The 71,516-nt window shown below is 33.8% G+C and overlaps 7 protein-coding genes, 1 long non-coding RNA gene and 1 pseudogene across 10 annotated transcripts; 6 read left to right on the top strand and 3 right to left on the bottom strand.

Annotated features, from left to right (window-relative positions):
* The first annotated feature begins 21,488 nt into the window (after positions 1-21,488).
* Positions 21,489-24,098, top strand: LOC130495515 (uncharacterized). Its single transcript, XM_056986916.1, has 3 exons — positions 21,489-21,647; positions 23,278-23,424; positions 23,535-24,098. The coding sequence occupies exons 1-3, from the start codon at positions 21,489-21,491 to the stop codon at positions 23,982-23,984; spliced, it is 756 nt and encodes a 251-aa protein (XP_056842896.1). The 3' UTR covers positions 23,985-24,098.
* A 5,580-nt stretch (positions 24,099-29,678) lies between these two features.
* LOC130495514 (uncharacterized) lies at positions 29,679-32,873 on the bottom strand. Its single transcript, XM_056986915.1, has 4 exons — positions 32,451-32,873; positions 30,070-32,390; positions 29,939-30,009; positions 29,679-29,836 (listed from the first exon to the last, which is right to left on the bottom strand). The coding sequence occupies exons 1-4, from the start codon at positions 32,871-32,873 to the stop codon at positions 29,679-29,681; spliced, it is 2,973 nt and encodes a 990-aa protein (XP_056842895.1).
* Positions 32,874-38,855: 5,982 nt separating this feature from the next.
* Positions 38,856-40,010, bottom strand: LOC108809335 (uncharacterized). Of its 2 annotated transcripts, none has more exons than XR_001942820.2 (3): positions 39,760-40,010; positions 39,381-39,606; positions 38,856-39,109 (listed from the first exon to the last, which is right to left on the bottom strand). It is a non-coding gene; the product is annotated as an uncharacterized LOC108809335 (long non-coding RNA). The 2 variants fall into 2 exon arrangements; XR_001942821.2 differs by having other exon boundaries at positions 39,467-39,606; positions 39,760-40,007.
* Positions 40,011-41,059: 1,049 nt separating this feature from the next.
* On the top strand, positions 41,060-42,928 carry LOC108807784 (dynamin-related protein 4C-like; annotated as a pseudogene).
* Positions 42,929-43,810: 882 nt separating this feature from the next.
* LOC108809226 (serpin-Z1) lies at positions 43,811-45,261 on the top strand. The gene is made up of 2 exons (XM_018581371.2): positions 43,811-44,283; positions 44,411-45,261. Exons 1-2 carry the CDS (start codon positions 43,858-43,860, stop codon positions 45,134-45,136), a joined length of 1,152 nt encoding a protein of 383 aa, XP_018436873.1. The 5' UTR covers positions 43,811-43,857; the 3' UTR covers positions 45,137-45,261.
* A 3,840-nt stretch (positions 45,262-49,101) lies between these two features.
* On the top strand, positions 49,102-51,620 carry LOC130496975 (dynamin-related protein 4C-like). The gene is made up of 2 exons (XM_056989744.1): positions 49,102-49,707; positions 49,942-51,620. The coding sequence occupies exons 1-2, from the start codon at positions 49,287-49,289 to the stop codon at positions 51,495-51,497; spliced, it is 1,977 nt and encodes a 658-aa protein (XP_056845724.1). The 5' UTR covers positions 49,102-49,286; the 3' UTR covers positions 51,498-51,620.
* A 6,740-nt stretch (positions 51,621-58,360) lies between these two features.
* Positions 58,361-59,168, top strand: LOC108809237 (MLP-like protein 31). Its single transcript, XM_056989847.1, has 2 exons — positions 58,361-58,628; positions 58,741-59,168. The coding sequence occupies exons 1-2, from the start codon at positions 58,421-58,423 to the stop codon at positions 59,007-59,009; spliced, it is 477 nt and encodes a 158-aa protein (XP_056845827.1). The 5' UTR covers positions 58,361-58,420; the 3' UTR covers positions 59,010-59,168.
* Positions 59,169-60,228: 1,060 nt separating this feature from the next.
* On the bottom strand, positions 60,229-61,868 carry LOC130496452 (uncharacterized protein At2g29880-like). 2 transcript variants are annotated; one of them, XM_056988513.1, is made up of 3 exons: positions 61,767-61,868; positions 60,837-61,205; positions 60,229-60,748 (listed from the first exon to the last, which is right to left on the bottom strand). In XM_056988513.1, the coding sequence occupies exons 2-3, from the start codon at positions 61,173-61,175 to the stop codon at positions 60,230-60,232; spliced, it is 858 nt and encodes a 285-aa protein (XP_056844493.1). In that variant the 5' UTR covers positions 61,176-61,205; positions 61,767-61,868; the 3' UTR covers position 60,229. The 2 variants fall into 2 exon arrangements, with proteins under 2 accessions (XP_056844493.1, XP_056844494.1); XM_056988514.1 differs by lacking the exon at positions 61,767-61,868 and having other exon boundaries at positions 60,837-61,267.
* Positions 61,869-68,310: 6,442 nt separating this feature from the next.
* Positions 68,311-70,274, top strand: LOC130496988 (uncharacterized). Its single transcript, XM_056989761.1, has 5 exons — positions 68,311-68,694; positions 68,805-69,456; positions 69,542-69,741; positions 69,832-70,079; positions 70,158-70,274. Exons 1-5 carry the CDS (start codon positions 68,426-68,428, stop codon positions 70,256-70,258), a joined length of 1,470 nt encoding a protein of 489 aa, XP_056845741.1. The 5' UTR covers positions 68,311-68,425; the 3' UTR covers positions 70,259-70,274.
* The last annotated feature ends 1,242 nt before the right edge of the window (positions 70,275-71,516 follow it).

Raw genomic sequence — 71,516 nt, 5'->3', positions numbered from 1 at the left:
ATTCAACATAAATATCACTCAATCTACTGCCAATTCCAATCATTCAACACCAAAATTACACATTTCGCTATATAATTTGTACTCCTACCCACAAGACTCAATCATTCTTTGAAGCAGTTCTCTGATCTTTTTTTCAAATCTCTTTGTGGTAAAAATAAAAGCATAAAAATTGTAGTCCTCAAAAAAAATAGCTTAGAAAATATTATATAGAATTTAAATACATTTTTGACCCAAAAAAAAAAAGAATTTAAAACACGTTATGAACTATTTTTGTACATGAGAGAAAATTTCTAGACCAAGACTGCAACTCTTGGATCTTAATTAAAGCTCTTTGGGCTTTGGAATAGGAGGGGTCTTGATCGCCACCAATATGGCGTCGGTTGACACTGCTTCACAACCTCGACATCTTACTTTCGCGAGGCAGACATACAATTTTTTGGTAAAACGAGTATAACCTTTGATCTAGGATCCTTACTGACTTCAAACTAGTGGCATTGGAACGACAACTTAAATCTTTATCTTGTGTCAAATGATGAGCTCAATCTCACCGTGGTAATTCCTCCATACGCTACAAAACTTCTGACGCGTCTGCATAGTTCTGCATCTCAAATAGCTCCAGAATCGTCAGTGTTTCCAAAATGTATCTGAACATGAGGAAAAACTCTTTAATAGACTCCAAAGACATATAATATAATATATAAAAGACTTATACCATGGTCAAAGGTCAAAGTATGGTAAAATCATGGTATATCAACTACTTCAGACTTATTATTTGCTTGCCTTCAAGCAAAACATAGAATGAACATGTGGAAGAGGATTGGAAACGCTAGGAAAAACCAGCTCTTTAGAACATAAATATTAACCGATCATGCTAATCAACCGGTCCACACCATTTTATGAAGAAATTACTTAAAGTGAGTTGCCTCCCACTTAGCACTTGTTTATAGTCTTTACCTTGACGTTATGGAGTTCTTGATTCAGTCCGGATAAGATTGGGACCTTGCGCTAAAAAATTCCCAATATCCTATATCTTTAGCTTTAGTACGCTGGCCAAGAAATCTATCATACAAGCCTCTCCTTTGTTTATCATCTCAGAAGTGAAGAGCTCGAACCTTAGAAAAAGGTTGTGAAAAACCGTTGATGAGAACTCTGTACTCTATGAAATCATATGAGAAGCTCTAAGGAGCCAATGTCAATTGAGACTGCCCTTGATCATTTTTTTCTCTTGTTCTTCTTCATTTTTACCTTTCCCAAAGACTTAGGCATTTACATCCATGCGTGTTGTGATACCAAATGGGTGTCAAACGACACTGAGGTGGTGCCATTCGACACCAGTAGCGAGCAAATCCTTTTCACATCATTTGAGTTCTTTTGAGGAGCTACTACATCAGCTGAAATAATGTCAGAGACACAAATCCAGAAAACTAGATGTCTACTTCTCTTTTCCAATACAGCTTCGTAGTAAACATTTTTATCAATGTGTGAAAGACACATTTTCTTAACCATGTCAAATACTTCACCTACTGTAGTCATGAAAGTTCTTCCCAGAATTATAGGCACAAGTGAATTTCCCAACTTCAACACTTAAAAATCCCCAGGTTTCCCAACTCTCATTCCTAGATTTTTGACAACACCTTGTAGAATTTTGTTGGAATAGTTTTCGAAAGTTAGAGCATCTTATAAGGCTTATGTAACATGACCCAATTTCTCAGTGATATCTTTAGACATGATATTAACTGAAGATCTAGTATCACAAAAGGCATCATAAAATTTAACTCCTTAAATAGTGCAGCGAAGCAAACTTCTCAGGATCTATGAGCCTTGTCAATTTCTTACCGTAGGAGTTTTACTTCTAACTTCATCAAACACTGCCTTAACATCTTCCAAAGTTTCTCTGGAGTTCTTGAAGAAGTTAAACAGCCGATGGCCTTCATAAATATCTTCAAATGAGACATCTTTAGGTATTATATTTACCCTCTTGCGGAAACCAGCAAGTTCTAGTGTGTTAATAGGCCCTTTCAAATGATTTGGTACCTTAGGATATGAGACATTTGGCTTGTGAACCTTCTCTTCAACCAATTTAATTCTTATAGAAAGTGCAGTCTTTGACTCGCAGGGTGTCGACCGACACTAGTTGGGTGTCGATTGATGCTGGTCCTTAGTGAAATCTCAGTGATTTCGCCTGATGGGTGTCGATTGATACTGGTAGGATGTTTATCGACATCAATCTTTTCTGTTTTGATGAAGGTTGAGTGTTATTTTACAGATTCATCAGATTTTCTAGAGAGTGTCGACTGACATCAGTGTGTGCCGATTGACATCGAGATTTCGACAAGAAAATAACCTTTTTCATATCGTCGATCTTCCCAAACTCGAGCCATTCATCATCGTAAGCAATCACAAGATTGACAAAGCGTTTCTGGCTCAACTCAACCTTCTCAGAAAGGATCATTGTTTTGCGCTTTTCCATAGTTCCATCAATCTGAAGTATCTGAATATATATCTGACTTTATGACATGAGTGTTCAAGGCTTCAAATTTTTCATTCAGCTCATTGAAGACAATATCAATCTTCTTATGCAACTCCGGTAGATTATGCAACTCAAGTACAATGGGGTGGGGAGATCACTAACGCCCAAACGTTTGGACGACACACAACGACTCAGATGGGATCTGGCCGTTTCCAAGATGAAGGTTTCCGGAAATCTAGTTACTTCCGAAGTTTAGAGATAGTTGATCACAACAATAGTCTACGGTCGACCCAAAGTCTTTACACACTGAGAGAACAACCCAAATTATACGCCTTGAACAACCATTTTTCAGATGATTGGGGCAGTTACTTCTTCTATGGAGGACCAAGATTGAGCCATCTTCATTCGGGAGTCGTTCATTCATCATTGTATTTGTCTTTCGTTTGTTTTAGTTTTGGTTTCAGCATTCTCTTTATCATTTAGATTTTTCTCATTCATATTTTGGTTAGTATGTCCTAACAAGACTCTTCATATATATATATTATAATCATTGATTTAAAATTCATGCACATAGGAAAGCAAGTACGAGACATGAAATTGGAAGAGCAATTTGAATATGTATTGACAGATAAATAAGCAAAACAGCATATACACATTGACAGATAGAAAGAAAATTATTACTCTCCGGTTTCGCACTTGCAAAACTTCTTTTACAGGATGTCACCGTCTCACAATCATTCGTGTGTTAGAAAACACACGACTGGTACGAATCTGCCTTTATTTGATAGTTCAACTTCAGATCGACCAACATCTGAATTCAGATGGAGAAAAGCTCAATAAAGTACATTGCTGGAAGGAATTAGGAGTTAAGACTAAGGTAGTACACACGTCTTGAACCAAAAGTATAAAATTGTTGTACTTTCATAGAATGTTCATTAAGTTCTTTGTTAAGGAAACAAAGCTGGGATTTTTTCCGCAATTATTTTAACACAATCTAAAACGTACGTTAGATTTATCAAAATAAATTAGACACCATCCATTAAGATTTATCTAGGAAATTATACAAAAATTTTGGTATGGATATGCTCCAAAAAGAACATCTTGTTATTGGCTAAAAGCTACATTCAACAAACCCAAACCCGACCCGATTTGGCGGCACACATGATTTGCATAATATCCTCTTTCATTCTTTCTCCGAAATGTTCCCATAACCTATTAAATATTAATAAAAATATCATATTTATATTAAAAACATTTTCTTGTCATATTCAATGTGAAATTTTTTACCCTGACATTTTATTTAAGCAAAAGATTTTTCATTTAAACCCCAAAAAATATTTCTACATTTCTCTTCACATTACAACTAAAATTTACTCAATCCAAAGGCTTATAAATTTGGGTTCCAACACAACAACACATTTGAGTTTTTGGATCACAGTCTCCATCTCTGAACAGCTCCTCCCGACAGTCATGATAGCATTCATAACGGTGATACGTTGCATTACAATTTGCAATGCAATGTCCAGATTTTGCTGGCTTCATAACTACACATATACAAAACTCCATGTTGATATTTTTTCAAAAAAAACTCCATGCTAATATTATATATAATATATATATATATATATATATATATATCCAACTAACTTTTTATTTAGTTTTTTTAAAATGTATACATACACAAATGCCCATTAATCGCTTAACACATCTGTATCTTTTGTAAAATGTTCAAATATTTTCTTTATGAACAATAATAAAATAACAAATTATTATTTATACCTGGTACAGCCATAGTTTTGTAGTTGGAAAATGTAATTGCTAGTATTACTATCCAAAAGAGAGTCACACAAGTTTTTGTAATATCCATCATGTTTTCTTAAGTTAAGAACAATTGAGAAGAAAAGATGCTCAATAATGTTTTAGCTCTTCACAGAAGAACTGTATTTATATAACTTTTTTGAGGAAATCTCATTCAATCATGTAATTATATTTGACCATGAATAAATCTTCTATACTTGCTGATAATATATCATTTTAAGGAAGAAAATATATTGTATATCTTTGGAGTCATGATATATATATGTTTTTAAATGTATAAAGTGCATGATACGATTTTATTTATTTATTGAGAGCATATGGAAATAGTTTTTATGTTAAATTTAGAACAAATTGAAAACAATCAAACAAGTGAAAGAAACATAAATAAAATAAATCATTAATGAAAATACCAGAACTATAGAAGCCTCTAACCATCTTCTTGGAACTACACAAAAATACATTTTTATGGCTAAAGTGTTTTAGTTTTTCATGTGTTAAAATAAACTAAAAGAAATTTTACAACCAATTGTAATAATACGTACATAATTAAAAAATATTTTTAGTGACTTATATTTGTGTTGTTGAAGTATCTTAGGGGGGTGTATTGGACTTGGAATTTTAGGAGATTTCGGATTTTGATTAAAATCACCTGTTATTCAACTAAGAATTTCTAAATACCTTTTCAAATCATGTGTTATTGAACATGAGATTTATGTAAAATTATTAAAATCACTTGAAATCTCTTGTTATTCAACTAACAATTTACAAAACTCATATCAAATCCAGTGTTATTGAAATCAATACAGTTTTTTGAGAAAAGGTTATGAATAAGGATTCTGGAAGAGTTGACGTCAATTTGTAGTTAAAATAAAGATGGAGAAACTCCACCTCTATAGTTATTCAGAGAGAGTTCAGAATTAAGGGGGATGTATTGAATCGAGAATTTGAGAATGTTTGGAGTGATTTTAGTTCTGGTGAGATTTGGGAGGAGTTTGAGTATTTATAGATGAGTTTGGTGAAATTTTAAAATGAAAAAGAAAACCATATTGACGATTTGGAAACTATTCCTAGATTTCAGAATAGTTTATATGATTTGGAATTATTTATAACTTTTCTTTTCGACAGCCGGAAGAAGATCATAGTTCTAGTTAAAATCGTCATCTCCTAAAGTTAAAATCTTATATTTGACATCGTAACTTCTTCAATACAAGACCTTATAGAAACAATGTAAAATCCTCAATTTAATTTCAAGTGAACAAGTGGAAATGAAAAAAAAAAACAGAGCTATTGTTGACTGCAACCTGTTTGTCGACCATCCAATTCAATTGCCCAAAACCCAAAAAATAAGCAAGATCAATAAAAAAAATAGTTGCATTTTCAAAGTATTGTCCAGGATAGAACTACTTTTGCAATCCTAATAAATTTTTGACAGTCCTAACAAAAAGTTGGTGACAGTGGAGTTTTGTGCAAGAAGTCCTCCTCAACGTCAAATGCTTCTTCTTTCTTTTTGCAAACATCAAATGCTTTTCACCCACAACCTTTAACTATTATGGTAAAAATAACTCATATATACTCTATATTTTCTGTTCCAAGACACATACACTAAAAAATTGTTTTAACAACAACTGTTTTAACAACAACAGATTGAGATTTATCTCTCAATTCGACCCGTAAAAAAAAATTTAAAAATAAATAAAAATAAAAGAAAAAGAAGAAAATCTGAAATAAAATAATAATATTTCATTACATTTTTTAAAAAATTACATACTTTCAAAAATTTTAATAACTAAATAATTAATTTAGTGAAGAAAAATATTGTAAAACTTATATAGAGATATAAAAGTATATATATTATATAATTTTATAAACATGTATACATATATATGTATATAACGGATCGGATCGGATATCCGTTTCTAAAAATATTAGTATTTGTGATTTGTTTCATCTTTGACGGATATTGGATTTTAGTATTTGTTTCGATTCGTTAAGTTACGGATATTCGGATTTTTCGGATCGAATCGAAACGAATAACGGATCGAATCAAAATTTACGGATATTTTGCCCAGCCCTAGATAGAGGCCCAATCAATGTGCACCTTTAAAAAAATATTATCATCTTTAACATGTTTGGTTCTGAAACGAATCTTAAATGCCTCAATTTAATTTCAGCCGTAAGACAAAATGTCAAGTGCTAGTTCAATCAATTATAATTATTTAATATATTACTTATTAAATAATTATCATATCTCTACTGATAAATTTTTATCCATTCAAACAAGTTTAAAAAATTAAGATTTCAAAAATTAAGATACGCTCTTATTTAGTTTCTTTGATGAGTGAAAAGAAAATTAATATAATGAAATTACGTTGAAATTTATATTCAATAGTACTAATTAAAAATTAACTTAATATTTGCCAATTATTATAACATTAAATAAGTTATTTTATAACTTACAATATACGATTAAAAAAATTCTTCTAACATATTTATTATAACAAAAACCGAATAGAAATACCACAAATAAGAATAAAACAAGAATACTTTTTATAACTTTTCTAATTGTTATGAACTTTAATATAATTTTAAATTCACTATATTTATTAAAATGATGACTTTTATTATTTTTGTTGTTATTTTTGTCAACATGATATTTATTATATATTTAACAAGTTGTATTTTGTTTAAATATTTAATTTTTTGTTTAACGAATTTTAACATTTGTTTTAAATATAATAATTTATTAAGTCTCTCTAGTTCACAGAGTTAGATTGAGTATGTTAAGTCTGTGACAAAAATATAATAATTTATTGTTAATTTGATCTGCATTTGATCTACGTGATCTGGATGATCAGCATTTGTTCTATTGATCTGCATTTCTGTTTGATTTGTATTTTGTGATCTGCGTTTCTCATTCGAAGCCAAGGTGTTGTGATGGGTTTAACATTTTTATTTTTCTTTATCTATATTATTAAAAAGGAATCTTTTCTAGGATTTTACCCATACTTTTCAGTATATTTACAATCAATGCCACTACCTTTTTTTAATGAAAATCGTCCATATTAATTGACCAATCAGAACCAACTATTTTGAAGTCCAACCAAAACAACATTAAAATCCAAACAGATTCGGCCCAATCACAACAACATTTAAACCCAGTCTGATAAAGCCTATTTCGGATGTGACATTAAACCACTGGAAATTTACCCAATTGATTTTTTTTTGTTAATAATCAAACTCAATATCCTAAATTTAAAGGTTTGTGGGTTAAAACTCAGGTAAGAGTATCTTTTTGTTTTTATCTAATAAAAATCATAAACTCATTAGCTACATCTTGATTATTGGATCGGAGCATTTTCTGAACAGTAAACAAAACTATTGGTGTTGCTAAAAAAAAAGACACAAACTATTGGTTTTTTTATACAAACTTTTCTTTTTATTTTAAATATTAAATGTTTTTACTAGAGTTATGTCCTTGATGTCAAAATTGAGAAATTATAGTCGAATATATAATATTGTGCCAGTCCAGATTTTAGTAACCAACTAATGTCCAGTTGGATGACAAAAAGTTTGATCAAGTATAATTATCAACCAAAAAAGGGTGTAATTATCTACCAAGAAGATGGATCAATGAGCTTCCCTAAAAAAAAGGTAACAAATGAGCTTCCCTAAAAGAAAAAAAAAATCAATGAGCTTCCCTAGGTTAGGTACACGTCTTTCGTTATATTCCAAACGACTATCTGAAAATTTCAAATGCTGATATAAATACACTTTTACAATTAAAAAAAAAATCCTTTTAAATGTTTGATCAATTTCGTATCTTTTATAGTATGAATTTATATTTCAGTTTTACTAAAATAAATATTTTAAGTATATAATTAATATTTTGATTATATTAAACTCATGTACAATTTTGCTTCAAATTTTATTTTATAAAAATAGAAGTCATAAAATTTTTCATGTGTGATTTTTTTAATTTGGACCATCCTTTAGATATTTTATTATGATATTTTTTTTAATTTGGACTATCCTTTAGATATATGTTTTTTAATTTAGACCATCCTTTAGATATTTTATTAAATGTATTTTTGAACTACTTTAATCATGATATTTTTCACTTTAAATAAATTAAAAAAAAACAAATCTAACAATTTTGTTTAAAAGATTATAACAAGATCTTAATTTTCAAAAACTATATGTAAATATTTTACCTAATTTCTTAATTAGTTTTGAAATATTATTATTACATTAATTTATTTTTAAAATAAATAAAAATATAAATTATATACTATTTTATCTGTTATATAATACTAATCAAGAAACAAATCATTTTAAGAGAAACTTATTATGTTGAGCTAATATGATAAAATTATATTAAATTTTTACATTATATATTTTATTTTCATAAATATAAATATAAATATAAATATAAATATATGCATATATTAAAAATTCTAACAAATCGGTTGAGAAATATTTTAACAATATCTTAATTTTAAAAAATTTATGTGAATATTTTAAATAATTTCGTAATTGGTAATAAACTACCATTATGCATTAATATATATTCACTTATCGTTTATAAATGAAAACAAAAATCTATCTTATTTTATATATTTTATAATAATAATAATAATTCATATTAAAGTAAGATTATTATATCGAACTAAATATGATAAACTTATATTAAATTTATAAATTTTATTTCCATAATTATAAATATTAATGCTAAAAATAATATGATGAAACAACAACTTGACATTCGTAGACTACATAATACATGTATAAAAATTGAAATATCTTACACTTTTGTTTATACAATAATATATTATCTAAAATGAATAAACAAAAAAAATATTGCTAAAAGGAATAAATTTAACAAATCTAACAATTTTTTTTCTGAAATATGTTGTTTCATGTATATCTTATTTTGTTCAGTAATTAAATGTAAATACAATAAGATATTTATATAATAAGAAGCGATAATTACATATGACAGTTTTAAACAATTGATTAATTACAACATGTAAACTATAAAATTATTTTATTTAAAATAGTTACATAAACATTTAAATATATTATTAAAAATAAAAATACATACCACTAATGATATAAGATAAATATATGGTATATAAAATTGAAAACAAACACCCGCTGCATGGGTCGAGATCTAGTATACATGAAGTAAAAATCATGTTGAATAAATATAAGACGGATTTATAATCATCTTTTAAATTTATTTTTCTAATCAAGTAACTTGGAATGTTGTTTAGTTGTAGTATTCGCAACATCAATATTGAATATCGAGATACCTAATGTTGTATCAAGCTTTTTAAATAATAACTATATTATTCGTACCAAATTGTTTGTCAATTTTTTATACTTTATCTGGATACATAAAAAGTAATTCGGAGATCCACGGAATTAATTTTTTATACTTTATAACTATATTAATTTTTTATACTTTTTTCTCCCTTATTGTCATTTTCTTATTTCTTCATCTTCGTTACAGAATTTTTTTTCTCCACAAATCTAAAATATATATATATATATATATATATATTATATCCTAATTCTATATTTACATAGAAACATCCAATTATCCATCGCTACATAATTCTAAACCTACACGCAATTGGAAATTCGGAACCCAAACACTAATCATAAAATCCTATAAAAAAAATTCTATACCCTCAAGATAACAGGATCCACGGAACCCTAACGGTAATGAATAAACCAGAAAGACAGTGTAAGCTAGATATCCCCATAAGTAATTCGTTATACGGTTATATATCTTCGGAACCGGCTAACAATCACTGTTAACCTTCACAAAATTGTTAATAATTTTGTTTTAGCTGGTTACTGATTTAGGTGACCAGCCACTATTGTAATTAAACGGCTAATTGGGTTCTCTCTTTTACCCGAAATCGATGGTTAATGTTTAAAATTTTGTTTTAGCCGGTTATTTATATAGGTGACCAGCCACTATTGTAATTAGACGACCAATTAGGTTATCTCCTTCACCTGATATCGATGGTTAATGTTTGAAATTTTGTTTTAGCCGGTTATTGATATAGGTGACCAGCCACTATTGTAATTAGACGGCCAATTGGATTCGCTCCTTCACCCGATATAGATGACCAGCCACTATTGTAATTAGACGATTTTGATCAAGAATAACTTCCGAACTGGGTTTAGTTGCAACTGCAAATATGATGAGAATTTGTTGTTAACAATCTATAGGCTACCAAACGTATTGTTCGCTTCTGCACCATCGATTTAAGACACATGAGAAACAAAGCACATGAAGAAAATCCACACTCCAAATTAAATCCAAAGATAGAGAGTTAGCAAGAGTACCTCAACTTTCTTAGACAAATTTACTTAAACAAAACAACTAAAATAGAAAGTCTCACCTTGAAATTTATGTAATTTGATAACAATAATGAAGAAACTTACCCCGATTCATAAAATAAATCAAGAAACTTTAATTTCTGAGTTTCTTTAATTTTTTATTTCTTTCAAAGGAAAGAAGAGATCTAGCAAAATATCACAATAATAAATCATCTTTGAGATGAAGCAGAGTGGTGGCTGCGAATGGTTGTTCTCCATGTTTTGTCTGACAAAGAGATATGGGAGATTTTGAGAATCTTATTGATAGATTTTGGTCTTGTGGTTAATGGTGGTTTATGATGTAGGAGTACCAGGGTAAAACTAACATGTGAACAGTGGTGGTTATTTTCTCTTTGATCGTTATGCAAATAAGGTATAAGTTCTTTGGTAGAGCATCTAATTTAAACTATTTTTTTAGTAAAAGGAAAAGAAAAAGAAAAACTATTTCGAAAGAAAAACAAAAGGTTCAGGTGATATATTGGAACCGTTCTATTGGAATCGTGCTATTAGAACCGTACTATTGGAACCGTAGTCAATTTTTCTTCATCATAATAAGGGCATAACTGTCCATATTTTTTTGGGGCCCACCATAATGTGTCTTCCAAATAGAAAATGTCTTTATGTGCAATAGAAATTCAAAATGTATCTCATATATTAATCAACTCTTATATATCTCCATGTTTTCAATTCTAATTATCACAGTTTTTTTTTGTTTAAACTAGATTATATTTTTTTGTGATAACAAATGATGTCCTTGATCGTATAAATTTTTTGCTGCCCAAAGCGAATGCTTTCTTTTTCCTATGGAGGCAGGCCACAGATTATCCTTTCATGTTGATAGAGGTTTTCCTTCGTTTCTCTTTTTGTTTCCTTTGAAATCGGCGTGAACATTCTTTTTTTTACATATGTTAATGAAAATTTCAATTCGGTGAAATCCTAGACCAATTTCTGTGTATGCTGGATTTTGTGGAGGAAACGAAACTTATATCTAAGTTAAATAGTTGGTAGATTATTTATTTCTGCTTTGGTAAAGATTTAAGGTAACGATTGTTTGGATGGTCTCTAGATTTAGTTTTTGGTTTTTGGATTTTAGTTTTTGGTTTTTGATGTTGCAGTAGATTTTAGTTTTTTGAAAAATCACGAATGGCAATTTTGGTTTCGGGCTTTTGGTTTTTGACTTTAGATTTTTTTATTTAAAAATTAATAATTTTAAAATTTTGATTTGATTGTAGTTTTAGTTTTTAGAAAAACTTGAATAATTATTTTGAAGTTTTTAATTTAAATCTATTTTATTAGTAACAAATATATATATATATATATATATATATATATATAGTTTTAAAAATGTAGAGTTATGAATTATATTTTTTCTTTAATTTTCTGTTTTTAAAAAAAAGTTTCCACTGATTTATTTTTAGTTTTTTTCTGTTATTTTTAATTGATTTTTAAATTAACTTATAACTTAATTTGTTTTATTATCAAAATTAAAATTTCTTACAAAATATATCACAATCTTTAAATAAAATAATACCAATATATTAACAACAAAACATGCAAAATTTATGTAAAAGTAAATTTAAATAACTAATTCAACTTTAATGAAAAGTTTGAAAGAATGTTCTTAATAGAAATTATTTTGTATATATGTTAAACATTTTTTTGCTAAAACATATTTGTTTATAGTAGATGGCATTTTTATTTATTGTTTCCTATGTTTGTTTATAAATGTAATATAGTTTTTTAAAAAAAAAAACAGAAAGTTCAAAAACCCACCACGTAAGTTAGAAAAACCAAGAAAACTTGGATTTTGGTTTTTATTTACAAAATGGCAGTTATTTGAAAAAATTAGTTTCCCTAAAGTGTAGGGAATCTATATTTCTTTAAAATCTCTAAACAACCAATTTTTTGTAGTTTTTGGTGATTATTTGTAGTTTTTTTTTTTTGACAACAAAATGAAAACTTGGTTTTAATTTTTCTAAAAATCATTTTTCATCCAATTAAGTTTTTAATTTTCGTTTTTGTTTTTATTTTTGTAAAAACCATTTTATTTGCCAATCAAGTTTTTAACAATTAGATTCCCTATTTTTAGGGAAATTTTTTTTTTTTTCAAAATTTCAATCAATTTGTGAATAAAAGCCAAAAACCAACTAATTTTATATTAAACTATATTTTAATTACTTAATAAATAAATACATAATATTTTAATTAAAGACAATTCCCATATATTTTATATCATTTAATAATTTATTTGTGTTTCATATCTGTAAATAAGTATATTTTTATATATATTAAGTATTAAAAAATTAGTTATTAGTTTTATAAATAAAAGTATTGAATAATTTTAATAATTAGTAGACAATATATTATATTATATTATATTATATTAATAATAAAAATAATATAATATATTAATTTGAAAATAACCATTCAAGTTTAAAAAAAGAAAATTATCTTATGTAATAAAATTTATACATATTTTATAATTTATATTTAGTATAATACTTAAAATAGAATAGTTTAAAACATGGTAGTGTTTTTAAAAATAACAACGTCTATATTTTGATAAACTTTAATGGTAATTTTAAATATTTTATTGGTATTTATTTTATTATGTAAAAAATGTATTGATCATTTTATAAAAACTAAGAATACAGCAATACAGCAAAACTAAAATCTAAAAACTAGAAACCAAATTATATCAAAAGTTGAAAACCAAAAGCTAAAATCTAAAACCGAAATCTAAAAATCAAAAAATAAAACTAAAAACTGGTGGAAACAATTATCGCTTAAGATTTTAATTTTCAAATACGAAATTTTGAGTTTTTGCATTTTGTTACGTTCTTCGCTTTCAAGTGGATTTGCGTGGTAGTAGTAACGTCACATTGACGTTTTGAAATTATGTGGTAGTCCCGTTTCAAAAAATAAATTAGCCGACATATTAGGGCTGTTCAATATGGTAAACAGTTAGGTATTGTACTGAACTGAACCGAACCGTAATAGACAGTATGGTTTGGTTTTAATATATACAATATAAACCGAATGGATATAATTTTATGAAAACCGTAGGATTTGGATATTATTTGGTTTATAACCGATTAAACCAAACAAAACCAATCAAAAGTAGAAACATGTAAATCTGTATCTATTTTATAGCGACACTCGTAAGTATGTTTGTTGTATAAGTTATTTTTTTTATTAATAACCATTACCATATTTTTATAGTAATAAAGAAATCCTAATTTGTAAAATACTTAAAATATAATTAAATAACAATACATCGTAATCGAGACTTCTTATTTTCTTAGTCTTCTTTTTTTTAAAAACTATTTTTGCTGTATTTTAGCATTGACTAAATTGAAGTGAATATTATAAATTTGATCGACAACAATTAGTGTAAATTCTTCACAATTTTTCTCTTATTTATAAACGAACATAGTTTCATGTTCAATCGAAGAAGCATGACTTTGATGAACATTAAATATGAAAGAGTGGAAAAACTTTTCTTTATGCTTCTGTTTCGTATCTTATTTTTATTTTCAAGTTTTCTAGCTCTAATTTTAATTCTAAATTTGATTATTTTATTTGATGGTAGAACTGCTTTGCTTTTTTTTTTCATTTATTTGAACATATAATATTCTTTTTAATAAATGACTACGTTAACAACATGATTCTAATTTTTTTTTAAAAGGGCTTTCATGATCCTAAAATTCATATAATATGATCTTAAACTAAATAATTATATTTTCCGTATAATATCGAATATACCGAAAACCGACGGTATATAAACCGAACCGAAGTAAATATGGATTAAGAATAGTAGTTATATTTTACTAACTGAAATACCGAAAAACCAAAACAAAATCGAACCGATATCCAGATTGAACACCTCTACGAAACATTGATAGGTTAATGAACAAAGTACTATGATAAGATTCCTCACAAAAGAATGAAAACGAATTATTAAATAAATATATTTGATTTTCATATAAAAACTCAATATTTTCAGTTAAAAAAATCAAGATATTTGTTCATCAAGTGGGATATCAACACGCTGAAGAGTGTTTATATTAGTTTGGATCCACTCTGTCAAATGCCATATTTTTGCTAGGTGTATAAGTAATAATATATCAGTTAAAGAAAAGGCAAAAGGATGGCTCCACCAAAATAAAAGCTGCATGAAATGGGGAATAATTGAAGAGAGATAAAGTATCCACAGGTTTCTATTTTCGAATGTTCCAATTATGAAAAGAATGTATGTGTCTATTTATAGCCCGTATATAATATAGTATTTATAAACTGGAACGTCACAGTTTCCAAATACCATATTTGTTTTGTCACTAAAGTGAATAAGGTTAGGTTTATTTGGTCTTATTAGCTGGGTTTCTTTTTTGGTCAACTCATAGAAGAAAAAAAAATATAAGAACAAGAAAATGAAAGGTTAATTTTCCTTAAGATTATCCTAACCCAGTCTTTTTTTGTTTTTGTTTTTACGTTTATATTGATATGAACATTACATTTTACTACAAAAAATTACTAATCCTTTTGTCTAAACAATTCTACCCGCATATATGTTGCCCTAAATGCTTATAGCTTTAGGGGAATCTTATTTCCAAACCCGGAACGAAGAGCGAGAGATAAAGAGAGAACGCAGATTTAACTCAATAACTGTCGATTATAAAGAAAGAGAGAAAGAGAGGAAGAGAAAGAAGCTGTTTTGTATAATTTTTTTTTGTTTGTCACCAAACATCTGAAAATTAGCACACAAATTCATCTTGTGTCATTCCCACTCCACAAGCCTAGGGTTTCCTTTCCCTTTCCATCAATCTACTCTTGTTATTAGGTAAAGTTCCATGGCCACCATGTTTAGTATTCGCTAGATCCAACTCTATTGAGTCTTTTTCTTAGGTTGAAGTTTCTCGGGGTTTCCCCTAGATTGATGATTGTTTTTTTTTTGTAGTAACTTTTAGCTTTAGCTCTGTATGGGCTGCATCGATCTGCCTTCTATTTAATTGATTTTGGTAGGATCCGATTTTGATTTGATGACTTGTTTGCATATTCGTTTCATCGTGATGAATTGAGAATTCTTTGTTCACGACGTTAAGGTTAAAGAATGTGAAATAGATCAGGGGCTCACCAGTTTTCTGAACGACTAGTGTCCGTACCTCAGTTATATGAGCTGATGTTTTTTTTTTTTTTTTTTTTTTTTGAACATTATATATGAGCTGATGTTTTATAACTTCACACAAACTCTTACAGTGGTTATATATGTATTTTTTTTTTTTGAACAGTGAGGGTGATCATACTAGTTAAAGGGCACTTTACACATTTGTTTAAGAGAGAGTTACTGGTGGGACACTTACGAAGATGAATAAAATCTTTAATGTTCAAAAAAAAGATGAATAAAATCTTTCGTCAAACTGTCAAAGACCTGTAACACTTACGGTGCCTGTTTTTTTTGAACTAACTTACGGTGCCTGTTACAAGGTCAATCTTTCTTCTTTTCTTTTTTTTTTTGTTTCTCAAGGTCATTCTATGTTTATAGGCTCTGCATGAAGTTAGATTTTACTCTGATCGGATAATAAATAGGTTCTTCTCCATCTCTCTCTTTTTTCTTGTTCAGATCTGCCTTTCTTTTCTCTTATAGAATGCCGCCGATGATGGATTGCTCAGTTCTACAGATCTGCTTGCTACTTTCCTTCATCGTCACATTTGCTCGTGCGGACATAATTCTGGTTATAATTTCTGCAATTGATGTAGACTACAAATTTAAATTTAATATATAATATAAATTTGGGGCTTGTGTAATGGTTTATTAACCAATCATTTAGTTTAATTCATTTTAAACTAAATTTTCAACTTATTTAAGTTTCGTAAAAAAGTAATGGCCTAGCTAATTTTTCTATTAGTAAAGTAATATCCTTGTTTGTGATAATTTTGTGAAAACAATTATTTAATATATTTACAATTCTTTAAAAATATATATATTTGTAACAGAGCACAGATGGAGAGAATGTGAATTGCGTTGACAAAAAGGAGCAACGAGCATTTGACCATCCTCTCTTAAAAAATCACCGGATTCAGGTTTTTCGATTATTTTCACAGTTTATTTATCATTTTTCCGGTATAATCAGTTAACTTTGCATGTTCATATTAATTTTTGTTTTAAGTTAAAATAGAAATATATATTTTGAAACAATATAGGAATCACCATCAGAAATTCCACTATCCATGATAAGAACGAAAAGCAAATGGCAGACTCGACAAGCGTACGTGAGCACTGCAAACTGCCCCGAGGGAACTGTTCCGGATCGGGAGGATCTACCGGACATGGCCCAAGTGAATACCGTTGACACAGTTGTACACGAGGTACGACATATTACAAACTTTTACATAATTAGTATTAGTTAACGAAAATGATATTAATTAATAATCAAAGAGTCATTTATTAAGTGTTGTGAAAAATATGAGGGATTATGACTAATACAATCAATATAAGGGAGTATGATATTTTTATTACAAATATACTTTGATGTATTATAATTTTCAAGTAACTTGAAAGTTACAAATATAATACAAGTAACTTGAAAGTTACAAAGTTACAAGTCATAACACAGGAGCAGGCAGGCTCGGAGCAATTATAATACTTTGATAATTACAAATATAAGGGTTGCTATGCACGGGAAGTAACACTAGTTAATTAATAATCAAAGAGTCATTTATTAAGTGTACAACTTAACTAATCACTAAGGTTTGTCAGCATGATAAAAAAATAAGCAATTGTCTATGAAAAATTAAACGTTTAATGTTCCCAAATTAGTGAAAAGAGACATCGGTTTATACTACTCCCAGCAGTCCAACATGACTCTAGACGAAAACTAAGTTGGATTATTTATATTTAAATATTGTTAAAGCCTGCCAACTATGGCTTCAAGGTATGATTTTTTTTTCGCGCCCCTACCCCTAATGATAAACAAAACCTTAATGTCTTGCAAGATATGGGGGAAATAGGCATTTAAATCGTCGACTATTTGAAATCAGCAAGTTTAATACCGAAATATTATTTGCACGATTTTATTTCTCAATTAATAGTTGATTTGGTAAATTTGTGACTAAAAATTCAAACATTAAGTCATAATGAATCTTGGTAGTTTTATATCAATTACCCTTACCACTGGACTTGGAAAATTCAAAATTTCTGAATCCAAACTCTAACTTTGAGTGAAGACGATTTCCGCCGATGACGAAATGATTTCCAGTGTTAATATATCAAATCCGATCCAATCACAAAAGTAAATATCACCGAAATCATCTTTTCCGTTCCAAAAATCGTCTTCACACTCAAAGTTATGGTTTGAATTTGGAGATTTCGAGGTTTTATATTCATTATCAAAGATAATTGATATAAAACTAACGAGAGTTTTCAATCACCAATTCGCCATGTCAACTATTAGTTGGAGAATAAGATCGTGCAAACAATAGTTCGATATTAAACTTGCTGATTTCAAATAGTTGGAGATTTAAATATCTGTTTTCTCCGAGATAGATGACATCTATTGATTTATTTATTCTCTAGTTCTTTTCCAACTTTGTTTAACTTTTATTGAGCTCGAAAGCAGTATGGACATTCTCTAAATGGCTTCGTTGTTCAATTATTTCCTTACTTAAATCCCAAACATTACTTGCTTGGCGTACATCGTACTGTTGCTTAGCTCGTCCATAATCGTTCCAAAGTGCTCATAATATAAGTTAACAGAAAGCTTCAAGCTTTAGATGATGAACAAAGGGTTTCTCAAACAAACATTCTTTCATGCTCCGAAGAAGATGAAGAAGACCCTCGTCCTGCTTGTTGACCGAACTGTTGAGGTAATCCTCTTCCTGCAGTACTGTAGGAGCCTCTTCCTCTGTAACCGCCTCGATACTGACCTCTTACGCGTCCTGAATAGCCGCCTCTGTTTGTGTAGAAAGCTTGGTGTGCCGTGGCTTCAGGAGCAGCTTCATACTTCTGCAATTTCTCATCAAAGCCAATAAGCTTGAACATAACGTCTTCAAAACTTGGACCAGGAGGAGTATCCATCGAGTCCTCGATGACTGTGACAATAGCTTCATATTCGCGACCCAAACTGTTGAGCACACCAAAGATATTTTCTTGCTCAGAGATAGGTGCTCCAATGGAGTCAAGTTGGTCACACAGAGATTTTATTTCAGAGAGATACTGAGTGAGGGTTTTGGAACCTTTGAAAGTTTTCTGTATCCTGCTCTGAATGTCGAGGCGACGAGTAGCAGAGACCCTGTTGTATTTTTTTGCTAGAGCAAACCAGATCTCTTGTGAGGAGTTGAGACCGTAGATACTCTTGAGAGCTTCTTCTGTCAAGGAACCGATGAGCCATGCCGATGAGTTGGTCCGTGTGGATCCATTTGAGGTAAGCTGGATTCTTCGTCTCCGTGACCTCTTCTCCATTTCGGACGGTGAGTGTTGGAGGAGGATAGGGAGTGGCGCCGGTAACATAGCCGAGAAGGAGCTGACTGTTGAGAAATTGTTCAAATTGCAGCTTCCATGACAAGTAGTTTGTGTCGCTGAGTTTGAGAGTGACAACTTGTGTGATAGAGAGAACCACCGGAGTAAACGCGTCGGAAGGATTTGGTTCAGCCATAAATCTACTCGCTGGCGACTGATACCATGTAAGTTAACAGAAAGCTTCAAGCTTTAGATGATGAACAAAGGGTTTCACAAACAAACATTATTTCATTCATGAAGTTCTCTTTCTTACAATAGCTAAGCTTATATAGTAAAGTAGATACAACTTGGAGACATGTAAACCCTAAACGAATATGCCTAGAATATTCTTCTCCAGCTAGCCATCGCTTTCTTCAAGCTCTGCAAACTTGTTCTCAGTCTTAATTGAAGCTACCGTACCTGTTTTGTCTTGTTCTTCACATGATTGACCGTTGCATTGTTTCTCAATGTGTTGGGCTTCTCTTGGTCTTGGGCCTGAGACCCATATCTGCTAATACATAAAACATTCAACACTTTTAACTTTTTTTATTTCCATCTTTAACAACAGCTCCAATTGGTGACACCTTGATGAATCAAAGGAATAGAAAAATAATTGAACAGATTTTCATTTGAGGAAATGAATAAATATAAAAAGAGGAACGACAATGAATAATTTTTTTTAAAAAAATTCCATTTGTTCCTCATCAAAATTTAAAAAGAATAAATTTCTTCACTAATTCATCTAAACATGAGGAAAAGAGAGGAATTCAGTAGGACCACATGTACTAAAATTGACAAAAAGTTCAACATGATTGGTATAAAATTAAAAGAACAAAGAATTCATCAATTATTTTTCCTAAAATATGGTCACCAATTAGAGCCTTGGTGTTTCACCATTTATAATAATACTCCTCTACGGAAAATCTCTCGAACCTTTTCGGATGAAAATTAAAGTACGTTGGGAGTCGTTACTTGACGCTCTCTTGTAACTAGATGATTACCACCACCGGAGGAAGGTTAGACTCATTTCTCTTGCAACTCTCTCATTTTAACCTTTTTGGAGGAAGAAAACGATGGAAGTAGGTATGAATCAAATAGTTGGTGAGATACTATTCTCCTTATCAGAAATAACACCACCAATATCTTGTGGTAGAATTTCAAACTGATTTTTCAATACCACTACAAATGAAGGGAGCTTAACGAATAAATGCTAGATATGCACTATGTTTGTAGCCATAAACAAGGGTAGAGTGAACAACGGGTAGATATAAAGAGGGAGGAGCCACCACCCAAAAGTCATTTTCTCTAGAACTAGAAGCTGAACTTTGAACAACCATGAAACTGAACACGATGATTTAAACAGAAGTCTCAGAAAGAAAGCTAGCATGACCATCCTCAACTATATACCTTGAAGACTAAAAAATGTAGTAGAGACTCTAAAAATCGTAGAAACTGGACACGCAACAAAAGCAAAATCTGAACAAAAAGAAAAAAAAAGCAAAAGCTGAACTGATGGACGCTATGTTTGTAGTCAAAAACAAGGGAAGAGTGAACAACGGGTTCATATAAAGAGGGAGGGTCGCCACCCAAAAGTCATTTTCTCTAGAACTAGAAGCTGAACTTTGAACAACCATGAAACTGAACACGATGATTTAAACAGAAGTCTCAGAAAGAAAGCTAGCATGACCATCCTCAACTATATACCTTGAAGACTAAAAAAATGTAGTAGAAACTCTAAAAATCGTAGAAATTGGACACGCAACAAAAGCAAAATCTGAACAAAAAGAAAAAAAAGAAGCAAAAGCTGAACTGATGGACGCTATATTTGTAGTCAAAAACAAGGGAAGAGTGAACAACGGGTCCATATAAAGAGGGAGGGTCGCCACCCAAAAGTCATTTTCTCTAGAACTAGAAGCTGAACTTTGAACACCATGAAACTGAAAACAATGATTTAAACAGAAGTCTAAGAAATAAAGTTAGCATTATAAAGGTAAGATGTTTTCTCATATAGCTATTGAACATTACATCAGTTTATATACATCACACGAGAGACACAGCTCTAGGTAAACTGTATTTACTGAGCTTATGACAATGCAGAACATTAGGACAGTAATGAAGAGGATCAATCGAATTATTGAGTGATGCGATGTATCCTTGACGACCATGACTATGCTCTACCTTGAAAACTAAACAACGTAGTAGAAAAGAAAAAAATACATATATTTGAGGAATAGTTATTAAATTATAATAGCTCATACCAAAATTATCATTATTATAATTATGTGTTGCAAATCACAGTATGCGGTCAGAAATATGAAATCCCCACCGGACTTATATGGAGCAAAGGCAACCATTAGTGTGTGGAAGCCGGAGATAGAAAAAGGCGCGGATGAGATGTCCATTTCGCAAATATGGATTAGTTCGGGACGTTATATAACCAACAATCTCAATACGATAGAAGTTGGCTGGCAGGTCATTATTGTGTAACACATCTGTTGCTAGTACCTTTGTAATATAAGTAATAGAGTTAAACAATTTTAGTCATTCATTTCAGGTTTATCCGGGTTTCTATTTGGACAAAAAGCCGAGATTTTTCGTCTTTTGGACGGTAGGTGTAAATTCTCACTATCAATATTATATACTTTACATCACTAGACTTACATTTTCATTATTATCAGTCTGATATTTCAGAGTTAATTAATTTAGAGTATTAATATATCTACGTTAAATAAAGAATCAGTTCTGTAACTTTATAACTTCCAGTTATTTATTTTCTGGAAAATGTATTCAGTTTTTGATAAGGAAATGTGGACAAAATATCTATTAAAATAGATATTTAAAATATCATCGGTTTAATTTTACTTTGAGAAACATTTAGTTCAAAGTTATAAGTCACTTAAAGAAACGTTTAATATTGTTTTTATAATATATATAGTAGTTTATTTTACAATTTTGACTTTTAAAAAATTATAATAAGAAGTTATCAATTTGAACTTATCTATAAGATTTGAGTCTCTGCATATAATTATAAGATAAAGTAATTATTTTAGAAAGTATAATTTTTTATCCAATATATATAGTTCACAAAAGTCAATCAGCGAAAGCAATTTGAAAAAAAAAAACAATGTAACAACTATATTCAAAGTTAGGGTTAAGCGTCTGTGTATTCATTCGGATTTGGTTTGGGTCTATTCAGGGTTTCAAAGACAAAGATTTTAGCTCTATTCGAGTATTTCTAAAATTTAGTTCAGGTTTACTTCGGGTTCGGATGACCCATTTAAATTATTTTAAAAAATTTTAAATTCATTATATATTTTAAATTTGTCAAAATTTAAAAGATACATTACATATAAATTTGAATAACATATGCCAAAATACCTAAAATTAACATATAAATTGTTTTTTTTTAAATATTTGAATTGAGAATGAATATACTTTAACTATTTTAGACATTTATTTTTAACTATATGTATACGTTTTAAAGTATTTTGGACAGCTTAAAAATATCTTATATATTTTATCTTTTTATGTACATTGAATCTAAAAATAATTATATATTTAGGTTTTTAAATCTATTTCGGTAACATTCAAATACCCAAAATACTCCAGTTCGAATTGAGTTTGGTTTCGGTTCTCTAAATACCAAAATTTTGAAACCGTTCAGATATTTAATCTATTTCGATTCGGATTAGATATTACTTTTTCAGATCGGATTTGGTTTGGATATTCGGATCCGGGTTCTTTTCCTACCCCTGTTCAAAATCTAACCAAACTTTAAGTAAATAGTATAATTAATATAATATACAGATACATGTATATATGTGCAAATAATGATTTTCTTACGTATTAGTATGTACTTAGTTAAAATATTGGTCTGGAAAATAATAATAATAATAAAATAATAATAATAATAATAATAATAATAATAATAATAATACTTAAGTTTGAAACTACACAGAGTAAGTAAACGAAAAAAAAATGATTGGCCGCTGTTTTAAGAACTTTTGGTTAAAAAGTTAGTAACATACAATCATATACATTAACATAGTTTTATATTATTGTTTTGTCTTCCAATAACAATATATAAATATTATATATCCAGAGTGATGGATACAATAAAACGGGGTGCTATAATCTCCGTTGCGGTGGCTTTGTACAAACCAATAACAACATTGTACTCGGTGGTTCTATTTCTCCTGTCTCGACTTTCAACGGTAACCAGTTTGAGATCTCTGTCTTTGTATGGAAGGTCAGCTTATCTTAGCCTTTTTCAGTTTATTGTACTTCCTGTTTAATCTTTTAAACAAATATACATATAGTAAATGTCCTATTTAACATAAACATAATTAAATTGTGTAGGACCGACTACATGGAAACTGGTGGCTCAGTTTGGGGGACGACAATACTCTAGTAGGCTACTGGCCTGCGGAAATTTTTACAACATTGGCCGATCATGCAGGTCTAGTGCAATGGGGTGGTGAGATCACCAATGCGCAGACATTTGGAAGACATACGACGACCCAGATGGGGTCTGGTCGCTTCCCAGAAGAAGGTTTCAGGAAAGCAAGTTACTTCAGGAACCTGGAGATCGTAGATCACAACAACAGTCTACTGTCCATCGAAAGTATCGATACACAGGTAGATGACCCGAAATTGTACGACTTGAACAACCATTTTACAGATGAATGGGGGAGTTATTTCTTCTATGGGGGAGGACCAGGATCAAGCCGTCTGCACTCCGGAGCCGTTCGTTCTTCATTGAATTCGTTTTACGTTTACTTATGTTTTGGTTTTCTCTTTATCAATTAGATTCCTTTGTTTGCGTATTTTTATTAGCGGTGAGCTTTAGTCATAAGAAAACTCTCTATATCATGTATATATATTTTTAATCACATATTCGAAGTTCGTTTGCATGAGAGTCATTCCGAGTTATTAAAATATGTAACACAAGCTTGAATGTTCATTGACATTAATAAGCAGACGACCAGCTATATAGGTTGACATATAGCAAGCTACACTCTTAGATTTCACACTTGCAACAAATTTGTGGGATATGGCGTTTTCTTGCGTAACTATCAACATTTGAGCTTTAAATGGAAGCATAGCTCAAGAAAGTAAACTGCGAGGTAAGTGAGGGATAATATCTCCTTCATCAGGTAGGACTGAGACTCTGAGATAGTACCATAAATGCAAAACTTGATGTCGATTACTGATATGCCATTACAGGTATATACAAGGAAGAAAGGAGAGGGAGGAGACAGAATAACTTGGAGTACACGGATGCTGAGCTGGCAGTGGCAGTTGCGGAGAGTTAAGAGATTGTTACCGGGCCTCACTATATAAGACGATCCAGGAGTTTAATTGAGAGTTATGAGGAATTCGAGTGGGCTTGTTTCTCTTTTTTGGAAAAACAAGTTGTATTTGACTTGCAATTGTTACAGGAGTTTGTTACTTTTTTCTTTTATTTGACATGTTAAGATACATATCGTTAATGTAAGATAAGCAAGCTATGCTATGTAGAACACACAGTAGTACAGAGTTATTCAATTCCAAGAAATACGACTATATTTATTCTTTCAAAAGCTCTTACAAGTTCTTCTTAAAAGCAATAAATCAAACAAGCTCAAGACAAACCTCGACTTGTTTGCTAGTCAACTCGTTCAGAGATCTAAGACAGACTCTGAACCACCTAAGCTCTTAACCCCTAGATGCTTTGCTTCTCCTTCTTAGGACGTACAAAACTCTCTATTGCTAAAAGCTCTCCCTGTGTGTTAACCGGCAGCACAGTGCCAAACGCTTCCTTTATATATCTTTGAGGAAGCCCTAGATCTAATCTATCTACCCAATGGAAACTTTCCATTTCTTCTACTTCAGCGAATAAGCCAATCTTCCTTTTCTCTTTAGATCGATTGCTTCTTCTTCAAGTCTTCCTTTAATGTCCCTCTTTATTAAATCTTCTTTTAATGCATTGGTCTTGATACGTGCTTCTCACGAACCGCCTCTCTGATGTAGTAGTTCATGTCACACTTCATGAACTACTTCAGCACTGCTACAGCATCGTCTTCCCATACACCTTCAATCTCCCCCTTTTTAATTCGTCGTCTCACAAGTACCTGAGATAGAAGACAAGAACAAACCACACACAACAGTACCAGTACATATGTCTAAACGTTAATTCAACCAACTCAAGACAATTAAGAACATACTTATATTATCCTAAAAACGGGTTCAAGCAAGTTAATACATAATATCAAAAGATAGCATATGCAAATGCTCCCCCATAATCTTAGCCAGTCTGAAAACATGGATAACAAGGAATTGCAACAAGTGGTGCAATTGAAATAACATAGACATAAAAACAAAGCAACAGAACATAGCTCCCCCACAATCTTGGTCTTCTACATCCTAGTCTTCTTCTTCTCCCCCTGCTTGTGAGCACACGGATTAAAAACACCAAGAAAAAATACCTCACATATTCATAAGGATAGGGATACTAACCTGCTACAGCGCTCTGAAGATCCTGAACTATCTCAGCTAGCGCTTGAAGGGCTCGTGTTGTGTCCTGTAGTGCCACTTGCAAATCAACATGGCTGAGTGGTCCTCGAGGGATGGCAACTGATCCAAGTTCATACAGAGATACACGACGTGGTGCAGTCCTGGAGCTTGGTGTAGCAGTTCGTGAAGCAGGAATCGGAGCAGGAGATGACTGACGGGTTGTCCTGGCAGAGCTTCTCTTCGGTTCAGCTTTAGCTGGTCCCTTTCCTTTCGCTAGTCTCTGCTCATAGATCTCGCCCACTCGTTTATCCTTCTTGTAAGGAACCGGACGTTGGAGCTTGTCACTGGGGTAAGATGTAACCGCATGCTGGCTTTGGAGAAGTGCCATGATCAAGCGAGGGAAGATCAACCAACGTGCATCATTGACCTGAATCACTCCAAGATTGAGAATCTGTCTGAACATCATCTTACCCAAATCAAGTGAGACATAAGTCTTGTGAGTAGAAGGAATCCAGTTGTATGCAGCTATGATCATCAAGGCACCGTAGCACGGAGCAAGATCCGCTGTAGTGAGACCGTCCCATTCTGTCCTCGTATCTCAAGTGATGAATGAAGCCAACTCAGTTACTGAGATATCATCCAAGGTTGTGTCTTCCTCCTCTTCTTCCTCAGTAAGTGGTTCCCAATCTATGGCGTTGTTGATGAGCGCAGGTGAGAACTTGTACTCTTGTCCTCTCACGGAAACAACTACTTCATCAACATCTGCTTCAGCTTTAGTACTCGGCAGACCTGCATAGAACTCAGCTACAACTTGCTTAACATACACAGCAAGACTCGAGACAGTTGATTCCATAGACCCTTTCTTAATAACCGCCAAGTAACCCCACTGATCAGCTTCCTTCATATCGACTGAACGCTCAGCAAGTACTTTACGCTTAAGAAACTGATCATACCTTTTCTTGATGAGAGGAGGCATTGGTTCAGCACTTTTGTCACCAGACCTTCTCGATCTCAACTGAGGCGAGGCTCCTGCTTCCTTAGCCAAATATGGAGACTTGGCTGCATCTCCTGGTGTGAGAAACTGAGATTGAGTTGGTGTACTAGACTCCCCTGTCTTCCTCTGTTTTGCGGAACGCAACCCTAATCGCTGCAGCACTCGTTTCTTTCTCACTTCCTTCTGTAAAGCTTCATCATCTTTGGGTTCGTCATCCACCGTCTTGCCGGATTCAGCATCGGCTCCACTCTGTTCCTTCTCATCTTCAACGACCACCAGCGGTAAAGCAGACTCATCCTTCTCTTCCGACGATTTATTAGTGACCGGAACATCTTGAATGGGAGCATTAGAGGATCCAATTTGCGGTTGCGGATCTGCTTCAGGCACTTTTGCAGATGGCTCTTCCCCAAGACCCGGAGTTCTTTCATCGCTATCCTCTGAAGCAGCTTTCTCATTCGCGGTGTTGAACGAGTCAAGCTCCTCAGTGACCTCAGGAAGTACATCAGAAACGGGCATATCGTTTCTCGGCGGAGGCGATTCAGGTTCGCCATCAGTGAGTGACCTCCGACTTTCTTCAGGCGTTGCATGTGCCTCTCCCTTGGATGATTCGGCTTGTTGAGCTGCTTTCTTTGCTTTCACCATGATAGATGTCGGTTTCTGTGTGAGAATCGTGTGAGAGATGAAGAGAGGCTGCAAGATTGAGCTTCTTAAGCACGATGGAGATTTTCTAGGGCTTGTTCCCCACTACTTCCCTTAACGGAATAAAACTGAATCAACTTTTTTTGATATTGCAGATCTGGTCCCTGACTTTTTATCCTCTCCTTTGTATGCCTACAACATTTAATTTCTCTCATCCAAACACACAAGCATTAGGCACATTCGTGAATTCTTAATGTATCATCAGACTTTCAAGATAGTAATAAAACACAAGTCACAACTCACAATTGGCTGAATCAAGATTAATATAAAGCATTAGATCAGTTCAGTTCAGTTACCATTCGTGTGAAGTGATTCACGAGTTGCCTCAGTGCTTGATTCAAGCTGCACATATAACTCTTCCTAGATCTTATATTCTGGTGCAGCCGATTGTCTTTTTATGGCTAGCTTTCACATTGATATGCCTTCATCAATGCTGCCGGTTTTCATTCTTTATTCTCGTGCTGTGAAACCCCTGTTGTTTCCCATCATGAATCTATCAACATTTTTTTATTTTCTGAGCATCTTTCTGTATCATTGCTGGCTCTTTTTATTGAGAGGGGGGGGCCACAGATTGACGTGAAACCTGTACCATTACAACATTGACGGCATATCAAGCAGCTCTTTTCCACAGCATTCTCGGGTTTCAAAACCAATCTGAATCATATGTGCATCCCGAATCAGCACCTGCACTACTCTCTGCACAACTTGACTCAACAATCAAGGTTACGCACACCAATTGCATTTTTTAATGTGATAAATCGATTAAATTCAAGAGATTTAGTGAATATATCAGCCAACTGCAAGTCAGTAACTACATGTTCGATTACTACCTGATTGTCTTCAACTAATTCTCTGATGAAGTGGTGCCTTATGTCAATGTGCTTCGTCCTTGAGTGTTGGACCGGATTCCTCGAGATATCAATTGCACTTTTGTTGTCACAATACACAAGAAAGGGACCCGATTGCATTCCATAATCAGCTGACATCTGCTTCATCCAGATAAGTTGTGAGAAACAGCTACCCATGGCAATATACTCTGCTTCCGCCGTAGAGAGTGATACAGAGTTTTGCTTCTTGCTCAGCCACGAGATAAGATTGTTTCCAAGAAAGAAACATCCTCCACTGGTACTCTTTCTATCATCAGCACATCCTGCCCAATCAGCATCACAGTATCCCACCAAGTTCTTGTTTGAATTCTTCGAGTAATACACGCCCAAGCTCTCTGTTCCTTTGACATACTTGATGATCCTCTTTACTGCATTCAGGTGTGATACCTTTGGCTTAGCTTGATATCGTGCACACACACCGACACTGAATGACAAATCTGGTCGACTCGCAGTTAAGTATAATAGACTGCCAATCATTCCTCGATAGAGCTTGACATCCACATCTTCTCCTGCTTCATCTCGTGCCAGCTTCAGTGATGTACTCATGGGTGTCTTAGACACCTTGGAGTTCTCCATACCAAATCGCTTTACCAAACTGTTAGCGTATGCACTCTGAGAGATGAAGACACCTTTCTCTGATTGAGACACTTGAAGTTCTAGAAAGTACTTCAGTTCACCACACATGCTCATCTCAAACTCTTGAGTCATATTCTGAACAAACTCATCCACCAGCTTCTGTGACGTGCCTCCAAAGATAATGTCATCCACATAGATTTGAACAATGATTATCTCTTTTCCAACTTCCTTGAAGAATAGCGTCTTGTCTATACTCCCTCTGATGTACTCCGCTTCTAACAGAAACCTTGTGAGTCGTTCATACCATGCACGCGGTGCTTGCTTCAACCCATATAGTGTTTTCTTCAGTCGGTACACATAATCATGATGCACTGGGTCCTCAAATCCCTTTGGCTGCTCAACATAGACTTCCTCCTGAAGGACTCCATTGAGGAAGGCACTTTTCACATCCATTTGATGCACTTTGAAGTTCAGAATGCACGCCATTCCCAGAAACAACCGAATGGATTCCAATCTTGCAACTGGGGCAAAGGTTTCTTCAAAGTCTACTCCTTCAATCTGTGAGTATCCTTGAGCCACAAGCCTTGCCTTGTTACGAACTACTTCTCCATGCTCATCAGTCTTGTTCTTGAAAATCCATTTAGTGCCAACCACGTTTACTCCTTTGGGTCTAGCAACCAGTTCCCACACATCGTTCCTGGTGAATTGCTCAAGTTCTTCCTCCATTGCGACAATCCAATATTCATCACGTAGTGCTTCAGTGTGTGTCTTAGGTTCTATTGATGAGACGAAACTTGCGAACTGCACCATTTCTTTAAAGTTGATCACCTTTCCACGCATTTTTTGTCCTTCTTAAATCCCTCCAATCACATCAGACTTCGAATGATTGCGATGAACTTGCTGAATCACTGGTTGCGGTACTGTATCTGAGATAGGACCTTCCTCAATGACTTCAGTAGCAGCTACGGATGATCCACCTTCTTCCTCTTCATCTGATCCCACGTCATCACCTACAACCACAGACAAATCATCAAATACAACATTCACTGATTCTTTAATTGATTATGTCCGCTTGTTGTAAACTCGGTATGCTGAGCTAGACTGTGCATAACCCAGAAAGAATCCTTCATCACTTCTTGAATCGAACTTCCCAAGGTAGTCCTTGTCATTCAGTATGTAGCACCTGCATCCAAAAACATGAAAGTAACTAAGATTAGGAGTTTTGCCTGTCCACATCTCATACGGTGTCTTTGTTGTCCCTTTTCTGACATACACACGGTTGATTGTGTAACACGCCGTGCTGAGTGCCTCAGCCCAGAACCTCTTGGCTATCTTGTTACCATGAAGCATTGCTCTTCCCATTTCCTGTAGAGTTCTATTCTTTCGTTCAACCACTCCATTTTGCTGAGGTGTCCAAGGTGCTGCAAACTGGTGAGCTATTCCTCTTGATTCAAGAAAGGTAGTCATAGCTTCATTCTCGAATTCACCTACATGATCACTGCGTATCTTCTTGATTCCTCCCTTTTCATTTATGAGTTGAAGCGCCCAGATTTTGAAACTCTCAGACACTTCTGACTTTTCCCTGAGAAACCGAACCCAAGTGAACCTGGTGTAGTCATCTACTAGTACAAACACATACTTCTTTCCTCCGATACTCTCGGTTTGCATAGGACCCATGAGATCCATGTGAACTAGATCCAATGGTGCCTTTGCCTGAACATCCGGTACCTTTTTGTGTTGTATCTTTACTTGCTTTCCCTCATTGCATGCACCACACAAAATCTTGTCATTGATCTTGAGTTTGGGTACTCCTCGAACCAAGTCGTTGCATACTAGATTCGTTAGATTCCTGAAGTTCATATGTCCCAAACGTCTATGCCATAGATCAATATTCCCTTGAGCTGACAAGCACTTAACCTTCTTTTCCCACATGTAACAGTTATTGCCAGATCTCACACCTTGTAGCACTGTTACACCATGTTGATTTATGGCACGACAATCAATTGCTGAGAAGCACACCGTAAGTCCGTCATCACACAGTTGACTCACGCTGATCAAATTAGCCTTTAATCCTTTGACAAAGTAGACATTCACCAATTTAGGTACTTCTGAGTTACATGTTGTACCTTTGCCTTGAATGACACCACAGCCTCCATCTCCAAAGGTTACCTTTCCTCCTTTTACCTTTGACACTTTGTCTAGATACTCAATGTTTCCCGTCATGTGTCTAGAACATCCACTGTCGAAGTACCATGGTTCCTCAGATTCAGAATCACTTGACACACGCGCCATGTTACATCGTACGATACTTCTTGGCTCAGTCACTATCTTAGGATACAAGTCGGTTTTCTTCATCCAGCCTCGAGAAGTCTTCCCTATTCTCCAAAACTTGTGTTGTCTCCATACTTGTTTGACCCGTTCCAGATACTTGTAGCAATACCTCTTGTAATGACCAAACTTCCCACAGAAGAAACATCCACTCATCTGAGCTGGAGTAGTTTGTGTCTTAGTTTCTTCAGCATGCGCAAAACCTCCAGACACAAAGTGCGTTGTACCTGTTGAGCTACTCTGTCTTCCAGTGTAACCAAGTCCCATCAATGAATTTTCAGTTCTTCCACTGCTCAGAATCTTGTCAAGTTGCTTGGTTCCCGTGAGCATCTTAATCTTCCGATATTGCTGATCTAATTCAGCTTGAAGGTCAGCTGCTTTCTTTCTTTCAGCCATTAACTCTTCTCTGAGCTCGTCCGCTTGCTTAGACATGACCAATTTTTCTTTGATCAGATTCACACTTTCCTTGGCCAACTCAGCTTTCCTGTTGAGGTCATCTTTCAACACTTGTACTTCAACTTCCAGTCGTGCCTTCTCTTTAGCCAAGGCCAAATTCTCCGTTCCCAGCTTCACTAGTGTCTCTCGAACTTCCTTGTAGCTTTCATCTAAGTCATTTTCTTGCTCAGCATCACTCTCAGATCCTGAATCACATTCCACGATTCCTAGAAACGCCACAAAGTTGTTCACTTCCTCTTCACTTTCGCTGTCGGACTCGCTGTCATTGATTCCTATCATGGACTTTTCTGGCTTTCTCCTACCATCTGACTCGCACTCAGCTTGAGTGTGTCCATATCCCTTGCAGTTATGACACTGAATCTCTCTTCTTTTCACTGTGGGACACTCAGTTCGAAAGTGACCATACCCCTTGCATTCATAGCACTTAGCATCATTCTTCCTGTAGTTCTTCTCTGGCTCAGACATCTTCCTACCTTGGCCAAACTTCTTCTGCCCATTCTCCACTTTTCGTAGAGCTCTATCAAACCTTCTGACCAGAAGACTCACAGGATCATTATCATCCATATGCTCCTTTTCAACTGATGCAAGAGCAATTCCTTTTTCCTTCATTCCACCAGACACACCAGCCACTTCCATCTCATGCGCTTGTAACATTCCAACCACTTCATCAAATGTCATCTCGTCAGTGTTACAGGAGATGGTCATAGCCGCTTTGTATGCCATGAACTTAGACGGCAAGCACCTCAGGAACTTCTTCACAAGTTTCTTCTCTTTGTATTTCTTCCCAAGCGTAAGTGCTTCTTGTGCCAGTGAGCTAATCTTTGAGCTGAAATCTCCAACAGATTCATTCTCTTCCATCTTTAGCTCTTCAAATCTTGTTGCAAGCATATCCTTTCTAGAACTCTGAACTTTTGAGGTTCCTTCAAAGTGATTCTGCAGAATATCCCATGCATCCTTTGCTGCCTCGCATCCTTGAATTAGTTCAAACTGCTTCCTTGCTACACTGCAATGTATGACAGTTAGTGCACGAGCATTAAACTTAGCCATCTTGTTCTCATCATCAGTCCAGAGCTCCTCCAGTTTTGGAACGTCTGTCCCATCCTCGGCTCTTGCAACAGGTGATTTCCAACCAGATTCTACAGCCTTCCACGCCAATGGGTCAATACCCTTGATTGTAGCCTTCATGCGCGCCTTCCAGAATCCATAGTTTCCTACTTCAAGGATCACCTTGGAACTTATCACCAACTCGCGATAGCTATCCATCTTACTCCGCAGGATCTACCTGTTTAAATAAACAAAGTACAGATACCCGCTCTGATACCAATTATTAATGTAAGATAAGCAAGCTATGCTATGTAGAACACACAGTAGTACAGGGTTATTCAATTCCAAGAAATACGACTATATTTATTCTTTCAAAAGCTCTTACAAGTTCTTCTTAAAAGCAATAAATCAAACAAGCTCAAGACAAACCTCGACTTGTTTGCTAGTCAACTCGTTCAGAGATCTAAGACAGACTCTGAACCACCTAAGCTCTTAACCCCTAGATGCTTTGCTTCTCCTTCTTAGGACGTACAAAACTCTCTATTGCTAAAAGCTCTCCCTGTGTGTTAACCGGCAGCACAGTGCCAAACGCTTCCTTTATATATCTTTGAGGAAGCCCTAGATCTAATCTATCTACCCAATGGAAACTTTCCATTTCTTCTACTTCAGCGAATAAGCCAATCTTCCTTTTCTCTTTAGATCGATTGCTTCTTCTTCAAGTCTTCCTTTAATGTCCCTCTTCATTAAATCGTCTTTTAATGCATTGGTCTTGATACGTGCTTCTCACGAACCGCCTCTCTGATGTAGTAGTTCATGTCACACTTCATGAACTACTTCAGCACTGCTACAGCATCGTCTTCCCATACACCTTCACATATCACTTGAAGCACACTTTCTTCCGTTTCCCTCCTAGTGTTTTTACTCCAATACCCTCGACGCCTGGTTAAGAGAAAAGAAGAGGGATACATTTAACTAAGAGAGGGAGAAGTTTGTTTTTTTAATATATTAATATTGTCTAATTGAAGCAATTAAATTGAAACAAAGAAATTTGTGAGGTCCGCCGCTAGTGTGTGCTTGTTATCGTGTATTTTTGAAATTGAATATAGTTCTCGAATATATCAGTCAATGTGTTTTTTGTCTAATGAAATTTGAAAATCGTCTTGAGAAATGAATATAATATTTTTTTTTAATTTATATTGTTTGAGATAATCGTGGATGTGGTCATGTAATGGTGATGGTCAACATCCACATTGTTTTCGTGGATGTGGACAATGATGTGTTCAGAGTCCAATTATCGATGAAAATGAAAGTTGAAATGTACGTCATTTGAGTTTGTTGAGAACGTAGAATTAGAAGTAGTAAAGATAGATTGACGAACCTAAAATCTGGACAACTAATTGGATGTGGTCATGTAATGGTGATGGTCAGCATCCACATTGTTTTCGTGGATGTGGACAATGATGTGTTCAGAGTCCAATTATCGATGAAAATGAAAGTTGAAATGTACGTCATTTGAGTTTGTTGAGAACGTAGAATTAGAAGTAGTAAAGATAGATTGACGAACCTAAAATCTGGACAACTAATGAGAAGTAGTAAATAAAGAGTGATGAGGATAAAACACATAATAAGATTCCACTATTGCAGTGGAAACAAAGTTAAAGTTGGGAAGCTTGGAAAGGGAAAACATAGTGTATTGTTATTGCCTAAAACATCATTGGCAAGCAGCGCATTAAAAGACAAAAGATAAAGAACCTGAGTTCAACAAGAAACCCATATGTTACACAAAGGTGGGTAGAATGATTTGCTACTCTGAAGGTAGCTTTTTTTATGGGAGAATCAGTAGTGGTGATCATCCGAGTGTCCGGAGGAGGATGATGTATGGTTACTAGATAAACAGGGTAGACGTGACCATTGGTGCCGCTTTGGTCAAGAGATTTGTGGACACTGGATGTATTGTGGTCACTGGAATCGTGGACAGTCGATGTGTGGATGATAAGGTTGAAAACATGGGAGCTAACGACAAGAGAAGTAGGTTCTGGCGAGTCATTGGAGATCCTATTTCTAAAAATAAGGTCTTTCGCGAGAAATGAACCATAGAGAAATCTGAAAGGATCTAAAAAGAGAAATCTGAATAGGATCTAAAAACAAATCTGAGAATGATTTAAAAAAACAAATCTTTTTGCAATCTAGAAATATTATTTATGCGGAAGAATCAAGAGAAAGGAACAGATGATTGACAAAGCTACCATTTCGTTTTGCGGTGGCGTTTTGGTCTTCGACAATCTTCACTTTCTTCTTTGTCTTCGGGTTTCTCATGATTCGCCGAAAGGACGAGTCTAGGCCGGTGACAAAAGACGAACAGGTGTAGCGGAAGAAGGCGGAGAGGAAGAAGACGGAGAGGGTTTCGACAATTGAAAAAGAAGTGGAGAGGGTTTCGACCCAAATTTGGGTTATAAAATTGGAGAAATCAGATTTAAAAAGTGAGATTGGAGAGGGATTATACGATATTTTTTGAAAAAAAAAATTGATTCAATTTAATTGGTTGTAGTCGTGACCAAGAAATTGTCTCAAGATGAAGAATGTAGTTTGGCGAAATTAGAATTAGATATTAGAAATAGAATTTGGAAAAGTAACTTGATTTTGAACTCAAAAAAAAAAGAAAAGAAAAGAAAAGAAAAGAAAAGGAAATGAATAAAATAAAAAAACAAAATCAAGTTAGATTGGCTCTGGTTCACACATGAAGCAACGAGAGAGAACGTTGATTGAAGGATATATTGGTATTTTCATACACAAAAAGTGTGTGTCCAGCAACATGTGTTTGATAGTGTAAACAGAAAGACAAAAAGTGTCTCTCAAGATAATTTTTTCTTGTTACAGAGATAGTAAATAATACGAGTGTTTGCTATCAATTCCACGTAATATAGAATGCCGGCTCATCTACAGTAATAGGGCAATTTCGACATCTATTAAATATGGGAAATGTTCGTTAAGTTCTAATATGATTTTTCTGCAACGTATACTTATTCTTCTGTTAATATGAACCTTTAGTTTGGTTTAAAACCCATTGAGGAACTTTACCCTGTTTTAAAAATAAATAAAACTATTAAAAACATTCGCAAATAGACCTTTGAATTCATTATTTAAAAGCATTACATATAGACTCCATAATATAAGATACCAAAAACATCAACGCTCAAATAATTAATTATTAGGAGGATGACTGGTACAACAACACATTTGAGTTTTTGGATCACAGTTTCCATCATTGAACCCATCAATCAGACAGTCATGGTTGCATTCATGATAGTGATACGTTGCATTACACTTTGTAATGCAAGGGCCAGCTTTCGTTGGATTGATAACTGCACATGTACACCTTGTGTTAATATCATTAATATATATATATATATATATATATATATATATATATTTTTCTTATTGAGCTTTAATTAACATGTATTGGCATAATGACATCTAGACGTTTTGAATAAATGTTAAATTATTGCTCTATAAATCATTATTAATCAAACATAACAAATTAATAGTATTGTTATCATTTATTTTGTAAAAACATCATTATCTTCAGTTAAAAAAAACATCATATATTAACATTTTACCCAAAAAAAAAACAACATCATACCTGATACAGCCAAAACGTTGCAGTTGAACGATGTAATTGCTAGTATTACTACCCCAATAAGAGCCACAATAGTTTTTGTAATACCCATTTTTCTTTAGTTTAGTTCTATTAATTAAGAACAACAAATGTTTAATAATGTTTGGCTCTTCACAAAAAGAGCTCTATATTTATATGACCTTTTTGTTTAGGAAAGTTCCTCCATCTCTTACTTTATTTTGACCATAAATGAATTTTTCATTCTTGCTGATAATATACTCTCTTTTTCTTGGTCAACGATAATATGAAAATAGTAACATATATGTCATTCATGACATATATTTGATTTGTTACTTGTTTAGTATGATACAGTATTGAGAGCATAGGAAATATATAATATACTTTTTGTCAAAGCAAATATAAAAATATACACAATTATAAATTTTTATATCACTTATACATTATTTGCCAAATAATTTTGGCACATGTCTTCTCTATAATCACTTTGACCAAATAAATATGACATGACATATTAAAATGATGACATGAGTTAAGATTAAATGTGACATAGACAACAACATTTAATATTTATTTAAATTTTTGGAAACCTTTTATAATGTGGAAGTAAATTATACAGCATCATTAAACTAAATCTTTTCAAATATGACAATAAATAATATAAAAACATTTGAAATTTTTTGAAATATTATTCATAATTATACATTTTTATTGCTAAAAAGGATTTTTCAAATTGTTTTACAGATTTCTTTCAAATATAATTATACAAAGATTCTAAAAATACTATTCATTTGTACTTTTTTGATAATTATACAGTTTTTATATCAATTTCTTATTAATTTTATACAAAATATTTTAATATATTTTATCCAAAAGAAATAGATAAAAACCTATGTAATATTATAATCTTAAATATTTTCATATCTATTCTTTAGTATAATTTAAAATGAACAATTTTTTATTTTATCTTAATTTTATATCCAATTAAATCAAAATTTATATTACAATATTGGTAAAGGTAATAAAATCTAGAATATTAATACAATTTTATTTTAAATATATTTTAAATTTAAAAATTTTATTACTGCACATGGTGCATGAAAACACCTAGTTTTCATACATAATTGAAGATTAATTTTATTTTTATATCTATAGCATGATATATCCATTCAATTAATATTTTATGTTGATTATTATTTATGAAAGTGAGCTGCTATTCACGACTTGAATCCATGTGAATCTTGACTTTGTAATCAACTCACATACAAATACAGTATGCACAAATAGAACACCAATTTATCTGCTGTTCACCTCCCTCCTCCAAGTCAGAGAAGGAGATATACTCACCGGGCTGGACTCTCCAGTATTACACTAGAATAACACAAAACTTGAGCTCAAGAGACAACCTTAATCTCTCTTTTCTTCTCTCTCTCGATCTACAATAAAAACCTTGATCGACTCACGCTATATCTCAGCTCACACCCTTCGAGCTTACTAAAAAGATACTTATTAGTAAACGAACTTCGTATTGTATCGTTTTAGTAAAACCCGAGAAACTCCTTGTTTGACTAAACCAGTCTACCCAACTAAACCGAGAAGAGATATTAAACCAACTTTTAAATACAAAAAGACACATTCTTCAAATCTCAAGCTTGTCTTGTATTTGCCGTAGTGTCTTCTTCTAGTTCTTTAAGATGAATGGCACCATCTTCCTTCTTCATTAGCAAACTCGCTCACTCTTCATGAAACTCCTCATGCGTTGTACCCCTGAGAAAAAAACCCTCTCAGCTTCTGATCTCCTGAGTAAACCCACTCAGCCGTAGACTCTACCTGAGGCTACGTTTTCTTCTTCAATTTCTTACAGATCTCAGCAGCACCAATGCATCTTGAATCTATCCAAGCGGTAACACTTTAGTAAAGATATCTGCATGACTATAAGCTGTTGCAATCTTCACAACTTGAACAAACCCTGCCGATATCAGATCCCTTCTAATTTTATAGTATTTTATACATCTTTTACAGAAATAATATTTTATTTAAAAAAAAAATTTCTTTTTTAGTTTTCTTTTTGTTTGCGGGTTTGCGGAGACCCACAATTCAAATTCAACCGACCCGCCCCGCTTAAAAATCTACTCAACCCGCACCCGCACCCGCATGTTAAAATTTTCGAATTGGCTGACCAACACCCGCCCTGCAGTGGGTCAAACGGGGCGGGCCCAAATAAAAACTCAAATCCCAGCTCTTACTTTTAGTTATCTTTTCCAAATCGTAGACAATGATGTAAACTATATTGATCATGAGCAGCAGCATCCCTCAATCTTGTTGTAAACAGCTCTTACTCTTTATCATACCGAATAAGACAAGGCCAACATTTTTCTCACTTTAGATAACCATAGACATCTGATATGGTAATGGCGACCAAACATCGGAAACTGCCAAAAGAAGACAGCTTTCACTTTCAATGGAGGATAAGTAAGCAAGAGATGAGTTGAGCACTAAGTGTAAGAGAGAGAGAGGGAATAGTTGACATGGAGAAATGCAATACAAAAAAAGAGAGGCGAGAGAGATGGTGAATTTCAGTACTTTCTCATAGCAACAAGAGTCCCATATGTCTTTGGACCGATAATGTACATATAAAGGGGGGCTAAATTGATGGCTGCAAATGGAGCTCAACATATAGCAAGTGCCTGAGTTTTACAAAGTGAAAAAGGAAAACTCAAAAATCTACTACATCTGACTGTGTGAGTAGCTTAGAGTCACATGCCACTATCTTGACCCGGCTCACATTCTCCTGACACTCGTATATCTTGAACATTGCGTCCTGTAATATTATAAAGGTCCATACGTTGTTATTCATCAAGATAAGGGCTAAATTCAGTCTGTTATTCATCCAAACAAACAGTAATCTTGATAGATTTCATGAAAATGCTAGTTTTTCCTCAGATAACCAATCTAAACTTTCTACTCTAAGACATATTTTTCAACGAAACATGGATACTAGAGCAAGACAGTTTAGAACGAACAATACCTTTGACTAAGATTCAGTATTTCAAAATAAAGAGTAAAAAAGCACAACAAGACAGAGAGATCACCTTGGTCTTCAAAGGAACACAGATATCAGACAGAAAGAAAACAAAAAACAACAGAAGCAAAACCAAAAGACTCCAAGATCAGCCACCTTGTCAAACTGAACAAGGACTTGGATTGGTAGCTCAGGGCTCAAGGTACCGCTCTGAACCATCTAGGCCAAAGTCTCTTTCAAACACATCCCTGTCGTTGATCTGCTGTATAGCTCAAACGTCGCCATTATCTAACGATCTGTCGATTCAAATCCAAGCAAACTCAAAAAATTGAAATTGAATTTCGGAACTAAAGTTAACAAATCGGGAATCTGAATAGTTTTCGATAAAAAATAAAAGAGCTTCACAAAAATAAGAAGGAGATGGAGATGAGAAAATAGAGATGATTTACCAGTCTCCGGCAACGTAAGAAGGATAGTTCATGCGCTTGTGAACCGAAGCTTTTAGTGGCAGAGAAAGGTGAGAAGAAGATTTTGAGTCAAAACGTAAGAGATTCGAATTGAGGAATCAAGAGTTTTAGGGTTCATGTCGAGGAAAGGAGATTTCGAATGGGGATTCTTCTCTTTTTCATCGTTGTTTATGAATGTGATTTTTAAATTGGGCGGTCGGGCCTAGCGAATCGACGCAAAAATCGGAAATTAATCGGAGAGTACTCTGAACCTAGTTTTTAATGATTTAATTTAGTTTAATATTTAAAATTAAATAAAATATGTAAATCTATACTATTAATATTTTTAATATTTTAGGAATGTTTATTTTAAATTTTGGTTTAAGTCATTTAAAACTAAGGTCTTCTGGACTTTAACTCACTTTTTCTATGTATTTTCTTTTGGTGTATTATTCTAATCATTACTTAAAAAATGTGTTTTATTGTAAGTAGTAAGTAATTTCCTGCTGTAATTATTTCATTCTTCAATTTTGTGTGTTTCTGTATGTGAGTATATTTTATTACATAGATTTCAAATATCTTATGGGTATAAATGATATTCTCAAAATTAAGTCTTAGCTTATGAGTAAAAACAAATAAAATTTGCATCTCACTGATAAGTTTTAATAGAATCTTAAAATTAATAAAAACTAAAAAAAACAATAACAAAGGATTTTGAATGAAATTTAAAATTAAGTGTATTCTACTCAGATTTTAAAATTTTAATAAACCATAACAATGGAATCTCAAAATTTAATAACTCTTCTAAAAATTTTCTGCCAATGTTGTACCAGTTCAAATTTATAATATTGTGTCAGTCCAAATTTTTGTTACCAACTAATATCCAGGTGGGTGACAAAAAGTATGAATTATCAACCAAAAAGGTATATAATTATCAACCAAAAGAGATGGATCTATGAACATCCCTAGGTACACGTCTTTCGTTATATTCCAAATGACTATCTGAAAATTTCAAACGTTACCATGGAAAAATACACCAAGTGGGAGCAAATAAAATGCTGATATAAATACACATACAATGAAGGATTAAGCCTTCTTAGATTCAATGTAGTTATGGACTTAATTAGCTTTTATCAATCCGCACGTTACCTACACTTAATCTCATCTCGAAGACTCAAAGGTTTACTTCTTGCATATATCACTCATACACCTCTATATATATATCTTTTGAGTATCTCATAGAAAGAATCACACATATCCTTAAATCTCTTCTCTGTATTTTCCTAGTCCAGTCTGGTAGAAAATGGCACGCAGTAAGAAGCGTGTTGTCTCTAAAGCTTCATCTTCTCGTACTATTGTCAAAGCAAATCCAAACAACAACAAATCTGTTACCATTGAACCCCCGATTGTGTCTTCTTACAATGACCAGATCAGGCGGTTGCTTGACACAGTGGATCGGCTGAGGAACCTTAATGTGATGAAAGAAGGGATCCAGCTCCCACCATTGTCGTTGTTGGAGACCAGTCCTCTGGAAAATCCAGTGTTCTTGAATCGTTGGCAGGAATCAGTTTGCCTCGTGGGCAAGGAATTTGCACTAGGGTCCCTCTTGTTATGAGGCTTCAGGGAAGTGGTAGCTCTGAACCTGAGATCTGGCTGGAGTATAGTGACAAAGTTGTTCCAACGGATGAAGAACACATTGCTGAAACTATTTGTTCTGCAACTGACGTGATCGCTGGTATGTTCAGTGTTCAGTCTCGCTCTCTCTCCCACTTCCAAGATACATTATTGTTCATGATACCTTTATATGTTATATCGATGTTATAGTATCTGTGTACATATTCCTGCCTAGAGGTGTTATGTTTCTTTACTTATAGGATATTTGTTATACTGACTTCTGCTATATGATTAAACTTTAGAGTGTTATGTGTTTTTGTATTAAAAACTTATAAAATTTATTATGCTGCATAATCAAAATATATTGTTTTGACTATGAAACATGGATAGTAAGGACTAACTTAATTACCCTAAATGTGCCTAGAGGTATTATATGATTCTGCTATATGATGAAACATTAGAGTGTTATGGGTTTGTGCTTTGCCGGTTTTGACTATGATTAAGAATTTATATGAATATATTATGATGCAGGATCTAGTAAAGGGGTGTCCGATGCTCCCTTGACCCTCCACGTGAAGAAATCTGGGGCACCTGATTTGACCATGGTTGATCTTCCTGGGATAACTAGAGTTCCGGTGAAAGGACAACCAGAGAACATCTACGAGCAGATCTCTGGGATGATAATAAATTACATCAAGCCACAAGAATCCATCATCCTCAACGTTCTATCAGCTACGGTCGACTTCACCACATGTGAATCCATTCGAATGTCTAGACAAGTTGACAAAACCGGTGAACGGACTCTGGCAGTTGTCACAAAGGCAGACATGGCTCCTGAAGGTCTCCTTCAGAAAGTAACAGCAGACGATGTGAGTATTGGACTAGGTTACGTCTGTGTCAGGAACCGTGTAGGGGAAGAAACAGTTGAAGAAGCCAGAGAGCAAGAAGAGTTACTTTTCAAGACTCACCCAACGCTCTCCATGATTGATGAAAACATTGTCGGTGTCCCTGTTCTAGCTGAGAAGCTAATACAAATTCAAACAACAATGATTTCACGCTGCTTGCCTGAAATTGTACGTAAGATCAACCACAAGATGGAAACTGCTGACCTCGAGCTGAAAAAGCTGCCAATGGCTATATATTGCTTCCACTGTTGAAGCATTGATGACACTGATGGATATCATCGGTTCCGCGAAAGAGTCTCTCCTAAGAATCCTTATACAAGGCGATTTCTCTGAGTTCCCTGAGAATCATAGCATGCATGGTACTGCTCGTTTGGCTGATATGTTAAGCAAGTTCTCAGATGATCTACAGGCAAAGCCTAAGCAAGTTAGAGAGTTCTTGATGGATGAGATCAATTGTGCTTCGTAGGGTTGTGGACAACCTTGCGCTGTATCTTCAGCTATCTGTGAAGTATCTAGTCAACACTCAGTTTCAGAAGGAGGTTGTGGCAGAGATGGTGGATCCTAAAGGCGGGGGAGGAGTTGAGAGGATGTTAGAGGAGTCTTCGACGGTGGCAAACAAGAGGGAGAAGCTGAGGAAGAGTTTAAGGTTCTGAAGGAGTCCAAGGATGCTGTGGCCGCCATTGTTGATCAATAGAGACATCACTGATTGATTTTTTCTTATGAGAGGTTTATTGGAGTTGAGCTTTGGGCTTTTGTGTGTTTTTTGAATTTTGGAATTTCTTTGCTATGTTACGTTTTTCAGAATATTTTTGTGTGGTAACATTACAATGCTACTAGCTTCACGTGATCTTTTAGTGTTACGGTTCACCATGAACAATTACTCTCCTCACTTTGTACTCTCTTCGTCTGTTTGTAAGCAAGAAGAACAGTAAAGATATAAACACACGACACAAAGCTTTTGTTTACCCAATGTTAGCATCCGATATGAAATACTTAGTCACTGGGCCAGATCAGATCCAGCAATTCACTCATGGAAAGAATCAGCTCTAGAATTAAAGGGTACTCTATATAATGTATATAATTGCTTTTTTAATACATGAAATTAGTTGAAATTAATGTGGAATATATAGGGTGTCATAAGTGGATTTTCAATAATATGTTGTTAATTTTAACACATGTATAATATATAGGCGTATTAAAAAAAATTAAAATTTTAAAATATCACACAACTTAATTTAAAATTTATCTAAAGAAGTTAAAAAAAAAGGAAAAGGTACAGAAATTAATACGAACTGAAATATATTAATAAAAATATTACTATATCAAAAATGAAAATTTTTGAACAGATAAAATAGAAATAATTTATTAAAAAAGTTATACTACAAAAAAGATCTATGAGAAGTAAATTTAACTTTCTTAAAGTAAGAAAGAAAAAAAAAAGATAAACTATACAATGGAAGGAAAACAAAACAAAAATAAAAGGAAAATTTACACAACCGACTAAAGTTTTACAGCCGTCTATAAATATTGTTAACCCTTAAATTATCATCATCACAGAAAGACGCAAGGAAAGAGAGCGACAATGAATCCCTCTAGCTTTCGGTCAAAATCAAGCATTGATGTCGATGAAGCCATTAAGAACCAAAACGACATAGCGCTGGTCGTTTCGAAGGACCTCTTCTCTACCAAAGCCAAACATTCCAACTCCGTTTTCTCACCAGCGTCGATAAACACCGCACTCACTTTGGCGGCCTCTGGTCCCGGCGATTATTCAGGATCCGAAGAGATCCTCTCCTTCCTGAGGGCTTCTTCAACCGATGAGCTCAACGCGATCTTCAGCAAGATCGTTCCCATCGTCTTCGCCGACCGTAGCGCGAACGGTGGACCGAAGATCTCATCCATCAATGGTGTCTGGGTCGAGAAAACGCTACCCGTTGATTTGTCCTTAAAGGATCTCTTTGAGAATTTCTTCAAGGCTGTTTTCGATCGCGTAGACTTCCTATATAAGGTAAGCTTTTTATTACTGTTTCTATGCTCTGTTTCTTTAAGTAAACTCTGTTTCTATGCTCTGTTTCTTTAAGTAAACTCTGTTTATATGCTCTGTTTTTTCTGATATAACTTTGATGATCCAATAGGCTGAACAAGTGCGTAGAGAGCTGAATGAATGGGCTGAAGCTCATACCAATGGGCTCATCAAAGATCTTCTTCCTGAAGGATCAATTACAGACCAAACCTCCTATGTTTATGGCAACGCATTGTACTTCAAAGGACAATGGGAAGTTCCGTTCGACAAGTCTTACACAAAAGACAAAGAGTTTCACCTTCTCAGTGGGACCTCAGTGTCCGTGCCATTCATGAGAAGCTACAAGGACCAATACATAAAGGCTTATGATGGTTTCAAGGTCCTCAGGATACCTTATCGACAGGGCTGTGATGGTGATGTCGACAGTGGCAGTTTCTCAATGTACTTTTATCTCCCGGACAAGAATGATGGATTGGACGGTCTTGTCAAGGCAATGGCATCTGATTCTGGATTCTTGGATTGTCATGTTCCAAGTCGCAAAGTTGCTGTTAATGAATTCAGAATCCCTAAGTTTAAGATTGTTGATGAAGTAGACGGCAAAGACTTGGGATTATGTTCAACTTTGTTGTACCATAAAGCATGCGTCGAGATCGATGAAGAAGGCGCTGAAGCAGCTGCTGCCACTTTTGTAGTTAGTTTAGGGTGTGCATATATGAAGCCTCCAGAGGAGATAGATTTTGTGGCAGATCATCCATTTTTGTTCTTAATTAGAGAAGACACAATTGGAACTGTTTTGTTTGTTGGTCAGATCATGGACCCTTCCGACAAATCTTCTTAGGCTATGGGGTCAAGGTCCAACAGGGATTCCGGTTTGGTTCTATGGCAAAGAGTTGAATTTTGTTTGAGCTTTTATTCATTAATGAGTTTTATGAATCAATTGATTTATATTTATATGTTTGTTTATTCAGAAATTCTCATCAATCGCATGATATAGTTTGGTTTTTTTTTTAATTTCTAAATGCCAGTTTACTATATGTGCCTAGTTCAAATTATATATTTAAAACTATATATAAATATTATTCTGAAATTGATACTGTGTCTCATATCTCTATATTAACTTCATTATTGTATCATGAGCAATATTAATATTTCATTTTCACCAAGTTTTGTTAATGGTATCTAATGTTGGCCTATGATCAAGAAGTTTATAAAGCCATAGTTATGACTAGGCCTGGGCATCGGGTCCGGGTCTTTCGAGTACTAAAAATTTAGATCCATATATTTACCTATAATTTTTCGGGTCGGATCCGATCAGGATCGGTTTGGGTCTATAATTTTAAAACATGTAAGATATTCATAATTTTCGGGTCTATATCGGGTTCGGCTATATAGGATTTGAAAAAGATATGACATACTGTATTTAGTCATATATATCTAAAATTTTACAAAATAACTAAATTAAAATATTAATAATTAAAATAAAATATTTTTAAACTCTAAATTTACAACATTATATTACATCATATATATATATATATATATATAAACATAAACATCATAGTTTGGATATACATGTTTTTAAATCAGGTATAAATTAGTTCTTATCGGATCGGGTCTATTCGGGTCGTGTCTATTCGTGTCGGTTTTTCGGGTCCGGATCTACTCGGATTGGTTCTTTTCCGTTCAGGTTTTTTCGGATAAAAGAAATCTAAATTTAGATCCAAAAAATACTTGTAAATTTTTGGTTCGACTCGACTCGCGGATCTGGTTTTCGGGTCCAGGTTAAAATGTCCATGCCTAGTTATGACCATGACCAAATAAATTAAGAATCTTTATAGTTTATAATATGTGTCAATTTATGGAGAACAAAAAAACGTTCAACACCATGGGTTTGAAAAACTATCACTTGTGGTTAAGCTTAGGTCTGGGTGTTCAGATCTTCGGATCGGGTTTGGGCTGGTTCTTTTCAAGTCCATATCTTTCGGGTTCTAGATATTTAGATTTGATAGATACTTCTAAATTTTTGATTAGGATTTGGGTCCGGATCAATTAGAATCTATAAAATATCAGTAATTTTTGGATCCATATCAGATACGAATCGGATTTGATATTTAGGATTTGAAAAAGACAAGGAAGACCTAAATTTCATCAAATTTAGTAAGAAAAATATCACATATATATATATATATATAATTTACAAAATAATTTAAAATAAACTATTAGAAATTAAAATAAAACATTTTTAAACTCTAAATTTTGTTAACATTGTTGTAAAAATAATAACAAAGATTATTAACAAAAGGATTTTTCAACTAAATCATAGAATAGAACAAAAAAAAACATAGTTTTGAATATTCATGTTTTTAGGTCAGGTATGAATCAGTTCTTATTGGATTGGGTCTATTCAGATTGATTATTTTTGGATTGGATCTATTCGGGTTGGTTCTTTTTTATTTCGGTTCTTTCGGATAGAAGAATTTTAAAATCAATAGATACTTATAAATTTTTGGTTCCGTTTCGGATCTTATATTTCCGAGTCGATTCCGGTTTGAGTTTGGGATAAAATACCCAGGCCTATATACGATTTTCATGGTTTTACGCAGAGGCTGTCCTACTAAAAATATATGGCTAGAAGCAAAAAAAAAAAGTGCCTAAAAATGTGAACGTGATGAGAGACGGGATTTAGCTTCCCACCGCAATGGTGGGGAATTTGAGTATTCTTGTGTTATCCGCAGGAATAAGCTTGCCTCGTGGACTAGGAATCTGCACTAACTGGGGTTCCTACAAAGAACTCCTAGCCCTGAACCTGAGATTTGGCTTGAGTTCGGTGACAGAATAGGTGCACAATAATTTAGGCAATTATATTGTACATGTTAAGTTATATCATATTGTTAAGTATGTTAGATCGCCATAATTTAGGTATTTATACTGTACATGTTAAGTTATCCCCTATATATTACAACTTTTTGAACTATGACACATGTCATCATGATAATCAATTTCAAAAATCTTTAGAAAAATAAGTTAGTTTATCTAAACATATAGTATACTTTTTATTAACCTAATCATATAATTAATTATTAACATAAAAATATTCTTTAACTTTTTTTAAATAGAACATACGAAATTACTTAATCTGATTAAAATATATATGATAATTAATAATTTTAAATAATAACTTTTGATAATAATTTGTACATCTTCTATCATTTTTGTTTTATATTAATATTATAAAAATACATTAGACAATCAAATTAACCAAATAACAAATATTTTGATTTTTCCATATATATTATATTTTGAATTATTAAAAAATGAATATAAATTAATAAACTTTTAAAAATCTGACTTTGAAAATTTGTGATCAATGGTTTAATTTTTATTTTCAACAAGATACAAATGTTGATAAAATTATATGAGTACAATGTCTTATTTAATAAATATTAGATTTTATATATATATATATATATATATATATATATATATATATATATATATATTATTATATGTTTAAATTAAATTATATATTCTATAAAATGCATAAATATTTAAATTTCAAAAAATTTATTGAACAAATGCTAAGAATTTAATATTTTAGTTTCAAAATTTCATTGAATTTGTAAAAATTGATTATAAATTAATAAAAAATATTGAAATTGAAACTGAAAGTTTCTATCATGTTCTCTTCTGGTAGATATTGAAATATATTTCTAACATGTTCTCTCCTGTTATAGTCATCACTTCTTAGAATAATCATAACTGAAACTGAAAGTTTATAAACTGAAACTGAAACTATATAGTATAATCAAGGGGATTACAGTCACAGAAAATATCAACATTTCTCTCTTGTTCTCTCCTGTAATAGACCATATTCAGAAATATGGTAGGCATGAGTCGGGTGACTCTGGATCTAGCTACTTACCAAAAAATGGAGTAATATAAGACATGCATACTATTTTATTATAGTTTAGGTAAACAAACACAATATGTTTACATGGTTTGTAAATGTCCATTCACCATTTGATCAATAAATTTGATATCTCAACCACTAATGTTTCTAAAGTACAGTATACCATGGAAATCTGTTTGACACAGATGAAAATGTGGAGTCAAACCAATTAGATACACACGCTTTATTTATTTTAATATGCTTTCGAAGTGGGTCCACTGGATTATATTTAAAAACATTTACTTGCAGCTTAAGAATAAATAAAATATAGTCTTAGAATATTTCTTGTGAGTTTGGATAATTTTACTCTTCGTTTTAAAAGTTCAAATTATTAAATGGATATTAGAATTTAGGATTTCATATTTAGTCTAAAAGGGATTTATGACGGCATGTGACAAATTAAACATCGTATAAAAGTTAGACTAAGATGTTATTAGATTTCAAGACTAGGAATTGACATAAGAAATTTATGATTCTTTACTAGCACAAATAGTTAATGATATATTGTTAAGGATTGGAACTTATTTAAATATTAAATATTAGTAGAAAATATATACTACATCAAAGCATGTTAAAGAAAAACCATACTTACCCAACTGATAAATGATAAATAAAATCAAAATAATGAAACTCTTATCTTTTGGGTTCTCAATTATCAATTACTTTTTTTTCACGATTTTGCATTTAGTTTCTCTTTATGTATATATATTTCAAAATTTATCATTTACCTAATAAACTCAATTTAAAATCTTTTGGAAAAGAGGAATCCCTGATTTGGCGCTAAATCTTGGTTATCTCGTTTTAAAGACGCAGGGAAAGCTGTTAAAGACCAGATTGAGAGAATCCAAGGAATTTTTTTAACATTTATCTGTTGCACCAAAAAAAACTTAAGTTCAGGTTTCTAGCAAAGTACAAGCTTCGACCAAAGTACAAGCCACGCTAGCTATATAAGTCACCCACTAGAAAACATCTCTTCTCCGTCTCACCCTTTTACTACTTTCTGAGTCTTTTTTTTATTCTTTAATCATCTTAAGTAAAAATGGGAGGAAGTAAGATGCCAGAAGTTTATGACATCAACGTGGAAGCCGCTCTTGCTATTGTCAACACCAATGTCCGAACTGAAGCACCGATTGTGTCTTCTTACAATGACCGGATCAGGCCGTTGCTTGACACAGTGGATCGGCTGAGGAACCTGAATGTGATGAAAGAAGGGATCCAGCTTCCCACCATTGTGGTTGTTGGAGACCAGTCCTCAGGAAAATCCAGTGTTCTTGAGTCCTTGGCAGGAATCAGTTTGCCTCGTGGGCAAGGAATATGCACTAGGGTTCCTCTTGTGATGAGACTACAGAAAAGCCCTAGCCCTGAACCTGAGATCTGGCTTGAGTTCGGTGACAAAAGAGTTGACACTGACGAGGAGCATATTGCCGAATCTATTTGCACCGCAACTGAGGCAATTGCTGGTAAGTTCAGTCTTTCTCTTTATTTATTTATTTTTATTATTTTTTAATTAATCTCAATTTTATTTAACCCCCTAAAACCTTTTTACAATGAATGTGTACATTTGAGAAAAACCTAACTGATTTCAACATATGCATCTATCTTTCTCTTTAACAACAATATTGGGCAAGTATAGCATGTTGAACACCAAGTAACAGATTAATTGTTGTAATCTCAAATATACATATATGTTGCAGGATCTGGTAAAGGTGTCTCAGACACTCCCCTGACCCTCCATGTAAAAAAAGAAGGTGTTCCTGATCTGACAATGGTTGATCTCCCCGGAATAACCCGGGTTCCTGTGAACGGGCAGCCTGAAAACATTTATGAGCAGATCTCCGGGATGATTATGAAGTACATCGAGCCACAAGAATCCATCATTCTCAACGTCCTGTCAGCTACAGTCGACTTCACCACCTGCGAATCCATCCGTATGTCTAGGCAAGTTGACAAAACAGGGGAAAGGACACTAGCGGTTGTCACAAAAGCCGACATGGCTCCTGAAGGTCTCCTGCAGAAAGTAACGGCAGACGATGTGAATATTGGACTAGGTTACGTCTGTGTCAGGAACCGTGTAGGGGAAGAAACCTACAAAGAAGCTAGGTTGCAGGAAGAGTTACTTTTCAATACTCATCCTCTGCTTTGCATGATCGACCACGACATTGTTGGCATCCCTGTTTTAGCTCAAAAGCTAATTCAAATCCAGGCAACGATGATCGGCCGTTGTCTGCCGGTCATTGTACAAAAGATTAACGAGAAGATGGAAACGAGCGAGTTTGAGTTGAAGAAGCTGCCAATGGTTATGACATCTTCAGGGGAAGCTCTGATGACATTCATGAACATCGTTGGTTCCGTCAAAGAATGTCTCCTGAGAATTCTTATCCAAGGAGATTTCTCTGAATATCCAGATGATCAAGGCATGCACTCTACTGCTCGTTTGGCTGATATGTTGAGGAAATTCTCGGATAACCTCCAAGCAAAGCCGGAGGCGGTGAACGAGTTCTTGATGGATGAAATCAAAGTCCTGGAAGAGTGCAAATGCATCGGATTGCCTAATTTCATCCCAAGATCAGCCTTCTTAGCTATTCTTTCACAACGTGTTGATGGCATGCACGCTAAGCCGGTCGAGTTCATCAGAGAGATATGGGACTACGTTGAAGTTGTTCTCTCATCAGTCATTACCAAATACTCTGACAACTTCCCGCAGATTCAACCTTCCATCAAACGTGCCGGTCGAACGCTGATCACCAAGATCAAGGAACAGTCTGTGAATCGAGTGGTTGAGATCGTTGAGATGGAGAAACAGACGGACTACACATGTAACCCTGAGTACATGACAGCATACACACAGAAGATTGCTAATCAAGCAAGCTTCATCAGTCATGTACAGAGCAATTACTCGAACTACGGTGATGTTGGGATTTCGCATCTGAGGGGTGTTAACTCTCAGTTGCTTAGCCAAGCGTTCGACATGAATGTGAGGATTACAGCCTACTGGACCATCGTGGTAACAAGGGTTGTTGATAACATTGCACTTTACCTTCAGTTCACTGTGAAGAATCTTGTGAACAGTCAGTTTCAGAAGGATATAGTGGCGGAAATGGTGGATCCTAGGGGCGGAGGAGAAGTTGAGAAGATGCTTGATGAGTCTCCTTCGGTGGCTTGCAAAAGGGAGAAGCTGAAGAACAGTATCAAGCTTCTCAAGGAGTCAAAGGACGCCGTTGCGGCCATTGTTTATCAGAACTCTGGGTAAAAGGCGATCGTTGAGCTATATTGTTTCTTTCTCGTGAAGATCATGTGTTTTAGGGTCTTCGAGAATGTTTCTTTTTTCGGTATTTTTCAGTTGTGGCTTTTATGAACTCTTGAACTTTTGGTTTATCGTTTATGTTAAGTTTTTAATTGTTTTAGTTCGGTGAGGTAAGCAAAACAAGATAGAAATGATTTTACATGCGTCGTGAACAAGTTATGTTTTAAAAAAATATAACAACATAATAACATACTAACAAAAATGATATAGTTTGAAACTAATTGTAGTTTTTTTTTGGATTTAGAAATCAATGACAAATCGGTTGATTTCAAAATCAAATAAACAGATTTCAAAATCAATAATATAAATTTCAAAAAATCAAATAAGTCATTTATTATAAATGAATGAAATGGATTTGCGACTGAAGTTCTCTTTGCGTAACTGGGCATCTAATTCATCATCTTCATGCGACAAATATAACTTCTTCTTTTGAAGTTTCTTATGTCGAATAAATTCTAGATTCATGTCTGAATTCTGATAATCTATACATTTGACAAAAAGCTTAAGAATCTATCAAAACAAGCACAAACACACTGCTAAGTTTGACAAAATATACTTTCTTGTTTCATTTGATGGGGTTTCTTCTTGATTTATGACTGATTCTGTTATTTGAATCACAATAATATAACAATTAACTCAGTATGTTGGTAGGTAAGACACGTTTCGTTTTTACTGTCAATTTGAAAGTGGAAGTGTTAATAATATCTCTCTTCTTTTTTTTATAACAGCTCGAGAAATTTCATCATCGTTTTCGTCTTCGTCTACCTCTACCACAAAGAAGCAAATCGAAACCAGTCAATCGTTTCGGAATAACACGGTTTTGTGATGCATCATTGTTTAGATTTGAGTCTTGCATCGATACGCGAGAAATTAAAGTACTCCGGCCAACAAAGCTTAGAGCACCTGCAACGGGATAACATAAAGCAGTCCTTAAGGTTAATTTGTTTTAGGATTCTGTATCAATAGCTGAGAATTGTTGGGTTTTGTGGGTTTTGTTACAGGGATTTTGTTACAAAACGCTAAGGATTCTAATTAGAGTAACACCATTGGACTTGATCATTTTGATTAAGTCCTTAACTATTCAAAAAAAAATAAAAACATTTAATACTAAACTAATCTTAAGGATTCCACAATGGAATCCACCATTGTGGATGCTCTTAGTCTCTGCTCTGTTGACGAAACACCCGGCGGACAAAGCGGAGTTTTTGTTGAGAAAACCTCATAAACTGAGAAAGAAAGGTCTTAAAATAGTGAGGAAACACTTCAGGCGAAAACAAATCTTCTTTATCAACAACGGCTCCGCAGTCGTCTACGACAACAACAGTTACGACAGCGTCTAAGGCACAAAGACACAACGACAAGCCTTAGACACAACGACAAGATAGCATTAAAAGTGTCATTCTACACAATAATATTATAACTAACAGCACCAGCGTTGTTTGTATGTATTTATACAATACGTATGTATTATACAACATGTTTGTATGCAAGACATGTGTCTAATGCATGTTTGAAGATGAACAAAAGACATAATAACAAGGTTTATATCAACCACAATGATTATGACACACAAAATATATAAAGAACTGAAAGAAACAATTATGCAAATCCATTCAAAATAACAAAGTTTAACTAGATATTTGTTCCCTTGTATTTTACTCTTAAATGTACTCATAAATCCACTCAAATCTAAATCAAAATCAAATTCTCAAGCAAATCATTAATATTGAATAACACTTAATTCTAAAATATGTTATAAAATCATTGAATTGGTAACATCAGATTTAAAATTGGATTTTGAAATAATAGAATCAATAATACATGATTTAAATCCATTAAAATATATAAAGCAATAACACCCCATTATTTGACAAGTCATTTGTCATATACTATCACAAAATTAATTTTGAAAGAAAAATCATGATATAACATACTAAATCAATGATGACATGACTTAAAACTAATTGTGCAATAGATATTTACAATTAATGGTGATTTATATTTTTCATAAGTTTTGTAGAATATGATAATAAGTCATAGGTAATCATCAATATAAAAGTAAGATATCCGTCCTGAAGTACTCGCTGACATAGTTGCTGAAGCAGACGTCATGTGGAGTGGTGAAGACCATGTGGAGTCGAGATGCTGAGTTGGAGTCGTATAGATTTGGAGAACAAAGGAGTATCTTGGAGATAAGAAAAGATGAATAAACTTGGTAAGCAAGTTTATGACCTAAAGAAAAATGAATAAGTGCATTTCAAGAAAAAGAAAGTTGCACTTATTGATATGGAAGATGTCCATATTGTGGGTTCATTGGAGACTAGGGTTTGGAGAACGTGGAGACTAATATAAGATAGCTATGGGGTTGTCTGTAGGGAGATAGAGACACAGAGGCTGATCTTATAGAGAGAGAGAAGCTCTTGAAAGTGTTCTGGATCGTTCTGAAGCTGTGGCTGAAGTACTTGACAGTAGAAAGACATAAGCGGGTAGCTTAGGAATCTTTCAGTAGCTGCTGTTAGGGTGTTAACAGGCTGGGTAAGCTGATTAAGCAGATCTTGTAATTGAGTGTACAAGGCGATTTCTAATAAAGTTATTGGTGTGTGCTTGTGTATTTTGTCTCTCTGATTTATCTTCTTTAGTACTATTGTGGTGTCGTCTTTGCACTAACAAGTGGTATCATAGCGGGTCACCAAGTTACTGGTGTGATCCTAGAGGTGAAGATGGACGCAGTTGTTTCTGTGCAGAAGGCAATCATGTTCATTGGAAGGCTCCCATGAAGCAGTTGATTCGAGGAATCAATGAAGATGCATGGACAGCTGTGGAGACTGGTTGGGAAGAAGCCTAAGCCAAAGGAGGATTGGTCAGAGGCAGAACGCAATGCATCAAATTTTAATGCAAAGGCGTTGTCGGTGATTTTTGGAGCTGTTGAAGTAGAACATTTTCAGCTGATTCAGGGGAGTACTTCAGCTAAAGAGGCGTGGGAGCTAATGCTGAATTCGTTTGAAGGAAATGACAATGTCAAGAGGACACGTCTGGATCATCTTGGGTTGCAGTTTGAGAATCTCAGATGGTCTGATATTGATTATGTGGCAAGCTTCAGTGTCAAACTCAGTGCTATGGCACATGAAACGAAACCTCATCAACGAAAGCCGGAAGCAAAGCTTACCCCAGATGTGGCTATGGCGTAAGGCCTCCCGACTCACTGAAAATGATACCCATCCAAACCGTCTTGGAATTCCCATTGCTAGCTTCACCACCGCCTCTCGACCAAAGGACACATGACACAACACAACTAAAATCAAAGTAAAAGGCCAGTAAATTAAACTACAAGCAGGTGATGCCCTTAGAAACCATTAAGGAAAAAGAAGAACTTGCTGACAATATGCCAGAACGTCGGATAGTTTGAAGTCTTGCTGACTTTCATAAACATGTACCGCCTGTTCCAGTTATCCTAAAATGGGTAGTTACCTCTAGCACCCCCCGACAGTTCCTCCACCTCCACCAAGGGTTTGCTATCTCGAGAGAGAATATGGTAGAATCTCTTCTTGTTAACCAAAGGAGCAAAATAATAGAAATATAGAATATCATGTATCCCGGACGAGATACCGTGAAACTATCCAAGTATCTTGATAGCAATTAGAGTCCGACAGGTCAGCAGAGTAAGCTTAGAAGGAGAGAAACCGAAGTATGCAGATATCTCAGCTATGACTGAAGGGATACCATCCCTAAGACCTGCCTCTGGATACCCCTCAAAAACAGCCACTTTGTTCATTCTTTCATCTGGAGCACATTCAAACTCGGAAGGACTTCATAATTCAACAGAAGAAGGAATTGAATATTATCTGCGGATATCTACGAGTTCCTCCTCTCGAATCTTAGAGCGTGGACCATCATCGTCGAACGACCAAAAGCATCTTTGCCTCAAGGGAGCTATCGGAACCGCCTCACTGTCAGCTTCCAGAACTTCTCCCCAAGCGATGAAAAGGGATCCGCGAAAAGACGACGAGGCCACCAACAAACGAAGCTGGGAAAGTAGGAAAACCAGGGTGATTATTCATTCTTCTCGTCTGGAAACTCAAGGTTCAGAGGTGAGTTGAGCCTGCTATCATCCCAGTCGGTATATATATGCCGGATTTGTCCTTCATCATCGAACCAGAAAAGGAAAGATGACATTTTTGAAATATTCAAAAAACCATCTATGCGGAAGCTCAGCCGTAAAAAAAGGAAAACTCGAGCCCCATAAAGGAAAAGGGATTTTTATAAAATAAAGAATTGGAAAAACAATCGACCCTTCCTAAATTACCTCCTAAGGAAGATCCGTCTTAGTAGTGATCGAAATATTAGATGTTCCTCCAGTCTCCTGCACAGACCCAAGATGGCCACATAAAGCCACATGTCCCACATATCGGTCATGTCATCCACTGAAATGCCATAGGACCAAGGTCCCGAAATTCATTAATTAGATCATGTTCAAACAGGTCCAGAACCTGAGAAACATCTGCTAGACACATGTCTATTTTTTTGGGAAATCGATCCTCTTTCAGGTTCAAACACGATCCAGGCCCAAGAAAGACCCAGAAAGGTGGAATTACTAAAGCGATGTCCTACCCAAGTGAAGCTTGCTGAGATGGAGCAACCCGGTTGACTCAAGTGCAGAGGTTATTTCCCGAATTCGATGACGAAATCGAAAAATATGGGACAAACTGTTGGCGAAAAATACCCTAGTGTGAAAATCCTCCATACCCGGGCATGACACCAGTGTTCAGGTTCCTTCTAAGAGAAGCTCCGGCTCCGACCCGTGCTTCAATTCCTGCCTCAGAGCAAAATGGTGGTTTCCTATTAAAAGGGATTCTTCCATATTTCCGAATATAGAAGAGTTTAACCTAATAACCGAGATCTAGTTGACTATATAAGGTCAGCCCAAACCGTAGAACAAGGGATCGACATTCTAAGACTTGGAGATTGGAGCTAGGCGGCTTGAACTAGGGTTTATACACCAAACATTGTAGTTCCTGCTCAAACGATCAATAAAACATCTCTTCCGGTCTCAATTCTCGTTTAATTACTGATTGTTCATTGTTCAGTAGTACTCACAAAGATCCTACACAAAAATTCCCTAACAAGAAGCATTCTATATCTCTATAATCTTGATTGTCTGAACCCTATATCTAGCTATCTATTCTTATTGTTTACAACCTCAATCAACCAACTGAACAACTAACTTGTTCACACTGTTTTACTTTATTTACTGCTTTTAAAACTGTTAGGCTAGTTTAATCTAGAATTTTTGAGTTTATTGTGTGTTCACGCTTTCTGGAGATTTGATCTTTAAGTACTACAACTGAATTTCTTATTTGAGAGATTAAAGCCACTCCTTAGGTTAATTTGAGTGATATCACTCATCTTCACTAGACTGAGCTACTTTATGTATCTCACTTTGATCACGATGATCTGAATCCATCACATGATGCATGTTTAATTAACTACATAAAACGACAAACGCGCTGTAGAATATTGTTAAAATAAAAGCCAACGTGTATATATAGAGGCCGCTTTATGATACGGGAATTGGAATACGAGAAGCTATGTCTGACCTCCCCACGATACATTCGTTAGGCCCCGCGGTATGGTACACCTTTTTCGGTTTAGGAAAATTTACTTTTTCTAGATAAGTATGTATTCCTACAGGAAAGAATAAATCGGGTTTTGGGGCTGCTATAAATACGCGTCTAAGAGTTGTAAGATTATTCATTCACACAATAAATAATAATAAGAAATTCAAAACCGGTATTTGCCTCAATACGTTTTTTTTTTGCTTTATTCAAAGGTTATTCGCGTTTGTTCAAAATAATTTGTATCAGCCAGATTGACGAAAATTTATAAGAAGACCAAAATACCCTTCGAGTTCGAATTGCTCCACCTTCGATGGGAAGGGATGGTACGTCGTAGATGCCAATCAAAGATTCTGGAAGTTTCGGTTGTGGGAGGAGAATCCTCAAGATGACTTGACGATTAAGGGTGCCAGAATTGTGTCAAAAGTCTCTTTCTAACGACGATAAAAAATTATGTGGATAATCTTAATAATGCTGCAGGGGTTAGGTGGTTAAATCCTAATGGTATAACAAAATTTAGGTGAAGAGTCATGTTGGTGATTACGGCGGTGTACCAGGTTTTGCTGGAGATTGAAAACCAAGGGTTTGGGTGGTATTTGGTTTGAGAGAAGGTTTGTTGTGAATGTAAAAAAAATCCTATATTAAAAATTTAGACAAATAATATCTAATATATAAAGATATGTGTAACTCTGATTAATATAAAAACTTTTAAAAATGAGCGAAAAAACTAAATCCATACTGGTTTTACATTATTATAATAATATCATACCAATCGCTTGCAAAAGAGTTTGGACATGGGCTTGACAAAGCCAAACCATCCAAATCTCTATTATTATTAAGAAGTTTTTGTAGATGGCTCTACTCTTATTTTTGTTGGATAGTGTTTGGTACGGAGACACATCAATGAATCAATACCCACAATTATAGAGTACAAGAATCTTTTACTTGTTACCAACAAGTTGGTCCGATTCCTTCATCACTTGCCTAAGGGACCATATATTTCAACATTCCGCAAGTGTATTTTGGTACTATCATTCTTGAAACTAAGCTTTTAACATAACATAAGTGATAAATATGTACCAACTTTTAAACCGTAAGAATTAAAAAAAAAACGTCACCAGAAAACGAAGTTACCGAATCTACCGGCCACCTTATCTACAGTTTCTCTATAAAAGGGTTTATGAGCTTTAAAGGTACTCATTATCTTACTCTCATTCTATAAGTAAACTAGAAGACTATTTAATTACCTGAAAAATAATGGCACAGGCGATGCTGAGGTCTTCTTTACAAGGAGAGATTGAGGCAGATGTTGAGATCAAAGCTCCGGCTACGAAATTCTATCACGTGTTCGCAGTAAGACCACAGGATGTGCCTAAAGCCTCTCCTAATAACATCCAGGGAGCCAGTGTGCAAGAGGGAGAGATGGGCAGAGTTGGCACTCGTGTCACCTGGAACTATGTTCTTGGTAAGCAAAACTTGAATTTTTTTTTTTTTGAAACACAAGCAAAACTTGTATACACCTGTAATTTACTGGACGCTATAAGGTTTGATTGGTAAAAACTGCGTTTTCCATGCAGATGGGAAGCCAAAAGTGGCCAAGGATAGGATCGAGGCTGTGGAGCCCAAGAAGAATATTATAAAGTACAGAGTGATAGAGGGAGATCTGATGAAAGACTTCAAGAGCTTCCTATTCACGGTCCAGGTGACCCCGAAGCAAGGAGGACATGGAAGTGTGGTGAAGTGGAACATGTCATACGAGAAGATTGATGAAAACGTGGCTCATCCGGAGAGTCTTCTACAACTCTGTGTCAACATGATTAAAGACATCGACAAAATGCTTGTCTAAGGAATAGATCCTAGTCAAATATCTATAAATATATATATCTTTATGTATTTGGATGTTTTATATCAATAATGTGCTCTCTCTAGATGTAAAGAGATGTGAGTGATATGAAAGTGTGTTATCAGATCACAGTAAAGACAACTTATTTCGCAAGTTAAAAAACTCAGCTCCAAAACCATTTTCTAATGTTTTTGCCTCAGTAAATTTAAATGTCAAAAAAGATTTTAAAACAAAAGACGCCGTTGCCGGAATCGAACCCCGAAGCAAGGAGGACATGGAAGTGTGGTGAAGTGGAACATGTCATACGAGAAGATTGATGAAAACTAAAAATTTGGTCCGGACTTCGAGCTAGGTATTTTATGTCCATGCCTCTTTTAAATAAATAAAAAAGCGATTATATAAAGTTTTTACCGAAAAATTATTCCGTATTTTGAAAATGCGGACCAATTCTAGTTAGTGAATTTAAATTTAAATATAAAATGTATATATTTTTAGTTCATAATATCTTAATTCAAAAATTTTAGTTATTTTAAAAGTAGAAAAATTAGAATTTTCTTTAATATTTATTTATCCAACCACAAACCTTTTGCAACCGCAAACGCTAATTGGAACAAGATTTTGATTTTGATTTTGAAACCGCAACCGCCAACACTAGTAGCAGTTATTATTGTTATTCTATATTCATTTGTTCTACCACAATTAATTTTTTACTTTATTGAAAACAATGACAATCAAAGAAATTCTATACAAACCAATAACAGTTAATGAAAGTCTATATATAAATATTTGATAAATCTGATTAACTTTAAAACAATTCTCAACTTTTAGAATCGTCAAATTCCACAAAAATTGGTGTGCCAATAACCCCTCTTAATCTTTTTTTTATATAACTTAAGGTTATTTAAATATTTTAGAATAATTTTGGAGATTTTGATAATTCTTATACCGGATTTTAGGTATTTCAAATAATTTTAGCTATTTTAGGTAGTTTTATTAGTTTTTAATCTGAACTTTTGAATAATTTATGTCTTTGAATATATTTGGTTAAATTTCAGTATTCTCAGATTTTCAATGTTTTATAAAAAACACTATAAAATGTTTTAGCAAAATAAAAATAGTCATTCAATAATACCTAACTAGTTTATTTATAATAATAATATAAAATACTAATCATATTCAGAGTTAAAAACTTCAAAAACCAAATTGAGTCATGTAGCTTGGAGTTAAGTCTTTCGCTGGGTATTCCATTGAATCCAACCTAGACGATCTTCAACAGACATATTAACAAATATGTCTCCCATCTGAAGCTTTTGAATCATGGAAAGAGCTTTGTATTGGACATGGTTGGACAAATTAGGAATCTCTTTGATAGCCTCCCAAACATTGATCTTCTTGTTTTCCTCAACCATTGATCTTCCTTGCATTATGTGAATCATCTGTTTAGTGGCCGACTCAACTGATCTTAGTTCTGTGCAAATCTTTGCCAAAATATCATTGTCCTTGACTGATGCATAGTTTGATGAATCACCAAATACAACAGTTTCGGTTTCACGAATTTCATGAACCTCGTCATCGTCATCATCATTAGTAAGATCCACTTCTTGTTTCAGTATCTCGTTCTTTCTCATTTCCGATAGCTGAGAATGTAATCTTGCAAATCTCCTCATTCCCCCAAATACTACCTTCATATTCTCATATTCTTCATATGTCTCGTTACGCACATGCCTTTGATTAGGAAAGTCCTAGTCGAAACAAGTATGTGTGTTATCAACAATGTAAATAGAATAACTACACGAAGAAGTAGACAAAGAGAAGGAAACGGAGACTTACTCTAAGGTAAGCGTTCCACACTTCATCAGGAGCCGTGAACTTCTTTGTGATTGGATTCCACTGAACCTTAGAATCAAAATGCAGAAGATTGACAAAATCTCGGTATTGGTTCTTCAAGATCTTCATTCGGTTGTTAAAATTCTTATAAGTCTTCCGGCTATTAAATTTTTCGTTAAGAACTGAAAGTATCTTTGTCTCAACGGTTTTCTTGAACATTTTTCCACTGGGATCAACCCATCCCTCCTTGAAGCAGTTTGCTACTAGCTCAATCAACAATTTGCTCTCTTCTGGTCTCCACTGAATGTATTCACCTTTTCCTTGTCTTTGATCTACCATCATGATGATTGTTACAGTCACCAATACCTATAACTAACGTATTTGGAAAACAAAGAAAGTCAATATAAAACGTGTTTCCAAAATTTGGAGTAAACTTAGTTCAGAGATATGTAACTGGTTTTGTTTCTATCTTGTAAGATTCAGCCCATTAAACCAGAAACTGAAAATATAAAATTCCTGAAGAAAGCAGAGAAAGAGTACCATTGATCATATACAAATTTGACACAATTATTCATGACTAGATAACTAGAAACCTAACTATATAAAACATATTAACAACTTTTGATGAGACCACTAATACATAAACCAAAACACAATCCAGTAATTGAATTTGCTTTTGTCTATACCATTTTTATATGATGGACATGATCTAATTTCAGAAAACAAGCAAGTGATGAAGACAACGACATGAGAGGTATAAAACCAAGTAGAGAATTTAAGACCGCTTTGGCCTACTTTATACTTTAAACTAAACGTGTTTTGATCGAACTACTATTTTCGCCAAAGACGTTATATAAAATGATTATCATCAGCAGTTAATTTTGAGAAAAACAGGAAAAGCGGAGATAATATGATGAGTTGAGAGATCTAAACCTGAAAGTGAAACAGGAATATAGATCGGCGGTTATGGGTTCTGGAAAGATTGTACTGTTGTACTCGGTGTGACCTAGTATTTAAGAAGTTTTAAGAATCGGCTATCCATCTGCTTTATACATTTGTGTGTATTTTAAAAATCTGTCAGTGTTTATTAGAATGGTGTTATTTAATCCTGGATTGTAAAAGAATCCAAATATAATATTAGTTTTTTAATCTATAAATGCAATATAATATAATGTCTTAAATTAATCATTTAAAATAATATTGTAGTGTTATTGAATTAATCACTTAAAATAATATAGTAGTGATTAGATTTTATATTTGTAATCATGTATAATAAATTTTAGATCTGATGTTATTCAATTATTATTTCAAATAATTTATCAAAATTTAGTGTTATTTAAAAGTTAAGTGATTTTAAATTTTTGTATATAAAGTCATTTTTAAAGAACATATATTTTCAAGAGTAGATTTCAAGAGTATATATTAAATTTCAAATCTCCTAATATTAAAAAACCTACAAAATATATTTAAAACTAATGACTGAACATCCTCTTGAAAACATATTAACTAAATATTTTTCTATTTTTTTACAAATCACACATTTATATATGATTTTGTTGGAATTCTAGAATGCATATATTCAAAACTAGTTTATTAAAAATATAAAGACAAGATTTAGTTGACATGTGATTTATAAGAAACTAGTTTTACCACCCATGCTACGCATGGATCAATTTCATTAGAGAAATTCTTGGGTTCACCCCTATGTTCACCAACCAATAGGATTTCGTTATTTCATATTCAGTATTTAAAAAAAAAAATATTGTCACGTTTTATTATGTTTCTAAAATAAAAAATAAATAGAAATATTCTCGTAGAAAAAAAATTTATATTTAAAATACCGTCAACAAAACTCTAAACACTAAATCATAAACTTTAAACCTTTGGTAAACCCTAAACCTTTGGATAAATCATAAATCTTTAGATTTTTTTAGAAAATATTTCTAATACAGTTAGTAAAACACTAAACCCTAAATAGTAAACACTAAACCATAAATACTAAATCCCAAACTCCTGAGTAAACCCTAAACCCTTGGAAAAATCTTAAACCCTATGATTTAGAATTTATCAAAGTGTTTGAGATTTACCAAGGGTTTAGGGTTTACCCAAAAGTTTAGGATTTAGGATCTTGTGTTTAGTGTTTGGCTGACAGTATTAAAAAAATTATATTTTTAAAACATTTTTCTGTTTGCAGTAAATATTATTTTTATTTATTTTTTATTTTTTAGTTTAAAAATATACTTATCTTTCAAATTTTATGATCACAAAATTGCAATGATTCGATAATAAGATAAAGCGACTGGAAATAACAAAATATTTTAATGACTTAGAATAAATACATCATATATATTTTAAAGTTGTTTTTGATCTTAAACTCAATATAAAGAAGTCCAATAAAAAAATGTTTACCAAAAAGACAATAATGAAAATTCAAATATATAGTTAACGCTAGCAATCAAGAATTACTGTAGAAAGTGTGTATATATATATATAATTGTATCTATATTATTAAAACTGAAGTATTTTGAGAATTTTTTGGAAACATAGATAGCAGTATAAAAAAGAATATATATGACAAGAAATATAATGTTGTTTGAAAACATAAATAACAGTATATTAAGAAAAAAAAATAAATGTACTTATGTTATTAAGAAAAAATATAAGTCCATGATATTATAAGAAATTATATATCTGGACCAGTTTAAAAATATACAAAATGATCTAATATAATTACCTAAAAACATTTTTTGTCTAAAATAATCATAAAACAAAATTTAAACTTATATACATATTTTAAACCAAAATTATAATTTAAAATTAATTATATTAAAAAATTCAAAATATAGATATATTTAAAAAATTGATTTTTACTATTTTTTTTCAATAATCATTATAATAAATGTTTTCAATATATATAAGAAAAATACAATATAGAGCCCAAATTCAAACACCAACATATATTATTAACTATATGATTACTTATATGATGATACATATAAAATATGATTAATTATATGATGACACATATTATTATTATTTTTTTTTTGAACGACATATGATGACACATATATAATATATAATAGTGACATAAAAATAAACATTAACATATACTTCCTCTGTATCACTTTAAGTGGTTTTTAAGGTTTTTTCACATAGATTAAGAAAATACAAACTTCTATACAATTTATCTTGGTTACATAAAACTATAATTAAATAAAACTAATTCAACCAATAAGAAAAAACCAGTATTTTGTAATTGGTCACAAAATTCAAATGATTCTAAATTCTACCTAGGATAACGAGAACATCAATAATTTTGAAACAATTTTTTTTCCTCTAAACACCACTTAAAGTTATACGGATGAAGTATCTTGAAAAAATACAACTGAGCGAATGCGCAGATCAAATTCTAGTTAGTATTAAAAAATATATTATCCATGAAAAGGTTGGTAATGCTATTTTATATCAAAAAATAAATAAAAGCTAAAATACATTTAATCTGGAAATTAAATTGCATGTCGTTGATTGAGATTAGTTGTTAAATATATTGCATTATATAGATTTATAGATCATATTTAAGCTATAAATTTAGGTAAAATGTAATTAAATCTCTTAAATAAGTACTTACCTGTGTACGCTTTTTCATATATAAAACTAGGATCGGCCCGCCCTGCGGGCGGGATATATTTTACTTGTGATCTAAGCTATTATTTTTATATGTTTTTGTAGTTTGTATTTTTGGTTTCATTTGCAAGAGATGTGTATGATAATTATTTTTTTCTTTTAGAAAATTTTAAGTGAGGAGGGATTATATGTGATAAGATATACATTTTATTTTCATATCAGTATTAAGTTAGCTATATTCAAACTATCTTTGAAATTTATGAAGTTATTACATTTATTCGCATATGGTTTCTTTAATGTGTTATCATATAAATACAATTTTCATTTTTTTTTTGTCATCATACAATTTTCATTTTTTAAATTTTATTCATTTAGTCTATTTTATTATATTTTCTCAATTAATTTTTAATTATCTTTTAAAATTATGTGACTTCCATTTTTATAATATTTTATTTCTGCATGTGGTAGATTTGGTTTCACTGTGTGCATTGTTAAAAAGAATGTGACTTTGGCTTTTGGTTTGATGTTGTCGGTGTTGGTTATGATGAATATTGGTTATTTGATGAAGGGACATGTAAGAGGAAGAAGAGACAATTTAGGTATGTTTTTTACTCTCTTTCCGATTTTGTATTGTTTGTGATTTGATACCCTGATTTGGATAATCCATTTTTCAGATGAGTGACAGAGAAGCTTGAAAGAGAAGATAATGGAGGAAAAAGAGAGAAGTGATGGATTCAACGAAGACGATACGGAGGAGTTCAATGAAGCTTGGAAACATGGAAGAGTTATCACCGGAGTGGTGCATCAAACCTGTATTTTGTGTTTTATCTGTGAGAAACATAACTCAACCGTGTATTTTGTATTTGACTTATGCTATGTTTTATACAATCATCGTGTCGTTTATATATCTCAGTTGTATCGTTTATATAACTCATTCATGCCTCAAACATACTCTAAAATCAGAAAATGTTTATATAACTTAGCAGTGTCGTTTAGATAACTTAGCCATATCATTTTTATAACTAAGCCAAACTTCAAACATATCCTAAAATCGGAAAATGGAATTGAATTACTTTTAAAAAAATATTGAAGCTCCGCTTATCAAAATCAATTGAATCTCTTTCTCTTTGACTCTTTCTTCTTCTACAAGACGACAAAACTGATGACAGAGGGAGCAGCAGGATGTCGGAAAATGGAATTGAATTACTTAAAAAAAATATTGAAGCTCCTCTTATCAAAATCAATTGAATCTCTTTCTCTTTGACTCTTTCTTATCTACAAGATAAAGAAAATGATGAGAGATGGAGCAGCAGGATGTCAGACCACCCTACATGAAACTAGAGGAGAAGGCGACGACCACTGCAATAGATCTGTCTCAGATTTTCGATTTTTAAGATCTATGTTGTTTATGTGACTGATATGTCTCCTGATTCTTAATATCTTGACTCGTCTTTTTAATTTCTTTTTTGATTTATGGATATAATTTAAGTTTGGATGATGAATCTTGAGTATGTTAGAAACTTTTTTAATGTATGCATAACTTAGTCCTATTGTAACCATAACTCAACCTTACTAAAAACCATAACTCAGAAATAATGTATGCGTAACTCTGCCATAACATATGCATAATTTTGACGTAATTTGATTAAAATGATATAGGACATAAACTTTAATTGAGAAAAAGAGAAAAAACCCTAGCCGTCAAGAGAGAAAAAGAGAGATTTTTTATAGTTTCAAGCCGATGATCAGAGGCTTTTCCAGCTCCGACATCGGCTTGTTTAATTCGTTTTGCATCTCTTTCTTGGATCTGTTTTGTTTGCAGTCGCTGTTTTATTGCCAATTTATTTTGAATATGGCAAGATTTTTTATTGTTCTTTTTTATGTTTCTTCCAATTGGTTTGGAAAGATAAGATTTTCGGTTCAGTTGAACTGTTCAGAAAAGATAATTGACATCTACTGCGGATGGTGGCGACGGGTCTTACCGGCTTCAATCGTTGATAGTTCTTCATTCGATGGTGATGGAGTTCTTGCTGCAAACTATGGTTACTTCGAAATGCAGCATGAAGTTCTATGGAACGGTAATCTCTTTGACTCTAATAATAGAGCAAAATAGAGAGTTGTTTTATCTCGGTGGCTCCTACTGGAGTAATAAAAAGAGAATGACAATCGTTTTCAACTCACTATGAAGCGTGGTGCTTTTGGATTAATATGAAGATTGTCTCCTTTGAGATTCATCTATTCCTGAAGCAAATATGAAGCTTTTGTATGAAAAATCTTTAGTCATCCATATGCAAAATAGAAGTGTTAGTTTATTTTGGATCCCTACTAGTGTATCCCTTTTCTATGTTGTTTTGTTGGTTCTTATTGTTTACAACTATTTGCCTTAAAGGCTTAATAATACAATTCAGTGACAAAAAAAAGATTATAACTCATGAGTATTGTAATCATAACTCAGACGTAAAGTATGCATAACTTAGAAATAAAGTATTCATAATTCAGTCTTAAAAATACATTCATGTATTTTTGGTAGAAGAGGTTTGTAATCATAACTCAAACATAAAGTATGCATAACTCAAAAATAAAGTACTCATAACCCAGTCTTAAAAATACATTCCTGTATTTTTGGTAGAAGAGGTTGAAGATATGAAGACATTATTGATAGGTGACATGAACAAAAGTATGTGGGAGCTGAGTGTTTAACAATAATTCAGCCGTGTCCTAAGTATAATTCGGCTGTAAGCAGGATTCATACATTGGAAACATTAACATCCACACAAGCAGAATTTATACAAAAAACACTAATTAACATCCATACAACATTTTTAGGATTTCATCCTATTTTTTTTAGGATTTCCTTGTTGTTTACTATGGCACGGTTGCCCTACCGCAAAGTTTAGCGAATGCATTTCTAATCTTAAAACTTCTGGATTCTCTTTGGATCCGTTCAATGACAACTTATGAGATCTTTTCTTATGAGGTAGTATTGGTGAATCTTCATCTTGTGTTGGAGACTCACGGGATCTATAAGACCTCGCAAGAAAAACGAATGAAAAAAATAATAAGTACAGAAAATATACGAAGAAGAAGAAGAAGACAATGTATGTAACATAAACCCTAATTTAATTATGTAAGTTTAATAATGATATGACAAATAAGATACGATAACAAGGACAATCAGAGATGATTACATAGAAAATCGGTAAATAAGCAGAATTTTTATTTTTTTTGTATGGTTCTCGGTGTAGAGCTGGGTTGCGGATCAAACCCGCCCCGCTTGACCCGCCAACCCGCGGGTTGAGTGATTTTTTTTTCAAATTTTTTTGACCCGCCTGGCCCGCATGAAGAAAATACCAAACCCGCACCCGCTCCACTTAAATCCGCGGGTGATCCGCTTGACCTGCAGATAATATTAATAATAATAAAAATGATTATTTTAAATATTTTTATTAAAAATAATAATAAAAATCGATTTATAATTAAAATTTATTAAAAAATTAAAATTTTCTTAAATTTAAAAAATATTTTAAATTTCCAATTAAATTAAATAAAATATTTTTATTTTTATTAAAAATAATTTATTTTTTTTTAAAAAAAATCTTTTTTATTTTTGTGCGAGTTGACAGATACCCGCGATTGAATTTTAGCTGACCTGCTGCCCGCGTTAAAATTACCCGACCCGCACCCACGAACAATTTTTCTCAAATCACTCGTCCCATATCCGCCCCGCGGTGGGTCAAACGGGGCAGAGTCCAATGAGTCAAATTCCCAGCTCTAGCTCTCGCAATAAATATATACTTTTTAAGTAAACTTCCATAACTGAAAGACCCTTTTTGCAATAAAACTTTCTCCTCTGCGCTTTCCAATATTCTACCGTTTCAGTTAAATCCCTCATCTTCCCAAATCAAATCGATTATCCTCTCACTCACATAAACCCTAACATTCAGGGACCTGTGTCCGCAGTCGCTCAAATGGAGATTGTCGAATCTCTAGAAGACATCCCAGTACAAAACCCACAAGCAGAATACTTCTCATATCCTGATTTGACCTGGACCAAGTTCGGTTCAACGGAGCATCACGACGAGGTAGCACTCATCCCTCACTCAAGGGTCGTGGACTTCATCATCGGAGAATGCTCAAACCCTGAGTGCCCCACTCGATTTCACCTCCAAAGACAAAGGAAACACCCCCCAGGCAGCCTCAAGGAGTACAAGCCCGACGAATTTCTCGAATACAGACGGTAAAGTTTTCTCCACCTCTCTTTTTAAATCTCCCAATGACTTTTGTCTCATTGACTTTCTTTTGTTTTTAAATGTCCCATTGACTTTCTTTTGTTTTAAAAAAAAAAAGGTATTGGTGCTCTTTTGGTCCTGAGAACTACGGAGAAGGAGGCGGTCAGTTGCCCAGTAGAAAGTACCGTCTCAAAACCAGGAACCGAGCCGCGAGACCTCAATCAATGAGAGGATGCACGTGCCATTTCGTGGTGAAGCGTCTCTACGCCCGTCCTTCCCTCGCGCTTCTCGTTTACAAGGAGAGACGTCACGTGAACGAGGCCGGTTTCGTCTGCCACGGACCTCTCGACAGAGACGCGATCGGCCCCCGTGCTAAGAAGGTTCCTTACATATGCAACGAGATCCAGCAGCAGACTATGTCTATGATCTATCTCGGGATCCCTGAAGAGAGTGTTCTAGAAAAACACATCGAAGGGATTCACAAGTATTGTGGCTCGGACGCCACGGTCGATGGTCTTGCCTCTCAGTATGTTCATAAGCTTGGGATGATTATCAAACGCTCTACTCATGAGCTGGACTTGGATGATCATGCTAGTATCAAGATTTGGGCTGAGAGGAACAAGAAATCTATCTTTTCTTATCAGGAGTCTTCGGAGACTGATCAGTTCATGCTTGGGATTCAAACTGAGTGGCAGTTGCAGCAGTTCGTGCGCTTTGGTCATTGTGGCCTCGTTGCAGCTGATTCGACTTTTGGGATAAAGAGGCTTAAGGTAACAACAACAACGTTGATCTTTGTTTCTGCTTTTGAGAAAGTTATGTGCCTTTAGTACTCATCTCTTGAACAACTATTGGCAGTATCCTCTATGCACGCTTCTTGTATTTGATTCAAGACGTCATGCTCTACCTGTTGCTTGGATTATCTCTCGTAGCAATTTGAAATCTGATGTCGACAAGTGGATGAAAATACTGCTCAAGCGCGCACAGAGTGTTGAGCCTGGCTTTAGGATCAATGCCTTTATCATTGACGATGCTGCACTGGAGATTGATCCCATAAGGCATGAATGATGGATGCTATATAAAGTTGGAAAATAACATAAAAGAGTGTATTGTAAACTGACCCATTTCTATCTTTTTATTCTTTTCAGGGACACATTTTGTTGCCCCATCCTTTTCTCTCTCTGGCGTATTCGTAGATCATGGCTTCGGAATGTAGTGAAGAAGTGCGATACCATTGAGGTCCAAAGAGAGTTATTCAAATGTTCAGGACAAGTCGTGTACAGCATTTGGGATGGTGGCGTAGATACATCAAAGGCTCTAGAAAAATTAACTCTGGATTTTTCTGATCAGACCGCCTTCATGCAGTATTTCACATCCACTTGGTTGCCTAAAATAGGTTAGACTTCTGGTATAACTGCTAACAAGTGATTCATGTTAACTCTTTGTTTAGTGCTTAATGTGTTCCTTGCTCCAGGAATGTGGCTCTCATCTATGAAAAGTCTCCCACTTGCAAGCCAAGAAGCATGTGGAGCTATAGAAGCTTACCATGTAAAGCTTAAAGTGAAGCTGTTTTGACGATACACATCTCAATGCTCTTCAGAGAGTAGATTGGCTAGTACACAAGCTGACGACTGAACTCCACTCGAGTTATTGGCTTGATCGGTATTCTGATGAAAGTGACTCTTTCCAAAATGTCAAAGAAGAATACATAGCTTCTACTTCCTGGCACAGGGCGTCGGAGATTCCAGACTCTGCTGTTACACTAGACAGTAATGACACCCTTGTTGCAAAGGTTCTGTCTCAGAGAGATACCAATGTAGCACGAGTTGTGTGGAACCCAGGTTCGGAGTTTGCCTTGTGCGATTGTGCATGGTCTTTGCAAGGGAACCTATGCAAGCACATCATAAAGGTAAATACAATGTGTGAAAACCGTGAAGGTTATGGTGACTCAATGTCCTTGCGTTCCTTCAAAGAGAAACTGAGAAGCATAAAGATGAAACCAATGGATGACTCTATGGACTTGGACCTTTCAATGGCACTGACGATGCAGATGTTCGATCAGATAAAGCAGTTGGTGCAGTTAAGCGGAACAGATGATATCAGCAACATTGTCAATGCTTTGCCGGTGAAATGGGGTTGTAAGAAAGGCAGAACAACCGTAGGCATTCCTGCTTCTATTGCTGCCTTTACAAAGAAAAGGAGTCAGAAACGGAAGCGATAGAGATGATACGATAAATGGTTGCGTACATCACTTGTAGAAGGTTAGTAATAGTTGTTAAAGAGCTCTCCGGCTTTTTTTTTTATCGTTGCCAAAAAGTTTCACAAGCAGTCACAATTTTATTTTGGGAAATTGGTTTTTATTGGATAAAAAATCACTATCTCTGTCCTAAGAGCAACCTGATCGGAGGTATATAGTGGACATGTTCTACTTATTTGAAATTTAAAAAGATATCAGCGAAACAAACGGTAGTTAAATATCCTCTTACACAAGCTGTTTTTTATTGGCTTACATTATCTTTATAATTTAAAGTTTAATCCATGACTAATTATATTATTAGAAAAAAATAGAAAATGGGATATTGTGAATTTAGACCATCTCCACTAGCGCTGCGAATATGAATCAAAGCCCGCGGGGATCGGCCCGTTAGGCCCGCAGCGGGACGGGTGCGGATCACCAAAATTATAAAAAGTCAAACCCGCGGGTCATGCGGATGGGTGGTTTGATATTGCAGGGCGGGTGCGGATAGTTGTTTATGTTGAAGCGGGTGCCCGCTAACCTGCATAAAGTGGTACTGTGTCGTTTAGGAGTGGTAGAGATGTAAAACGTGTGCTG

This window comes from Raphanus sativus, chromosome 6, assembly GCF_000801105.2.
Source record: "Raphanus sativus cultivar WK10039 chromosome 6, ASM80110v3, whole genome shotgun sequence".
NCBI lineage: Eukaryota > Viridiplantae > Streptophyta > Magnoliopsida > Brassicales > Brassicaceae > Raphanus > Raphanus sativus.
This window is presented reverse-complemented; position numbering and strand designations above follow the sequence as displayed.

What these genes read in the sequence shown, in the direction of transcription:
- LOC130495515 (XM_056986916.1), top strand. Translation starts at nt 21,489, where the DNA reads ATGAAATCCCCACCGGACTTATATGGAGCAAAGGCAACCATTAGTGTG. An exon ending in CGATAGAAGTTGGCTGGCAG is followed by an intron (nt 21,648 to 23,277) that starts GTCATTATTGTG and finishes TTATATATCCAG; the next exon opens with AGTGATGGATACAATAAAAC. An exon ending in TCTCTGTCTTTGTATGGAAG is followed by an intron (nt 23,425 to 23,534) that starts GTCAGCTTATCT and finishes TAAATTGTGTAG; the next exon opens with GACCGACTACATGGAAACTG.
- LOC130495514 (XM_056986915.1), bottom strand. Translation starts at nt 32,873, where the DNA reads ATGGATAGCTATCGCGAGTTGGTGATAAGTTCCAAGGTGATCCTTGAA. An exon ending in AGATGGAAGAGAATGAATCT is followed by an intron (nt 32,391 to 32,450) that starts GTTGGAGATTTC and finishes ACGCTTGGGAAG; the next exon opens with AAATACAAAGAGAAGAAACT. An exon ending in TGATGAAGGATTCTTTCTGG is followed by an intron (nt 29,837 to 29,938) that starts GTTATGCACAGT and finishes CTGTGGTTGTAG; the next exon opens with GTGATGACGTGGGATCAGAT.
- LOC108809226 (XM_018581371.2), top strand. Translation starts at nt 43,858, where the DNA reads ATGAATCCCTCTAGCTTTCGGTCAAAATCAAGCATTGATGTCGATGAA. An exon ending in GCGTAGACTTCCTATATAAG is followed by an intron (nt 44,284 to 44,410) that starts GTAAGCTTTTTA and finishes ATGATCCAATAG; the next exon opens with GCTGAACAAGTGCGTAGAGA.
- LOC130496975 (XM_056989744.1), top strand. Translation starts at nt 49,287, where the DNA reads ATGGGAGGAAGTAAGATGCCAGAAGTTTATGACATCAACGTGGAAGCC. An exon ending in CGCAACTGAGGCAATTGCTG is followed by an intron (nt 49,708 to 49,941) that starts GTAAGTTCAGTC and finishes TATATGTTGCAG; the next exon opens with GATCTGGTAAAGGTGTCTCA.
- LOC108809237 (XM_056989847.1), top strand. Translation starts at nt 58,421, where the DNA reads ATGGCACAGGCGATGCTGAGGTCTTCTTTACAAGGAGAGATTGAGGCA. An exon ending in CACCTGGAACTATGTTCTTG is followed by an intron (nt 58,629 to 58,740) that starts GTAAGCAAAACT and finishes TTTTCCATGCAG; the next exon opens with ATGGGAAGCCAAAAGTGGCC.
- LOC130496452 (XM_056988513.1), bottom strand. Translation starts at nt 61,175, where the DNA reads ATGATGGTAGATCAAAGACAAGGAAAAGGTGAATACATTCAGTGGAGA. An exon ending in TGTGGAACGCTTACCTTAGA is followed by an intron (nt 60,749 to 60,836) that starts GTAAGTCTCCGT and finishes TGTTTCGACTAG; the next exon opens with GACTTTCCTAATCAAAGGCA.
- LOC130496988 (XM_056989761.1), top strand. Translation starts at nt 68,426, where the DNA reads ATGGAGATTGTCGAATCTCTAGAAGACATCCCAGTACAAAACCCACAA. An exon ending in GAATTTCTCGAATACAGACG is followed by an intron (nt 68,695 to 68,804) that starts GTAAAGTTTTCT and finishes AAAAAAAAAAAG; the next exon opens with GTATTGGTGCTCTTTTGGTC. An exon ending in TTGGGATAAAGAGGCTTAAG is followed by an intron (nt 69,457 to 69,541) that starts GTAACAACAACA and finishes AACTATTGGCAG; the next exon opens with TATCCTCTATGCACGCTTCT.